At 39.8% G+C, this 72,089-nt stretch overlaps 1 pseudogene; it reads left to right on the top strand.

Annotated features, from left to right (window-relative positions):
- Positions 1-26,151: 26,151 nt before the first annotated feature.
- LOC149214032 (uncharacterized) lies at positions 26,152-28,080 on the top strand (annotated as a pseudogene).
- The last annotated feature ends 44,009 nt before the right edge of the window (positions 28,081-72,089 follow it).

Here is a 72,089-nt window from a genome sequence, read left to right as displayed (position 1 = left end):
CCACTGGTCAAACAAGTCATCAATCCTTGGCAACAGATACCTATTCTTGATCGTCACTTTGTTCAACTACCTGTAATCAATGCATAGCCTGAGAGTACCATCCTTCTTCTTTACAACAATACTAGTGCACCCCATGGTAATACACTTTTCCTAATGTATCTCTTTTCAAGCATTTCCTTCAGTTGCAACTTCAATTCTACTAGCTCTAGAGTGCTCATCCTGTATGATGCCTTAGATGTTGGTGTTTCTCTCGGCATCAGCTCAATATAAAATTCCACTTTCTTGTGAGGCAGTAACTATGAGATCTCTGCTTTGAATACAACCTAAAACTACTACAAAACTAGATACCTCAGCATCCTCAACATCCTTACCTTTATCGCTAGAAATATGCACTGCAAATAAAACATATCCTTTCCTGCGACTGGATTTTACCTACAAAGTCATCACCATTCTAACTGATGTAGATTTCTTCTTACCCTACAAGATTCTTTGTTCTCCATTGTCATCCAAGCACTCAACATCCTTTTTGTAACAATCCACCTTAGTCCTGTGAATATACAACCAATATATACCCAAAAGCATATTGTGTGATCCTAACAGAAGCACATTTAAATGTGTTGATGTAGACACACCATTCAACTCAAATGTGCAAGCTCTTACCCAATGATGAACTCTTTTCTTAGTACCTGTAGCCAATTTTCCTAACCAAGACTTTGCATGCACTTCTTTATTCAAACCACACTTATGCACTAGTTCAGGATTAACATAACAACAATTAGATCCAGGGTCAATCAAAATAGAAACAACTTGATCACAAAGCTTATCACCCATCTTGATAATATATGCCTAGTGATCCGCCTGTTGTTATCCATTGTTTCTTAGATCCGTGGAATGATCTGCTCAACATCACCAACTATTTGCGCTTCCTATGCACTGTAAATATGAGTCCTACCACCCTCATACGATGGAAAATCCATCTTGAGATGCTCCTTGCCACATATCGAACATTGCAACTATCACTAACCATCACCTTTATTCTACTTCCTTCCAAACTGTGACCCATGTCCTTGTCCAACTACATTAAACTTCTTATAAGGAACAAAATTCTCTTTCTCACCTTCATCCCGGGGTCTTGTTCACTTCAGCTATCATTTACCTTTAGTCTTGTCTTTCCCTTCCCAAACTTGTTGCGATTCCATCTTACACTTTGATTGCTCATAACATTGATTCAACTTCCCAATGACTTCTTCAAGTGACTGAGGCTCATCATAATTATTATCGTCTTTAAATGTTAATGGTAATCCACTGAAAAATCTTTGAACCTTGGACTTCTCATCCTTAAGCTACGATACATACCTTAACAACTCCAAGAACTTAATCATATACTCCTCATTTTTCATCAATCCCATATTTAGCTCATAAAACTCCTTGGCCTTACTTTCATAGTACCTCTCTGATAGATACTTCTTCCTGAGGAGTCCCTTGAATTCATGCCAACTCAAATCCTCTATCTTGATGTCTCTAACCCACTTCACACCTTCCCACCAAATGTTTTATTTCCCTTTGAGACCGAATATAGCTATTCTGGACTTCATGTTCTCCTTGTAATCATGAAACTCAAAGAAATTCTTCATCCCGAGCAACCACGCCTCTGCATATTCCGGCTTCTTCAAATCACCATCAAAGGTAGGTGGCTTAGATTTCTTGAACTCATTTGGAAAATATCCCCTATCAATCCTCCTATAAGGATGATAGTGATGATGACCATGGTACTTGTCAAAACCAACACTAGAATAGAACATGTGTCCCTCACTTCTCCAATTCGGCATATCCAAGAACCTACCATCCCTGACAGTATCTTCCTTATTCGACCTATGACCACCATGAGACATGTTACCATATTCCCCATTCGTCCTTTCCTTCTTCTCATAACTTACCAATGGTTGTCCATGTCTCTGCAAATCTAACAAACTCTAAATAATAACTACATTGACCTCTGTTTCTTTCTCCTATGCTCTAGCACTTCTCTCCTATGACTGAATGATCCTGTCATTATCTTCTTTGCAACTTCTTATTTCTTCCTTCAAACTTCTCAAAGTGTCCGCTATGTGATGGGAGTACTCATCACATATGATTGGTGGGGGGAGTCTCATGAACTGTAATCTACCATCTTTCTAGTCATATTTAATCTTATTCGTGCAAGTATATCATGTTATCTAAACCAAAATATAAACATCATCAACATACCTCATTATAGTTCAAGGAAGGATATCTTGTCTATAAGCTCAACTAGATTAGCACGATACATGTATAATCATAATCATATCAATATATCAACATCATCTCAACCATTATCCAGTTACCATGCATGACCATACCAACTACATACCATGACCTCATGCATGACAACCATAACCATGACAATGCATGCATAACAACATATAGACACTAACATGCATAACAAATGCATAACTGACATGCACTCATGATGACCACATTCCAACAACAACACCATCAAATTCCACATGACAACACAACTATAACAATGACCACCACCATGCATACATAACAAGAACATATACAACCTATATGCATGCATGACAAACACATTCTACCCATCTAGTCCAAGTGTTGAACCATGCTTTGATACCAATCTGTAACACCCTCCTCCCACACTTACCCAAGCTTACTATTCCACCAAGGTAAATATGTGATGAAGAGTTACTATGACATGACTCAACCGACTATATAACCTTAAGGAATTGGAATTGACAAAACCAAAACCTTACTAACCTCCCTCAGGTGCTACAAGACCCACAAGGGCTAAACCACCCTTCTAGGTGTCCAAACCTTGAATTAACCTACTTTATCTCTCATCTGAACCCCCAGTCGCATGCACAATCCTGCAAGGGAGAGAATGTAGCCCTCCATTCGCATGCACAAGCCTGTAAGGGGGCGAATGCAGTCTTTTTCAGCTAGTTCTATGCGAGCGACCGCGAGATCTAAGCGACTTTTTCAGGGCTAGGATCTAGACCTCTTCCTAGAACTTAATGAAACTCTCAGAAATGATAAATGACACAAGGAAAAAGCCTTACATACAAAACTTAGATAAGAACCTGTAATATTCCTAATTACCCATGGCTAATTGAAATATTCGATTTTGTTCAATTTTTGCCTTCTATAGTTATTTATAAATAAAAAAAAGTGAGGATGGGGGACATAACTCACTTTAAGAATAAAAAGTCACTTCCTAGTAGCACAACGTTGTGACTTAAGGAGGAGCCAAGGGGGCCAAAGGGGGACGCAAAAATGGGGCCCACACAGACACATGGAGGGACTGTGCAGGAGGGAAGAACACATGGCAAGAGGGGAATCATGCAAGAGAAGGTGAGCCTAGGGATTGTGAGAGGCAGAGGCTATAAAATAGAGAGGAGCCCCCTAATTTTGGATCATTCTGGTTATGAGCATTTGTGATAGTCATTTCGACTTAGAGCACGCTGGCTGTTTAGCTAGTCTGCAGCACTGTTTAGTGCATTGAGTGTCTCCGTTCGAAGATCTCACCCTTAGCCCTGGGGGACTTCGAGTGCCTGCTCGGGCAAAGTATTTCCATTGGCATTCCAGCAGTAGTTACATCAGCATTTCAGCAGCAGTTTCATCAGCGTCTTTAAGGAACTGCGCAGAACCCCAAGGGGGTGATTTTTGGGGGTCGGCCATTTCAGAAAAGCTTTCTGGGTTTTCTGCGTTTCTTGAGTAGAGTCCAATTCAAGAGTTTTAGCCTTTTCTAAGGAGGGGAGCATCCCCAAATCCTCATTCGATTTCCACTAGCAGCAATAGCACGGCAGTTTCCCAGTAGCTGGGACGCAGATCAGTGTGAGGCCATTCCAGGAGATCTTTCTGGGTTTTTCTGGGTTTCTTGAGTAAAGCCCAAATCCAGAGTTTCAGATTTTTCCGAGGAGGGGAGCACCCCCAAATCATCATTCGTTTTCTAGCAGCAGCAACAACACAACAGCAGCATCCACGCAGAGAGGCCATTCTTATCATTCTGAGAGTATTTCTTCACTTTCCTTGTGCAAGTCGAGGTGCCATCTATCTAATCACCTCTTGTACTCATTTATTGCTCAGTATAATAAAATGGCTTTGCATTTCTTGTGTATCTGCTTATATTTCCGGTTTACATTATTATGTGTTGTTCCACTGTTATTTTATCACTTCTGGGTTATTATATCATTTGCACATATTTGGTTGGAGTTTTTGCTGGGGTTTGAGGAATATTTTGGGTTAGGAATATTACAGTGGTATCAGAGCATAGATCTGGCTCAGCCTGTGGAGCTAGAAATCTATGACACCGGGGGAAAAATCCTACATCTATTACAAAGGTCAGAGATACAGAGACACTGGGCGTAGGTTGGAGAACACTTACAGAGAGGGAGACTGTGTTCTGGTGGTGGACGCAGAACAGGAGGAGCTTGTGGTGGACACGGAGCAGGAGGATTCGATGGCAGATGATGGCGGGAAGAGATTTGCAGATATGCTCCTCAAATCCATGCAGGATCTGTCGAGGTAGATTGAGGTGATGAGACAGAGATTCATGGCAGTAGAGGCCAAACAGTGTGAGAGCCCATGGGTTTTTCAGGTTGGTGAGGGATTGGGCGCATCCCACCATTTTCCAGAGTAGTGTGATATTGCGCAGCAGGTGGCCTCACATGCCCCTACACGCTCTACCATGCCCACTTTCTTAGGAGCCGACACGAGGGCCGTAGCCCAGCAGGAGGCAGAGCTCGGACATATGGGCGATTATTTTGCAGAGTACCAAGCCTATGGGCAGGAGTTCAGGGAAGCCCTCTCATTCAGAGATTTTGTTCAGCTCCAGCGGGATAGTAGACCCCGCGACCATCACAAATGGTATCGGCATTACCATGATGGTGACACCCATCGTGCAGCGAGTAGATTCTAGTTGCCTACGTTTGATGGTTCATCAAACAGTTCGGCAAAGTCTTGGGTGGAGAAGCTAGACATCTATTTCCAGCTTAACCAAATGTCGAAGACAGAGGCCATCAAGGTGGCAACATTGCATTTGGATGGTGAGGCCTAGGATTGGTGGTTTCATGGGATGGTTACACTAGGGCACTCCACAGTGACGACATATGCCGAGTTTACCAGGAGACTGATGGAGCGATTTGATCGGAGGGATCCAGAGCAGCATTTCGTTGAGCTGATGAGGCTCAAACAGACAGGGAGCCCAGAGACCTACATTGCAGATTTCTTGAGGGTCTCCGTGATGGTGCCAGACCTATCCATGGCACAGAGGGTCTATATGTATGTTGAGGGGTTAGCAGAGCCACTTTGGGGTTTAGTCCGATCCACTAAACCAGCCACACTCCAGGACGCTATCAGCAGGACCCGGGACTTACAGGATGTCTTACCTAGGACCCGGACACCTTACCCCCAGAGGCAGACTTTTCAGTCTAAGGGGAAGGATGTGAGGATTCCTCCTCCAAAGGGGAATCCAAGACGAGTACAGCTTGATGATGATGCCAAGAGGGAGCTGAAGAAGAAGCGGTTGTGCTTCACCTGTTAGGAGCCATGGGCACCAGGACATAGATGTGTTGTTGGCAAAGCACATTTTATTGAGGTCTTCTCCGAGAGCAGTGGAGAGGAGGATGACGAGGATGATGTGGAGGCAGGAGATATCCATGTCGTACAGGGTCCTTTTCCACCACCACTGCCAACAGCAGGTGGTGCATCTTTTGCACCCACCGGAGGGGCCCTTGCAGCATTGCGAGGAGTTCCCAAGTATCTGACGCTACGCGTAGGAGGGACAGTACGTGGTCAGAGAGTATCAGTTTTGGTTAACAGTGGGGCGACCCATAACTTCATCGATGCCCAGATGGTTGAGTGGAGAGGTATACAGATAGAGAGCTTTGATGGGTTTTCAGTCTTGGTCCCAGGAGATCAGACCATGACGTGTGCTCATTATGTTCCAGAGCTTTCAGTGACGATGGGCAACTACACATTGACTGACCACTTTTTCGTGGTCGATATTCTGGACACAAACATGATACTGGGTGTTTAGTGGCTCATCACTCTAGGGAAGGTTACGACAGATTGGAAGACCCTAGAGAAGGAGTGGGATGATCAGAAGACAGGGAGGCATGAGAAGATACGGGGACAGCACACATATCCGCCTCAGACTGTTTCAGCTCATCGAATGGAGGTAGTCTTCCGAAAGGAGACATAGAGTGGGCAGTAGAGCTGCGTGCATCAGAGGCAAGGACTATAGGGCGGACGGTACATCCGGAGATACAGTCCATCCTTGACCGATATTCCATAGTGTTTGGGGAGATTCTGCCAGAAAAGCCACCGGACCGGGGGTTTGAGCACACTATCAAGCTTGAGCAGGGCATCCAGGTAGTGATCACCACCCCCTATAGGCACCCCAAGGCCTATCGAGATGAAATTGAGTGGGCTATCGAGTTGTTGCTGGCTCTTGGGCACATTCGACCGAGCATGAGTCCTTTTGCTTCTTCTGTGGTGTTGGTGAAGAAGAAGGACGATACATTGAGGATGTGCATCGACTACAGGGTGAGGACTGATCACAACAACCTCAAGTTCTTTTTGGAGCAGAAGCAGCTACAGGAGAGGCAGCAGAAGTGGATTAGTAAGATCCAAGCATATGACTTTGACATTGAGTATGTCAAGGGTAAGAACAACGTGGTAGCAGATGCCCTTTCACGTAGACCAGCCACATTGTCTCATATGAGCTTGGATACAGATTGGAGGGCTCGACTCTTAGTAGATTACTCCAAGGACAGGTTTTCATGTGAGGTTCTGGATGGGCAGGTGGCAGATGACAGGTACAGGGTGGTCGATGAGATCATCTACTACAGGGACTGGATCTTCTTGATTGAGGGGTCTCAGCTAAAGAAGAAGATACTCCATGCATCACATGCTTCCCCATTGGCAGGACATCAGGGTTTTACCAAAACCTATAGGGCCATTAGGGAGAGGTTCTCATGGAAGGGCCTCAAGGAGGATGTACTCCAACATATCCGGGAGTGCGATGTTTGCTAGAGGAACAAGGGAGAGATGAGCCATCCTGCAGGATTATTGCAACCTCTTCCCATTTCGGAGAGGAAATGGGAGAGTATTTCGATGGATTTCATCACAGGGTTGCCCACGATGTAGGGCAAGGATTGCATCTTCGTTGTCGTTGATCGACTGACGAAGTACACACATTTCTTTGCCATATCCACACACTATACAGCAGCACAGGTGGCCGAGCTGTTTTTCAGGGAGATCTTCAGACTACATGATCTTCCTAAGATCATCGTCAGTGATAGGGACAGTCGTTTCATGGGTGGGTTTTGGCAGGAGCTTTTCAGATTGGTGGGGATGGAGTTGACATCGAGTACCAGTTATCACCCACAGACGGATGGGCAGACAAAGATAGTTAACAAGTGGCTAGAGGGCTACTTGCCTAACTATGTCAGTGGGCAGCAGCGAGCATGGTTGAGGTGGCTGCATCTCGGGGAGTACAGCTACAATACTTCACATCACATGTCCATTGGTATGTCACCATTCTATGCCTTATATGGGTATCATCCTTTATCTTTTGCTGACATGATGCTTGGTGATAGCAAGGCTCCTAGAGCCAAGATATGGATCCAAGAGAGTCGGGATATTCTCCGAGCTCTCAAGGATAACATGGCTACAGCACAGAACCAACAGAAGCTGTATGCCGACAGGGGTCAGGTGGAGAGATAGTTTGAGGTAGGGGACATGGTCTACCTACGGTTACAGCCATACCAACAGTCGTCACTAAATCAGAAGGGGGCTGAGAAGCTTAAGCCCCACTTTTATGGGCCGTACAGGGTGATACGCAGGGTTGGACAGGTTGCATATGAGTTGGATCTACCCCAAGGCAGCAAGATTCATAACGTTTTCCATGTATCATGCCTGAAAAAGGCATTGGGGCAGCAGGTGACAGTGACAGATGAGATACCACCCATGGATGACGAGGGGCATTTGGTATTGTAGCCGAAGGCTATCATTGATACTAGGGAGAGGCAGCTGCAGAGCAAGATGGTCCGGGAATTCTTGGTGAGGTGGAAGAATTTTCTAGATGAGGATGCCACTTGGGAGAGTGAGCAGATCTTACAGCATCCATCACTTCAGTTGCTTGAGGACAAGCAACATTTTGCGGGGGGGGGGACTGTAATATTCCTAATTAGCCATGGCTAATTGGAATATTCGATTTTGTTCGATTTTTGCCTTCTATAGTTATTTATAAATAAAAAAGTGAGGATGGGGGACATAACTCACTTTAAGAATAAAAATTCACTTCTTATTAGCACAACGTTGTGACTTAAGGAGGAGCCAAGGGGACCAAAGGGGGACGCAGAAATGGGGCCCATGGAGGGACTTGCGCAGGAGGGAAGAACACATGGCAAGAGGGGAATCACGCAGGAGGAGGTGAGCCTAGGGATTGTGAGAGGCAGAGGCTATAAAATAGAGAGGAGCCCCCTTATTTTGGATCATTCTCGTTATGAGCATTTGTGATAGTCATTTCGACTTAGAGCACGCTGGCTGTTTAGCCAGTCTGCGACACTGTTTAGTGCATTGAGTGTCTCCGTTTAGAGATCTCACCCTTAGCCCCAGGGGACTTCGAGTGCCTGCTCGGGCAAGGTATTTCCATTGGCATTCCAGCAATAGTTTCATCAGCATTTCAGCAGCAATTTCATCAGCGTCTTTGAGGAACTGTGCAGAACCCCAAGGGGGTGATTTTCGGGGGTCGTCCATTTCAGAAAAGATTTGTGGGTTTTTCTAGGTTTCTTGAGTAGAGTCCGATTCCAAAGTTTCAGCCTTTTTTGAGGAGGGGAGCAGCCCGAAATCCTCATTCGATTTCCACCACCAACAGTAGCACGATAGTTTTCCAGCAGCTAGGACGTAGATCAGTGTGAGGCCATTCCAAGAAAGCTTTCTGGGTTTCTTGAGTAGAACCCGAATCTAGAGCTTCAGCTTTTTCTGAGGAGGGGAGTAGCCCCAAATCATCATTCATTTCTAGCAACAGCAGTAACACAGTAGCAGCGTCCACGCAGAGAGGCCATTCTTGTCATTCTGAGAGTATTTCTTCACTTGCCTTGTGAAAGTTGAGGTGCCATCTATCTAATCACCTCTTGTACTCATTTATTGCTCAGTATAATAAAATGGCTTAGCATTTCTCGCTGCATTTCTTGTGTATCTGCTTATATTTCTGGTTTACATTATTATGTGTTGTTCCACTGTTATTTTATCACTTCTAGGTTATTATATCATCTGCACATATTTGGTTGGAGTTTTTGCTGGGGTTTGAGGAATATTCTGGATTATGAATATTACAGAACCTGACCTAACAAGGCCTAGCCATGATATACATTACGTCAAACACATCATCAACATGTAATCTACAGGTCATAAATACACATTTGAACATAGGGGTTTCATACTTATCTGAGAATCATCAAGAAGGACTAATTCCTTCTCATCATTGTTGCATTATCATCTATTAAGTCATACATTCATTATTCATTCATTTACTAATCGATATGTCCTTCCTTTGTTTTCCTTTCTCCAATGCTAGAGTGCTCCAAGAATGCTCTAAGTGTGAAAGAGTATGAGAGAGAGAGAGAGAGAGAGAGAAGAGAGAGAGAGCTCCAATATAGAACTAACAAAAGTTGTGAACTAGTCATCTAAAGCCTTTTTATCAATGAGGCCTCTATTTTTTTCAATTTCCATTATTTTCCTTCATTTTCCTCCTCACATGCAACATGTGACCTTTCACCTTCCTTTTCTCCTATTTTCCTTATTTTCATAAATAAAATTCCAATTAATGTCACTTTTCCTTTTTCCTTTTCCAATTTCCTTAGCCATAATAACCAAATGAACACCCACACTAGGATGTGTTACCCAACATTTAGCTTGGAATATGTGTCCCATAACCTTGGTCATATTTTTCCTTTATTAAATTTATTACATAGATTTTTAACTTGAGGTTGTTACATCATCCATGTTTGTGGCAAAATAATCACCCTGGAAATTATCTCCTTTGTGACTACAACTCTTATCCCCTTCACCATTAAACTTTCTTCAATTAAATTCTATGAAAAATCAAGGGTGGCAGTGTCATCAAACCCCTACTTTCAAGATACACTAACCACACTACATCCTGGAAAATCTAGTAAACTTTTGGTTGGTTGAACATTAAATCAAGTGAGTCTAGTTCATTTCAAATAACAAATCCTCCCATGGTTGAATGTTTGAGTGTGGTTACTATTGTAACATGAGCAACATGTTGTCGAGTGGGGTAAATATCATTGAGTTCAGAGGAATCGACAGGTTGGTGGTTTTAATATGTATGCCACAAATGGCCATAATAATGAGATGGATGGGAGATTTGTGGAATTTTATGTTAGGACAATGGCAGTATGATGTATCGACGAGATGGAGAAAGGAAGTAAATGAAGAGAAAACCATAAAGTTCCTATCTAAGGTAATGAGGTGGCATGTCGAGTCATGATAATGATGTGGTTCTAAGTGATGATGTTATGATACAACCCCCCCAACTAAAGTGAAGGTCATACTTGGTCGAGATGGAAGGAGTGTCAAATACACTTATCCAATCATTAATCAAACCATAGTTATGCAAGAAAATGAAGGAGCATAATTGTTGGGTACTTACCATATGATGTAATCGTGTGACAAGTATGACATGGAAAATGTGACCACAAAAATTCTAACGTGGAGTGCAAAACACAATGTTGGAGGAGTTCATGGAAAGCAACATCAGTGGGTCCATTTGGTGAAAAATAATGAAATTCAATGTGTAGTTATAATAGTAATAACAACAACAATAATGGTAGGCATAGTAACATCAAGTTGGAGTAACTACATCCACAGTAACAACAATCAATGTAATAGCAAATGCAATAAAAACAAGTTGGAGTAACGGTGTCCTTATTAACAACAACAAATGTAGTGGCAACAAATGTAATGGCAACCATAGTAACAATAATAATAATAAAAGAAAGTTATATTAATTGCGTCCTCAATAAGTGCATCCATTGTAGAAGTGTTTGATGTAACAACAATTGTGAAATAACTAAGGATATGAAACTAAAGTTTGTTACTATCAAAAAAACACTGCAATGGAATATGTTTTCCATTGGAAAAAAAAGAGGCCTATGATGAAGGGAACACTGCCTCCATGCCATAGACTAATTCATAAGGACTAGTACCAATGGATTTTTTAGTTGTCAATCTGTCTGCCCAAAGAGCATTTATCAATTTCTTATGCCAAGTCTTTTTATTTTCTTCCAACAATTTCTTAATGATATTTATGAGGCTTTTATTGGATGATTCAGCTAAACCATTCCCTTATGGGTAATAGGCTGTGGAATGGCCTAGGGTAATGTGGTACTTATGGAAAAAACTAATCATTTTTCTTGATTTAAAAGCAGCAGCATTGTCTGTTATGATTTTTGTAGGGCAGCCAAATTTGGATAAAATATTGGTTTCTAGGAAACCTATGATTACTACATCTGTGGCCTGTTTGGAAGGTATGGCCTCTATCCATTTGGTAAAGTAATCAGTGGCAGTAAGGATCCATTTATGCTGGCCATAGGAGGGAGGGTGGATTTCTCCAATGAAGTCAAGACCCCATTGTTGAAATGGTTTTTCAGTAGAGATTGGTTTCAAGGGTAAAGGTAATAGTTTTCTCTTGCCCTCAAAAATTTGGCATTTATGGCAAGAGGTAACAAATTTTTTCACATCAGCAAACAAGGTTGGCCAATAGAAACCAGCCCTTAAGATCTTATCTGCAGTCGATTTCCAGTAGAGGTGTCCACCACAGTCTCCTGCATGAAAATCTTGAAGTGTCTTGTCAGCTTCATTCTTTAGTAAACAACTCAATAAGATTCCTTCATGATTTTTCCAAAAAAGAGAACTATCTAAAATGCAAAACTTTAAAGCTTTCGTTTTTGACAACCCTGGAGGAGCCTATAGGTTTTGTAACACATAGATTATATCAGCATACCAAGATGAATCTAGAAAGGCCTGGCTGATTTTTGGAGTCTCCATCTCCTGTTCGTTGTCCAATTCATTTATGTCCAAGGATTGACAGTTTGTTTCTGCCATGAGTTTGGCCAATCCCTGTCCTTTTATCAATTTGGTAGGTTTTATTTCAATATCATATTCTAATATGGTAGCAATCCATTTGCCCCTTTTGCCTTCAATTTCATCTTGAGTCAGGATGTCCTTGACAACAACATTCGGTACATAGGCTGTCACATGAGAATATAATATATAAACTTTAAAGTCCTTAATTGCTTTAACAAGGGCAAATGCCTGTTTTTCCATGATTTTGTAGTTCAATGATGCATCTCTCAGTGCTTTACCAAAAAAGGCTATGGGTTTCTCACATCCTTGGTCATCCTTTTGTAGTAAAACAGTTGTTATAGTGTGCTCTGAGGCAAAAAAAAAAATTATGAAATCTCTATCAAATTGGGGACTAAAAAGGACCGGTGTTCTGGTCAAAGCCATTTTAATTTCTTCAAATGCTTGTTTGGCTTCAACTTTCCATTTTATACTTGAATCCTTTCTTAACACATTATTGAGTAACCTAATTAATTCTGCTAAATTAGATATGAATCTTCTCAAAAAATTTATCTTTCCTAAGAAAGCTTGAAGTTCTTTGATGCTTCTAGGATGAGGTATCTGAAAAATTGCTTCTATTCTGGCAGGATCAATCCGAATGCCATCCTTTGAGATAATGTGACCCAAGAGCTTACCTTCTTCCAGACCAAATAAAGACTTTTGGGGATTTAAAGAGATACCATATTTTCTGCATTTGAGGAACACCTATCTGACATGATCTAAATGTTGCTCATCTGATTTAGAAAAAACAGTTAAGTCATCCAGATATATGACAAGTTAATCATGAATTTCTTTACCAAACGCAATATCCATTACTCTCTGGAAAGTAGCTCCTACATTTTTAAGTCCAAAAGGCATTTTGATATACATAAATGTGCCCCATGGTGTGGTAAAGGAAGTTTTTTCTTGATCATCAGGGTGGACTAGAATCTGGTTATACCCTAAAAATCCATCCAAAAGTGAAATCCTAGAGGCTCCCACTACCCTTTGCAAAATGTGATCCATCTTAGGTAAAGGGTAATTATCCTTTAAAGAAACTTTGTTTACATTTTTGAGATCTACACATCGTCTGATCTCACCAGTTTTCTTTCTAGTAGGTACTAAATTAGATACCCACTCTGAAAATCTTATTGGTGCAATTATCCCTGCATTATACATACGTTTAATATCTTTCTCAATTAGCGGTAGTAATATAGGGTTGATTCTTCTCAATTTCTGTTTGAATGGTTTCTGGTCTTTCTTCAAAGGTATGGTATGTTGAATTATTGCGGTATCATATGATTTCAAATCCTCATAACTCCAGGCAAAAACATCCTGGAATTCTCTCATTAGTTCAACATATTTTAACTTTTGGTCAGGAGGCAAAGATTTTGATAGTTTGACTATCTTTGGATTCTCTTCTGTCCCTAAGTTATACTCTTCAATGTCTGCTTTTAGTGGTTCCATCTTTGGTTTCTTAGGAATGTCATTGGAATCAAAGAGGTCCTCTAAAGGAGTTAATCCCTTAGGCAGATGATTATCTTTTAGATCAAATACCTCTGTTTCTTCTTCATTTATCTCATCAAGGTCCATCTGTTTTAAGTCTTGAACTTCTTGTTTGGTGAAAGTTGTGGGATGAAGCATTTGAATGGAACTGTCTTCTTCAATGTTGGCATCTACTTCATCTATCGGTTTAGTAGCATCAATATCTATGTGACTATGAGAAAATTCACTATCTAAGGTCAGAAATTTGTTAATTTGCTTATCATTTTCGAAAACTTGCCAGTTCTTTACATTGTCAAGGATAGCTGGCCTATGCCTAATTTCAGAACTGAACTGGTGGTTAGGCTCGAACAATAATTTACAAGTACTGGCAAACATGGGCAGACTATGAGCATGTAAGTTGTGTTTCCTAGGTACTACAGCAAGCTTAGTTTCCAAAAAAGTATTAAGAATCTCTATCACTGTTCCTCTATAGTACCCTAATCGAGGATCTCTAGTCAAATACTTCCCATTAATTTGTTTTATGACTAACTCTGAATCCCCAATTATAGATACCCTAATTGCTCCTAATCTTTTTATAAGTTTAAGTCCAAGCAAAAGAGCTTCATACTCTGCCATATTATTGGTGCATTTAAAGTTTATCCTGTAGGCATGGCCTTCAGCATGGTCATTTTCTAAATTATGCACCCAAATTTCTGCTCCTGCCCCTAATTTATTAACTGAACCATCAAAATCTAAGTGCCAAAGAATTTCATGGACATAATCAGTGTCAGGGGTAATGGAAATTTGTTTAGCTGGGGGTTTCAGTTTTTCATTCTCATCAAGTTAATCTTTGTCATCTGATTTGACATCTATATTTGAGATTTCATGGATCTGAACACTTGTTTTTCCTGTTTCAATTTCTTTTGGTTCTGCTGTTAAAACTTGCTCATTACTGGCAGGATTGATTTCGGAATTATATAGAATAAATGAATCCATATCTGAGTGTACTGAGTAGATAGGGAAATTTTGTGGTTTCTCCTGGCTACTTACTACATATTTCATTAATGTCTCTCGATATAGTTTCTTAGGTTGGCCGAAAATAGAAATAGTAGCATAAGACATGTCCAACTGTAATGATCCTTGAAGTTTAGCACCCCAGGACCTAGATAACAACATCCCATATTTTGGAGGAATATCTACTACTACTATATCCATTAAGATTGTCTTAGCAGGGTACTGAACTAAAGAAACACACGAGTCTTTTACTAAACCTAAACATATCACTTAGCTTGAATCAAAAGAAAAGAGATCTTTATAAGGTCTAGTAATGTCAAGATCTAATTTCTCCATTACAGATTTGGGCATTAAGTTGTGAGATGCCCCAGAATCAAACATGGCATTATGGAGGATTTTTTCATGAATATTTAAACTCACATAGAAGGGAGGCACACTTCCTTCTAGGTGTTTCCCATTCACTTCAGGGCCAAAGATAAGTTCTGGTTGGTCATCAAAAACATTTACAGAGTCTTCGGTTCCAAAGATTTTTAGTGATCTGTTAATTTGTTCTCGGTAGGCATCATATTTAGCTAATTCGAACAGTGGAACAACTACCTTTAATTTTCCTACTTCAGCTTCCAGATTGAAAGGTTTTTCAGTTTGTGTTTTAGTGTTTCGAACAGTTGGATTCTCTCTATTTTCATTATTTTTGTCTTTTTCATGAGTAGGGTCAATATTTACATTTTCTCCTAGATTAACTTCTGGAGGTTCTTCCACATTAGCCTTAGAGGTAAAGGGGATGGAAGAGTCTCTGTTATTCTATTGATTGTCAGATATATCTTCTATTATTGGATTAGAAGGGTTATTGTTAGGTCTGGACAAAATTTGTACATGTGGAGGTACTGCTTTACCTTTGGTTGGTTGTTTTGGACCTTTTTGTTTGTTGTTATCAGGAACATCAATTCTTCTACTTCTCAAATTATATTGTTTGTGCACTTCATAGATAGTTGTGTCATATCCTTCCCTGAAGTCAAACAATTCTCCTAACTGGGTTTGAAATTGTTTGAGAACATAAACCTCCTGATCGTCTTGAGTTAAAAGCACTTCTCCTTCATTGTTTAGTCCCATTAGGTTTATCTGAGTATCCTCTGGTGGATCTTCAGAACTATAAGCTTCTATGTAATTCTCTTGAAAAGGGGGCCTAGTATTCTGATCAGGGCCAGTTTTCCCAGTGTTTGAATTTTGGTTTTTTCGGAAATTGGGATTGGGATTCCTCCCTGTATTGGCCTGCTGACTCTCCCAAGGTGATTTTCTTTCTATGGTCTCTACTCTATCCCCTAATCTTTCCATTCCTTTGATTATAGCATCCATTTTCTGTTCCACAGGTGAAGATTCTTCTTTCAGCGGTATCCATCTTTCACTTCTAGCTTTGGCACGTTTTGATATCAAATTAGCCTCAACAATGACAACTATAATTTGCATTTCTTCTAAAGTTCTAGGGGTTCTTTCCCTTAGCTGAAAATCCATATCTGAATCAAATCCATCTAGGAACTTGATCAGGGCTAAATCAAGTGGGGGTCTGAGGTTTTGAGGAATTGCATTTTAAACGGCATTAAACTTAGTGCAGTAATCTTTTACAGTTTCCTGGGGTCCTCTCTTAAGGTTTTCATATTCTGATAAGATATGCAAAGGATCTTTCTTCTTCTCCCAGTGATCTAGGAATTGTGTATAAAGGGCTTGTAGGTCATTTATATTGTTTTCTCTTAAAGCCCTAAACCAGGTTCTAACTTCACCTGTTAAACTTTGGACAAATACCCTCATTTTAACATCATCAGCATCAATCTCATATAGTTCAAAATAAGTAGTCATTTTTTTGGTATGTTGCTGAGCTATGTAGGTGCCAGTGCCATCAAAAGGAGTGATTTTACTTTGATAGTCTTGGGGCATGGCACCCAAGTTGGCAGGTAAATTCAAGGGGGTATACCTGTTTTCCATAGCTGGAGGTAGTGTTGAAACAACAGATGGGGTAGCCGTAGGGGTAACAATAGGAATGTGAGTTGTGGATGGAGGGGTAGAAGGAGGTGTTTGTGGTGGAGTGGATTTGGGTTGAGATGTATGAGGGACTGATGAGGGACTTGCAGAAGCAGCAGCGATTGTAGAAGGATTAGGTGTTTGCTCAGAAGTGAGTTCAGATTGTATTGAATTTTGTAAATGTCTTTCAATTGCAATATTGACAGCTTCAAATTGTAAATCTTCAATAAATGCTAGGTCTGGAACCAAGCGGGCTAATTAAGTCTCAAAGAAAGTTACAAACAAAGAAGTATCAAATTATTCATCAAAATGCTCGTCCTCAAGATAAATCCACTTTATAGGGCAAGATGTTGATCTGTAAATAGGTCGAGAACTAGCAGTACTTTCTTGACTTTCTTGTCTCCTAAGAATTCTGGGAATCAGATTAGGGTTCACAAACACAGGTGGTGGATTTGGGTCAGGATTTGACCTAGTATAACGAGCCCTTTATGAAGCCAGATTTCTTGGTTATGATTTTCTAAATTGATATTAACAACTTCTGTGTTTCTTCAGGATTTTTGAGATTTAATTAAAAACAGTCCTAAAGATTTGTTTAACTGAGGAACTGGTTTATGTCTAGTTCATAAACTAGACCGGAGATAGACTGAAGCAACATTCATCTACTTATGAGCTTGCAAAGCAAGAGCAGTTCAAAGGCTAGCTGGATAACTTCAAGCTCCGTCTGTAGTTTATAAAGTAAACAATAATGATAACAAATTTCCGTCCCCAGTGGAGTCACCACTATGTTATCACTCAGATTTTTCCAGAAGTTGTAAGAAGGGGAAAGGGGTCTGAGGTAACCACAAACCAATCTTTTAGACACAGAATCTAGCCAATCTGTGTCCAGAGAGGGCTCTCTCTTTAAGGTTTAGCTTTGTTTTAGAAGATATTAGGCTAGTTATGAAAGCTTTGGGATTTTGTTTGAGTTTGGTGAAATTCAATAGCAAAGGGGCAGAACTGAGTAGTTTAGTCCATTGGGCTAATGGAGTCAGGGAAAATGGCTCAACTGGATATGGTTTCTCAATAAAGGGTGGTTTCACAAGGCAAGATAGCTGAACAAGGAGCAAATAGAGACTTAAAAATATGGGATGGGCTTAAAGGGTTAAAGGGCAACTAAGAATCCATCAACATACTTTAAGAGAGCAAAACATGACCAACCATCAATAAAGAGAAATTAAGAATTCTTTACCAAATGATTAAGATGAATAAACTAGAAAACATGAGCAATTAAGAATTCATTGTTTATACAAGTTCAGAAGAAAACATTGAGAACAAAAACGATTGAAGACAGATTTCACTTAAGCACTTTCTGAATTATTCTTTTTCGTTTAATGTTAAGATATGGAACATAATGAATATAATAAACCAGAAAACATTAACACATGAGATATAAGATACTTATTTGCTTAATGTCCAACACATGAATCCTGAGAAAAGTCTTTTACATCAATCCTTCATCCAGCCAGCCATGAAAAAATTGTCCAACAGCACTTTTTATTCCAAAATATCAGTTTTACAGCAATGTCAAAGAATCCACCCAATACTCTGAATGAAGGTGTATTTATACAAAAACTTTACAACAAAATATCTCATAACAAAGTGAGATATAAACTGGGATGACTAATCATATCTTTCAAGAAAATAGGATCAGAAGACCTCGTAGATGACAGATAAGGCAACTGAATGGCTTGTTGTCCCTATACTTGAGAATGTGTTGGAGTTAGGCCCTACGATTTGGCCTCTTGTTGTCCTTGGTGTAATTATGTGATGGTTGATCTGTTTTGATTTCCCTATTGATACACTTTACCTACATCTGATACTCTTTACCTGTTGATCTTTTTCATCCTCTTTTACCCTTATTGGCTATGGTAAAAAACAAAATTTACCTTTTACCATAGATAAATTACAAAATTTCAAGCATTTCTTCCCACCATTTTGCCTGTGGTATTCTGGTTTTCCGAAGCTTTCTGAGGGTTTCATCTATTTCTGTATACCTGAAGAATGTGGGCTGAATTGGGAACAAGTGTTTCAATTCATGCTCAAAATAGAATAAGTTCTCTAGGCTGTCATAAAGAACTCGGCTTGTAGGGAGTGCTTTTATTCCTGATGCACTTGTCGATGAACTTTCTTGGTTGCTTGCATATTTATTCAATTTATCTACATAATCTCTATGCTTCATTAATCTGTCATTAATCACTAACGGACTTGGTAGCCCTTTATTCTGCAAAACAGAAAACTTTTCCATGAAAGCATTAATCTCCACCTACATGTCATGACATCTTCTTTCTAAATTCTGCATCAAAGTTTTCTTGGTTAATACCCTTTTGATTTCCAAAATGGTTTCTGTTCTATCTGTGATTCCCAATTCTTCCAGTTGTTCCTTGTTCCTGGTATTCAAAAAAGTATGAGCCTATTGGCTTCATCAGGCATTTTTCCTAGTTCTGCTCTTGTCTTTTGGATTTCTTCCTGGGCTGTCTTCACTAGTTCAATTTTCTCAAAAATTACTTGGATGGATGGCCAAACATCATTTATGGATTGAGTGATGTTGGCCCAAAGAATTTTCCTGATTTCTGCCAGAGGCTTGTCAAAAGTGAGATCTTTTTATAATGTTTTCACTTTGTTTTCTAATGCTTTAATCTCTTTTTTTTTTATACAAAGTTTATCTTTGAGAGATCATAGTTACTTTCCATCTTAGCAAACTATTCTTTTACTTTCTTCAACTCTGAAACTTGTAGTTTCATGTCCTCCATTGACTTTATTGGTTCCTCTGTGCTTAAATTGGCACTGCTGCCCTGTGCTATTCCTGTTGTTCCTGTTGTACCTGTGACCACCTCTGCTATGGCTGCTAGGATGTTTGGTGCTAATGTTGTCCCAAGTGTAGAAGGGACTGTTGTTGAGACTATTGGTATTACATCAGGAGGCTGAGAGGTTGACTCTCCCTGCTTTTCCTTCAATGCTTTTTCTAATGCTTGCTCTGTCTCATTCAACCACTCATTAAGTTTTAAGAGAAGATCCATCATCTCTTCTTCAGATCTTTGCTTTACAATCTCTGCAGTTTGTGGATGCCTTGAAGGAGGCAGCTTTAGCTACTTCCTCAAGGTAGCAATATCTTCATCTTTCTTTTTGATTAATGCTTCTACACCTTTCACATCTTTTGGATCATGTCCTAATCCAATGATGATTTCTTCTAATGACTTTATTCTGTTATCTTTAGCCTGAGAGGAGGCTTTCTCTAAATGTAGTTGGGCAGTTGTATTATCCAGAGAATTCTATAGCTTATGGGCCATCATTGCCTTACTAGTCAAGGTTGAATAGACCATTTCTCCAATTTGCTTGTGCAATTCAATCTGATCCATAGGATGAATATCCTTTGCCATGACTTATAAATTTGTTCTGATATAATCTGCTGCTGACTGAGGTTGTTGCACTTTAGGCTTAAAGTAGCTCATTATCATTTTTCCTTCTTTAATGTCATAGGCTGACATTAATCTCTACTGATTTGTCGGGGCCATTTTCAAATATTGATTGTAAATTTGAAGCCTCAATGGATCATTCCTAGCCTTTATTTCTGTGAATGTTTTCTTAATATCTGAGGCATCTTTTCCTGGTGGCCTGAGAGATAATACCTCTGCACTTTGCTATTTTTCTAGCTCTTGCCTCTATGAGCTAGTGGATGTTCCTCCCAATGGGAAAGTTTGCTGGCTAACTACCCTTTATTCTTACTGGCTATATGTAATCTCTTCAACGAATTCCTCCTCTGAAAGGGGATTTAGTCTTTGTCTTTTTGTTCCAGGCTTTCCTAAAGGTTCACTGGCAGGGGTAGTAGCTTCTCTGTCCCTCTTTTTATTCCTTTCCTAATTCAGAGGAGTCTGTAAGTTTGAGTTTCGTCTACATTGGTTTGAGTTGGAGGAGTTGGCACTTGGGAATTTTCTTTGGAAGCTTTGGGCTGCTTAGACATTGTAGATTGTTCTATAATTTGAATGTTGGTCTCTAATTCCTTTCCTTTGGATGACACTGTAGTTGGTGTGTTGGTTTCCTGTGAAGGCTGCTGAGATGTTCCAGCAATGGATGCACCAATTCCTAACCTTTGAGATATCTTGAATGGTACTTGCCCAAAAGAATCCAGGTCAAGGGTTTTCTCAAGATCTCTCATAGCATTTTCTATATTGACCTGTTCACTAACAGCTTCTACTAGGGTCCCCTCCCTCCATTCATCCATATTTGAAAATTGTTCAATTTCTGGGATCCTATGATGTATGTATGGTGACAGCCTATTCTTCATTCTTCTATCAAAGATAAAGCTATTAGGGTCATATGGCCTCCACCCAAAACTCTTTTGCAACTTAAGACGATCTTTTAAAAAAAATTCTGCTTCTCTCCATGCTTCTCTATCATTGCAAATATAAGGGCCTAACTATTTCTTGATTCTAAGCTGAGCTTTTTTCTTTGCATTACAAAAATGGACTAAGTCTGTATGAAGCATTTGTCTGAAGTATTCCAATGCGAACAGTCTCATTGGAACATACTTTGGTAGCTTAAAAGGGCAGAGCTCACACCCATAGATCTTGATTTCTGTATGGTTATTATGTAGGTACCAATCACCTATTCTGTACTGCTTGGAGAGTTGGAGGATCTTCTTTATATCACCACTGATCCTAGGAAGGGAAACTCCTATCAATAAGGTGGTTGCTGAATGCACAAATAGATCAATGAACTCATTATAGGTGTAAGGGGACTCAAGGGTATTATGAAAAATAGGACTCCAAAATATGATAGACTTGGGATTTCCTTTGGTGTCAAGTTTCTTTATAGGGAAAGGAAAATTCTCTGACTGATAATACAACATAAGATGATAGATGAAAGTGGTGTATTTGAAAACTCCTTCATTGTCCAGGTTTAGAAGTTGGTCATGAATTTTATTGGCAATATAGGAGGCATAGTCATACTTACCAGCAGGGGTTGTCCAGAAGTAAAAATTGACAACAACACTAGGGTTACCTCATCAATAAACTCACTAGTGTTGAATCCCATGATTAAAGATATCATATCCACTATGATTTTACCTGTATCTATGAAGAAAGCCTGCAGATAAGGAGGTGGGCCTTTGGGCTGGTGTTTAGGCAACATGAAGGTTTGACAGATGCGATTCAGTTCTGCTTGGGACAATTAAGGTGCTTTTTCAAGTAAATATCCCATGGAAATAGGAGTAAAAGCTTGACTGGAGTGGAATTGAAACATTTCATTGATGGATTGAGCAGTTATGGGAAAAAGGACTGTTTGACTAGGGGACGTAACTGCTTTGTGATTAGGGTCATAATTGGCACAACATTGATGAATTATATCTGGGAAAACATGGACTGAGGGGAGAAAATACATGGGAAGGCTGGATTCCCACAGTCCTAAGATATTAGACCCATTCAGATAACTATCTCTCGCTTGGAAAAAGACCTTAAGGTGGTTTTTATCACCAGATAAGTCTTTTATCTAAAAATATTTATCGGCCAGAGGCAGATAATCTAAATCTTTGTGAGGAGCATTCATGGGTGCGAAATTCAGAGCTATAGGGGTTTCCATTTTTGGTTCTTGTGGATTCAAAAATGGAATTTGGGTTTTCTGTGGAGAATAGACAAAACAGCAGGTTTTGGGAACCTATATAGTGAAAGAAAGTTTGGACTTGTACTGAATTTAGCTCTTTCTTGTGGAATTTTCAGTATAAAACCAAAACTTACAGGGTTTCAATGGAAATTGGATAAATACCTGTAATGGGGAAGTGAACAGTACAATGGCAGGTTGAATAACAGGTTCCGGAGTGCGTTGCTGCAAATTTTCTGACCAGGTGGCGGTTGGAAAGCTTTAGCAGTTGACTAGGACGTCGCTTTGCATGGGAACACAGTGTGCCGCATAAAACATTGAAAATGACATTTCATTGGTATTATTCGCAAAATCTAGGTTGGTGGGGAATTTTTTATTATCAGGCGTATGACGTAAGCGAGAAGAGACATTTTTTCGCATACGGAAGGCGTTAAGCGGTGTGGGATCGCACTGCTTTTGGAGTCGGCTGGTATTCGACCGGGAACCAACGATCCCACTTATCACTTGACGTGTGGCGGATGTACGGGGTGGAAACCACTTGGTGATCACACCTTAACGCGCGATCACCAAGGGGGCACAATATTAGTAATAGTCGTCGGATGTAGGGAGCGTGATCGGACGGACGATGGGCGAGTGATACGGTGGAAGTTTAATGCGAGCGGGCCTGACACAATAAAAAATTGTTTAATTATATCAGGGATAATGCGATTGGTTGGGGGGTGGTTCTTAATTAACTGTAAGGGTTAATTAATTCCAATTAACGCAGCGGAAGGTCAAGGTTCTTAATTGGTTACTGATTAACTCATTAATCCTATTTTAACACAGGTTTACGGTTATATTTAACCAAGGCGGGATATTTAATATTTTGGGGATTTCTTATATATATTTAATACTATGAGAAAGGGTGATCTTTTATTTAGGAGTTATATAATACAAGTTAGAAATTAATATGGAAAATGAAATAAAAAGCGCTAAGTAAAACATTAAAGTGTACATTTAACTTAGGCTTTAAATGAAAGAAAGGGATTTCTTATGTGATATTGTGTATTTTTCCTAAGTAAAGTAGGATTTTACTTAGGAAAAGACTTATGAAAGTGAATGAATGGCTTATGGATGATTCTAAGTACTTAGGCTTCTTAAATTATTGGGCCGAGGCTCCGATCCCTCCAAAATTCAGAGAAATGCTTTGAGCCCCTCCAATTTAGCAAATACCTTAGTGCTTAGGGGAAATTAGTGAATAATTAGGTAAAATGAGAAGGGGAGTTAATCATTGTGATTTTTCTTTGCTTGTGATGTCTTCAATATAGTGTATGCCTTGGACTTGTAATGAAAAATGAAAGATTAACACATTTAGAGACATCATTCATCACAAGTTACATTCTGCAACATTCATCTACCTACCCTACCTACTTTTACCTAGCATTTTCTTCTTTATGTGGGTGCACTTAGACTAGCAAACCCTTATCAAATCTTCCTTTTCTTTTACATAGCAAGCCTACCTAAGTCTACACTTATTACATTCGAGGGCTCAGATTAAACACTTGAGCTCCTTTTTATTTACTCTACCTATCTACTTATCTGCCAAGATTACACTATTTGGTCAGACATTCATTATCTATTTCTAAAACATGAAATTGAAAAAAGAATGAGCCAAGTTTAAATAGTTTGGCTATTCATGAATTGTGGCATAAGTAACAAATTGCACACAATTTGTTTAATACAGAAAATGAAAAAGTAGTGGCATTTAGACTTGCACACTTTCCTGGTCTATTTTTGTTTGGGGTTCATTTTCTTTCATTTTTTCGACCACCTTTATTCTTTTTACCCTTTGATTTTCCTTTTAGGGTATACCCTCTTTACATTTTTTAAATTTTTTGATTTTTTGAACATATGGAAAACCTTTGTAGCAAGAAAAGGTATGAACATATTACATAGCTCATCAAGTCAATCATGACATATGACACCTATTGGTATAGGGGCCTAACACCTTACACAAAATTATATCTCATGATATGACCCAATGAAAAAGAGATGACCATCTACCCAAGAGTACCCGGAACTTTGTCGAATAATCTTTCACTTTTCCCTAAGAGAGAGGTGGTGCAGAAGCTTTTCTCTGGGAACATAATTAGTGATATCTACATAACACGACAAGTGAGTGAATAGTGCAAAAATGTGTTAATCTATAAAAGAGTCCTCAATAAGTAAATTGTCACTATTGTTGGTAAGCCTAGAAGGAATTCTATAATGACCTTATCCTTCCCAAGTTTATCTACAAGAGTTATATCAAACTCTTGTAACAAAGAAAACACTTAGTAACTCTACCATTAGTAATAGGTTTATTCATAAGAAATTTGATGGAAGAGTGATTATTATGTACAAAAACCTCATAGCTTATATATAATGTTGGATTTATTGATAACATGCACAAAAGCAAGAAATTATTTTTTAGTTATTGTATAATTTATTTTTGCGAGGGTCAAGGACTTGTTTCTATAATAGATGGAATATAGTTTCCATTCCTCTTGTTGTCTACAACCCCAGTACTAGGGTCAAAGGCATCTGTATAAATATGGAATGGTACGGTTCAATTGGGCCCTTGTAATATAGGAGATTCAAACATGCATTTTTCAAACTGGCAAAGGCATTTTGACAATTCTCAAACCATATAAATTCTTTATATTTTGAGAGTAACAAAAACAAAAAAGATGCAATTTTAGAAAAAAATTCAATAAAAATACGATGATAACTTGCATTCTAGGAAGTTGTGTACTTCATTTTATAGTTTTGGAAGAGAAAATTTTAAGATTACCTAAATTTTTGTTTAATCAACTCGCAGCCCTCGAGAGAAAAGATAATTGCTAAGTACAACTCATCCATTCATCATCATATGGCATTTTTTTTGTGCTTAAGAATAAATGGGCTTGCTTGCAATGTTTCAACATTTTCTCTATATTATCGATAGCTTTATCAAAGATATCACCATATGGCATAATATCATCCATATAAATGTTATCATTTATTAAGAAAATCTAAGAATATTCCCAGTGCAACTCATTGGAAAGTGGTGGTTTCATTACAAAGTGTCAAAGGAAGGAATTGATATGAAAATGTACCCCAAGGGAAAGTAAAAGCAGCCTTTACTTGGTTCTTAGGAGGGATTTGGATTTGGTTGTACCCACTAAATCCATCAAGGAAAAAGAAAATTTTCTTGCCTGACATATTGTTGAGCACATAATCTATAAAAGGTAATGGAAAGTGGTTTTTTTTGGTGGCTTTATTTAGCTCTCTATAATCAACACACACTCTCCACTTACCATTGTTTTTTAGAACAATATCTAATGGGGAAACCCATTGATTGTCAAAGATTGGATAGATGAAATTACCATTTTATATTTTTTGGTATCATTGACGACATCCTTAAAGGCCATATTCATTCAACATTGATATTGGAAAACAACGATATAATCGTCTTTTATGTGAATGTAGTGGATACACAGATTAGGGGAAATACCCTTCATATCTATGTAGTGTTATGAATATAACTCATAACAAAATAAATAAATATAAATAATATAAATACTAAGTAATCAAGTAATTATTATGTTAAGGATTCATTAGTTAAGTGAAAAGGCACGTCTAAAAGACATGCCTTATCATGAAGGGACACCTGCCTAGTCTATATGTGGGCCCTCATTGTAACATTCTATATCACTTATACAGTTTTATATATAATAAATTATTATTAAAAAATACCTCTTGTGTATTTTAACATATTAAGTCAACAAGCTATAAGTTTTTTGCTTCAGTGGTATCAGATCCATGCCACACAATATAATCATGCGGGTCTTTGAACGTTGTTCGTCATACAATATGCCATTATGTTCATGTCCGGAATTCTTGGATAAGTTTAGTAAAATTCAAGAAGAATTTCAGCGTTTAGAAAAATCATATGCAGAAGTTAAAGCATGTCAAAGGGAAATCCATAATAATGAAGATGATATTGATGGTGTAATGAAACAAGGTGAAGTGGGAAAATAAGATCTTGATCAGAAAGATGATAACGAAAATGAAGATGTTGCAGAAAATGATCAAGATAATGGTTCCAATGAAGTTGATATAGATCAGGATGAGGATTATGTTAGGAAACAAGGAGATGTACAATATCATAAAAATGAAGAAGATGTTGTTAATGAAAAAATACCATATGTGGCTCGGGAGAAAGAGCAGGTTGTTGTAGATATTGACAATGAAATGATATTAGATTTATCCTTGTTGAAAAAATATTTCAATGAGAAACTTCCATCAGTGGCTCTTGAGAAAAAGCAGGCTCTTGAAAATGTGGAGAATGTAAATACCTTCGAGAAAATAGGGATGGTGGATAAAGGCGGTTCAATTATCACTGCAACCAGTGTGACTATTGGCATAAGTGACATTCAAAGTCGTCCACATTTAGATATTTATCTTAATGTGCCTGATGAAGGAGTTGTGGAATATGGTTTGATGACTTTTTTTCCTCTCAAATTTGTGCACGTGTGACAAGTTCAGAGCTTGCTACTGTAAGTGGTCATAATTTTGTGCTTTCATCAAGGGAACCGTCTACTTGCAAGTATGTGTGGATGGGAAACATTCCACTGCAAGTTCATTTGCACGATTCCAAAGTTACAATAGTTCCTGCCCACCCCCCCCCCCCCCCCCCCCCCCCCCACCTCTTCTGGTCTTGGCTCCTCATAATGGATACCTTCCTCTTCTTATTCCTGTCATAAAACCTCATTTTCAGAGTTCCTTGCCTCCTGAAACAGATACAGCATGGTTTGACTACAACAGCTTACCTTTGAAATGGTACATTCCAACTGGAGTCTTGTTTGATCTTCTTTGTGCAGAGTCGAAAAGGCCATGAAATATACTATTTCACCTTAGAGGGTATCCAACAGATATATTAAGCCCATGTGAGGGTGAAGACAAAGTGAAATGGAGTTTTATTAACTCACTAAAAGAGACATCCTTCATAATGAATGGAAGCACAAGGAATGTAATGAACATGTCAAAACTAGATCAAATAGAGCTATGACAATGCGTTGCAAAAGGTGACATGGATGGGTATAATCGAATTTTTGCACGACTTAGGTCAGGACCTGTTGTTGAGGATAGTGCTTCTGGAAGAAATTTTGGTAAAGGGTTATCAAATCGATGGAACCATTGCGAAAGTGACAGGCTTGAATAAGTAGAACTAGAAAGATCCCACTTCGGTTGTATTTTCATCATCTAAAATAAGTTCGAGATGATCTTGTTGATGCATTTCCAGGGGAATGTTGGGATGAGATAACTTATATCAACAAGGCTATAGAAATTCCAAAATATAAAGGTTCAACTTTTACTCTGGGTGTTGCACTGGCAAGTGTACTCCCTGAACTTTTTCCAAAACATTTTTTAGGCAAAGAGAGCAAGAGATATGCTAATTCTAGTAGAAAGTGCACAAAATCTGTATTGGAGGATGATCTTATGCCATGTATCTCAAGAACTTGTCCCAATATGTGTCTTTCTAAGGAGAGGTCACATAGAGAGAGACTGGAAGACTTGGTAGTTTTTGAAAGGTTGAATGGAGATCCTTCCATTAAAAGATGCAGGTGGCTGGGCACCTACGCTACCACTGAGGAAGCGACCAGAGCATATGATAATGTGACCAGAAATCTGAAAGGAGCCAGAGTAAAGACCGTAACCATAAATCAGGTCCCACCTTCCTCCCCTTCATCTCGGCACCATCCATAGCACCATAACCATAAATCATGTTCTAGCCAGTTCTCAGACATGATCTATCTGTCATTCCATACCCAGCATCCAAGCATCATCACCAAAGGTCAACGGACGTGAATTGGTTCAAACATCGGTTCATACATTTCCATTGAAAAATATACGATTTCGCTAGTAAATATATACGTCTACATAAATCCTGCCCCCGCGTCGAACGTCGATCCTCTGCCAAACTAACTATGTCGTCGATACTCTGCGTAAATCACATTGTTTTAAAAAAATAAAATAACAATTGCTGGGGGTGTTGGGTAGCGGAGGTTCGCATAACAGTTTTGGGGGCTTAGAGCCTATAAATTAGGATAAAAATATTGTAAAAACTCCGAAATATGCAGAGCACAAAAGGTAATAGGGCAAGTCAAAGGGTTGTCCGCCCAAGAAATAATATAGAATAATAGGAAGTAAGTCGGTTTGTGCATGGTCCGCAGACCATGGGAATGTATAAATAAAGCGAGGCTCTATGGGTAGAAAGCAGTTTTTGGGGATGTACTTTTGGATTTGAAATGTAATGGGTTTGGGAGGAGCGAAGTCTTGAAGCATCTGTAAGTTCGAGCGAAGGGTATTGGTAGGTAGATAGAGGCTCTACAGCTGTTTGTGCAGAGGCCTAGTAGATTTCGCAGCTGTGTGCGTGGACCCCTGCAGCTGAGTGCGCGGAGCGGATCTAGATGTATTGGTGGAAAACCTGAATAACAATAAGTCGACTTTGAATTTCTATGTTAAATCTGAATTATTGCGGATCTGGCTAATGTATGGTTGATATAATTGTTTGATCTATGCGCGTATGCTTATGTTATGAGTTTATGCAAATCTGTACATTTCTGGGTGCGTGAACTGGTTATTTCTGTTAAATTCTTACTTAAAGACCATAAAAAGTAGATCTAATCTATAACCGTGCATTAATAAGTATTAAGGATTTTCTGGGTTCGGATCTACGCGGAGCAGAGTGACACGAAGCCACATAACAGTGTGCGAACCTTCCAGACCACATCAAGACATCCCAAGGGTGTGAAAACCTAGTTCCAGCACCCTCCCCTGCTACCTCGGGTGAGACCTTAATCCGCACTCCACGGGCTATTGCCGAAAGGGCCGGTAGCTGCAGGATTTGTTTAGCTAAATAACTCTTTCGAACCTGGGTCAGGCCCATATAAGCCAACAAATGGTTCTATTGCCAGGACCAAGATCTGCCTAAGGGGTGTCTAATGTCGGAACACTAGAATCCTACAAGGAAAAAGCTTGAAGATTGATTGTATAAGGAGCAGTACGAGTTTATAGAACACTGACGTGCAAGCCAAAGGTTAAGAATGACGAGCATGATCCATTTACCGGTATTCAAAGGGGTAGGAAGCGAAGATCCAGAACAATTTTGGTTCGTGGTAGCAGCGGTATGGGAAGCGCAGGGAGTTACAGATGATAACATCAATAAGGCTACCTTAGTTAGCACGTTGCAGGACCAAGCGCTGACATGTTATATAAAGTACTCAAGTGATAACCCGAATGCGGGAAAAGCAGAGATCCGGACTGAATTAAAAAAAAGAGTTTAGCCGACCGAAATAAAAAACACAGTCGATCATAGTGTTCAAGGAAATCGCGATGATGCCTGGTGAAACTCTATGGAACCTAGATCAGAGATTGAAAAGTACAATCCGTGAGGCGAACATGACGCTGTTAGATGCGCAGCACTGCATGTGGTTTGTGGCGTCGTTGACGCCACATGTGAGGACAGCTCTGTCACAGCAAAAGATCTCAACCTAGGCTGAAGCATTAGAGACAGCGATGAGGTTTCACGAAACTCCGATACAGGATCCAAGGTTGGGAGTTCAGCAAATCCATGCGCAAATACAAAACCTGTGTTTAGAAATGTAGAAGTTAAAACAAGAACATGCACCCCACCCAGGAGCCCGGGAGGAAGTATGGTGTATAAAGTGTAGAAGCTAGGGTCATGATAAAGATCAATGTCCAGTATTTGCGAGCTATGTGGCAGCGGGGGGGACCAATGCTGTTGCGACCAGAGGCACAGGCAGGGCCAAGCGTGGCGCCCGCACTCTGGTGCGCGATATGTCAGGAGGGAGGAAAGCATGCCACGGACAACTGTCATCTATTACAGAACATGAGACAACCCCCCCCCCCGCAGTGGCTATTTTGCAACTTTTGCAAATCGGTGGGCCACGAGGAATGAGACTGTCGTAGTTATCAATTATTGATGGACTAGTCACCTACTTACATAATGTAGACAGAAGTGTGAGGTCAGGATCCATCCGCAGCAATAGCACGTGGTGGGTTCTAGGGACGTGGACGAGGACGGGGAGGAATGGGGCTAGGAAGTGGTCGTGGGCAGTTCATCTGTTAGAATTGTGGAGGACCAGGTCACTACGCACGGGATTGTACCAATCCAACCAGAATATCATGCCCTTACTACGAACAATTTGATCATGAACTGATAAAGTGCCCCACACTGATAGCGCATATTCGTGAGAAAAAGGCAACACAACCTACGACAACACAGAACATCCGGATGATGAGGGCCGAACCGCATGAGGAAGATCCCAATGTAAATATGGTACTCATAAGTGGCACAGTCACAAGAAAGGATAAGGGGAAACCAACCAAGGAGGACACAGGAGTCCGCAAAGAGACAGGTCTGGAAGCTAGGGAGAGCTTCGCGGAGGTCTCTACCCCAGGTAGTAGGGATCAATCCAAGCTAGAAAGGGATCCCTCGATGTTGACTACCTTTTTAGAGACATGCATGAAATTGCTTCGTGACAATAGAGCGGTTAAGGGCTTGCAAGAATTGATAAATAGGTGTGCAGGGTCAAGTGAACCTCGCGTGATCCGAAAATTGGGAAAACATGCGTCATGGACTGGGCGAGAAATGCAGTTAACAGCACAAATTGGTGACTATGAGATGGATCAAATCATTCTGGACCTGGGCTCAGATGCAAATGTACTACCTAGATAGACGTGGGAGCGCATGGGAAAGCCCATGCTACAATGGTCTCCTATTCAATTGAGGATGGCGAATCAACAAAAGATCTTGCCCATGGGAAGACTACAAGGGATTATGGTAGATATAGAAGGCGCAAGCACCTAAACGGACTTCGAGGTAATCGAAATTGTGGATGAAAGTAGCCCTTACCCTGCGTTATTAGGAATAGACTGGGCCACTGACATGAATGGAGTTATTAATTTAAAGAAGTGGAAAATGATCTTTGAGAAGAAGTCGCTCTATGTAGTCATTCCATTAGACCCGATTGAAGGACCGCGTTACATTGAACCCATGCGCGACGAAGGAAGTGATGATGAATTAGATTGTATTTACAAAATCACTGCACGACATCAAGTGAGGGACAATCCGATGGCAGAAGGAAGAATATCATGGGAGCATGCAGACTCCTGCACTGAAGATTCAGATGAAGAAGATGAGCGATGGCATAACCGGCTGAATGGGGTAACCACGTTAAACTGCAATATGGTGACTAAATCACTGTGTTGTGTTAAAGCTCAGGATTGTGAACTACCAATGTATGATGGGCTAACAGTAGTAGATGAATTCTTGATCAAATTTGAAAGCACGATACCAAAGCACTAGCGGTTCAATGCATTGAAATGGGCATTGCACACGACGCTTGCGTGTTGATGGGGCACACATGAAGGAACCTTCGAAATTTGGCGTGACTATAGGCGCATGATGTAGATACGATTTGGGAGGCCGAAACTATGCATAACGAAGAAATACAATGGTCGTGATGATCTGTGCATGCACCTGACCATATGGGTCCAAGATTTTGGATAAGAGCCTCAACAGGAGTGGGTACACCTATTTTATCATACCCTGGACGTCATCCCAAGGAATTGGTATTCTGAAATAGATCTTCGACATGGCACAGGTGAATGGGATATCTTGTGCGAAGGGTTTCTGTCAACTTTCCTCTTTGAGGATCAATGGATGGATATTGTGGACGACACATTGCAGATGGTAAAGGCCACTATCTTCAAAATACCATTGGAACTAGAAGACTAGAAGAAATTATGTAGCCAAACTAGTCGCGACAGTTGAGCTAGGCCCTAGAGTTTTACAATGTGTAGGTAGAAGATGATGAGGATGACCCTAGAAATATCAATATTCCAGAAACAGAAGGGAGTCACGAGGTGCGCGGACCATCAATCAAGGATCCAGACATCACCGTGCCACTGAAAACAAAACAAGTAAACATCAGAACATAGGAACAACCGAAGTATGCAACGCTGGGAGACTATTGGGATGATGCCACGGTGGAAAAGGTGGTCGAGTTGCTTCAATAATATCAAGACTTATTCCCCACAAAAATCACGGAGTTAAAAGGGACTTTCGGTGACCTGGGAATGATGAAGATAACCCTGAAGCGAAATGCAAAGCAAGTTAAGCAGCGGCCTTACCGGTTGAATCCAAAATACAAAGCGAACGTCCGTGAAGAGTTGGATAAGATGCTTGCAGCAGGAATAATTGAACTGGTAGAAGATTCTGACTGGGTAAGTCCTATGGTTGTGTAGGAGAAGAAACAAAAGGGTGAAATTCGCATCTACATTGATCTCAGAAAGCTCAATGATGCATGTGTCAATGATCCCTTTCCGACACCATTTACAGACGAGGTACTGGAGAATGTGGGAGGACAGGAAGCCCACTCCTTCACAAACAGTTTCTCGGGTTACCACCAGATCAAGATCGCACCAGAGGACAGAAGTAAGACAACTTTTGCCACCGAATGGGTGTTATGCTCTTAACCTGCAAAGTAATACCCAAACATAGAATTTGCGGAGAAAAGATACCGAGAACACAAAATATGCGAAGAAAATATACCCAGAGCACAGAATAGCAATGATTTTATTATTCAGAGAGAAATGTTCACAGGCCTCTTCGAGGGGGCAACCTCCAATAGAGCAGAGCTCGATTACAAAACAAGACACGATACTCCTCGCAGGGAGTCTCTATCCTTTACATATGACTCATACATGCAATACCACGGGCCAATATCATGGGTTTTATTAATACCATCTATCTAATACTACCACCCATTTACCATCTATCTAATACTACCGCCCATTTACAACTAACTGTGGTCCCGTCATTAATTGCGGTATAACCACTTACAAATATTAATATGGGCTTTATTGACTCTTGACTATGACGTGATCCCATGACATAAATAAGGGGGTTAGGGTGGGACCCTAACATGCCCTCCCCCTTCAGACTAGCCTTGTCCTCAAGGCTGAAGCTGCGGAAACTGCTGAAGAATAGTGGCTGGTTCCCAAGTTGCATCTTCCGAAGAGGTGTCTTTCCATTTGACGAGGACCTCCTTAATCATGCGGCCGCGCAGGTGCTTGTCTCGTGTATCTAGAACCTGTTCAGGTTGAAGCCAGATTGACCCTTCTTCGTCCAATTCAGGTAGGCTGGTTTGAACTCGGCAATTGTTCCCAATCACTTTCTTGAGGCACGATACATGGAAAACTGGGTGGATTTTTGCTGTAGGTGGAAAAGCCAACTTGTAAGCGACTTCTCCAATGCGCTGAAGTACTTGGTATGGTCCGTAGAATTTTGGAGAGAGCTTTTGACAACCCTTGTCTTTGAGTGATGTTTGCTTATATGGTTGCAGCCTCAAAAAGGCCTGATCCCCTTCTTGAAATTGGCGCTCTGAGCGATGTTGGTCAGCCTGTTGCTTCATACGGTTCTGAGCTTGATGAAGATTCTCGCGCAGATGGGAAAGCATGGTTGCGCGGTGTTGTAGGAGTTGATCCACGGCTTGTACTTTGGAGCACCCTGTGAGATAAGAAGTAGGGGAAGGTGGAAGTTGTCCATAGACTACTTCATAGGGAGTCATTTTGGTAGTGGCATGATAGTTGGTGTTATACCACCACTCCGCCAGAGGTAACCACTGTACCCAAAGGTGTTGCTTTTCTGAAGTGAAACACCTAAGGTAGGTTTCTAGACATTTGTTGACGGCTTCGGTTTGACCATCTGTTTGCGGATGATATGAAGTACTGAGTTTGAGTTGAGTGCCTTGTATTCTGAAGAGCTCCTGCCAAAAATTACTGGTGAAGATTGGGTCGCGGTCGGACATAATAGAAGTGGGCATGCCATGCAATTTGAAGATCTGATCCATGAAAGTTTGAGCAACCAAAGTTGGTGTAAATGGTTGGGGTAGGGCGCAGAAATGAGCATACTTCGACAGTCGGTCCACAACCACCATGATGACTGACTTGTTCCCAGACTTTGGAAGACCTGTAATGAAATCCATGGAGACCTCCGTCCAAATTGACGCCGGAATGGGCAATGGTTGTAATGTGCCTGGTGTGTTGACGGTTTCCCCTTTGTGGCGTTGACAGACGTCACATTCGGCTACGAAAGTAAGGATGTCCTATTTCATGCCTGCCCAAAAAAATGATCTTCTGGTGCGAGCATACGTCTTCTGAAAGCTCGAATGTCCTGCAATGGGAGATGAGTGCAATTCTGCCAAAATGCGACTTTTGAGGGTGGATGTTGGCGATATTACGACTCTGTCCTTGTAGCGAATAATATCATTTTGCCACGAGTAGCCCTTGCTGGAATTAGGATCTACCTGCAATTGAGAAATGAGTTGGGAGAGCCTGGGATGTGAAAACCATTCCCTGCAAGCTTCTTCAATCCAGTCGGGAATGGGGAGGGAAATTGCGAGCAGAGTACTTTCCTCCTCAAATTGGCGCAACAATGCATCTGCTACCATGTTGTCTTTCCCTTTCTTGTAAATGATCTCATAATCATATCCCAACATTTTGGCTAACCATTTATTTTGTTGTGGGGAAGATAGGCGTTGCTCCAAAAAATATTTAAGACTGTGATGATCTGTGCGGATTTGGAAACGTCGCCCCAACAAGTAAGGTCGCCAGGTCTCGACTGCATGTAAGATGGCCATCATTTCCTTCTCGTAGGTGGATTGGCCCAGATTCCTCCCACTTATTTGTTGGCTGGTGAAGGCCAATGGTCGCCCTTCCTGCATTAAGACTGCTCCAATACCTGTTCCCGAAGCATCACATTCAATGACAAATGATTTGGTGAAATCCGGTAGTGCTAAGACAGGAGTGGAACACATGGCGGTTTTGAGAGCGGTAAATGCCTGTTGTGCTTCCTCGTTCCAGAAGAAGGAATTTTTCTTTAGGAGTTGCGTTAGGGGCTTCGCCATGCGGCCATATTTGCGGAAAAATTTACGATAATAGCCTGCGAGACCCAAAAATCCTCTCAAGCTTTTCAAGGTCTTAGGTTGAGGCCATTCTTGCATTGCCTGAATCTTTTTGGGGTCCACCTTGACACCTTCACGCCCCACAATGTGGCCCAAATACTCAACTTCTTCCATGCCAAACGAACACTTAGACATCTTGACAAATAATTTATGCGTGCGGAGCAGTTGCAAGAGTAGATCTACATGCTGAAGATGTGCCGCCCAAGTGCCACTATAGATGAGGATGTCATCGAAGAAGACAAGGACAAATTTTCTGAGATATGGTTTGAGGAGGTGATTCATAAGGCTCTGAAAAGTAGAGGGGGCATTACAGAGACCAAATGGCATGACCAGGAACTCATAATGGCCTTCATGAGTTCTGAAAGCTGTCTTGGGAATGTCGACTTCCTTCATGCGAATTTGGTGGTAGCCTGAGCGAAGATCCAACTTAGTGAAGAATTGAGCCCCATTGAGTTCGTCCAGCAAATCGTCAACCACTGGGATGGGAAATTTATCTTTGACTGTTAACTTATTGAGGGCCCTAAAGTCGGGACACATCCGCCACTCCCCATCTTTCTTGAGGACCATGACCACTGGGGATGAATAAGGACTAATGCTGGGACGAATGACACCTGCTTCCAACAATTCCTTGATGATTTTTTCTATTTCATTCTTTTGGGTGAACGGATATCTGTATGGCCGCACATTTGGGGGTTGGGCCCCTGGAACCAATGTGATGCTATGATCATGTTCCCATCGCGAGGGTGGAAGCTCATGAGGCTTGTCAAAGATCGTCTGATGTTTATTTAAAATCTGTTGCATCTCAGGATGAATTGGCGGAGACATGGTGTCTACTACCTGGATGGCATTAAATTGAGCTACCACTCCATGATGGCCCTTTTTTAACAATTTTTCCATCCTATGCGAGCTGATGATAGAGGGGGCTCCCGCCTGTAGTCCACGGAGGGTATGTGTGGAGTTGTTCTGCTTAAAACTCATATATAACTCCTGGAAATCCATTGTGATTGGCCCAAGAGTGCGGAGCCATTCCGCGCCTAGGACAATGTCGCAACCCCCCATGTGTATTGCAAACATGTGAGTTTTCAATTGATAATCCCCCATTTGAATTTTGACATTTTCACAGCGACCTTCACATTTCATTGTGCCCCCATCTGCAATCTGGACTTGGAAGTTAGAAACTGCCCGGACGAAACAATGTGTTGCTTCAGCGATCTTTTGATGGATGAAATTATGGGTACTTCCACTATCAATCAAGACTACTACTGGGCGATGTTTAAGAAAACCCCTCATTTTGAGAGTTTGAGGGGAAGAAATTCCTGCCAATGCATGTAGCGAAATAATTGGTTCATCCGATACAATTTCCTTTTGGCTATCTTCTTCGATCTCCTCCGGTTCCTCAAGTGGTGGATCTTCCTCGGTGGAGCTGTAGTCAGTGGCATCTATTTGAAAAAACTTGTGCTCTTTGCATTTATGACCCGGGGAATATTTTTCATCACAGTAGTAACATAGTCCTTGCTTCCTTCTTTCAGCCATTTCCGCAGGTGACACCTTTTGAATCTTAAGTGTCTGAGTCGTATTGGGAGCCTGTGAGGGACGACCTTTAGCGGGGAAGTTGGGGCGGCTGGATTGGGCTGTTAATGCACGTTCCACCTTACGGGTTACCTGGCACGCCTTTGTCCATGTGGGAGGGTGGTGGAGTAGAACCTGAGCTTTGATGGCTTCTTTAAGACCGCTGATAAAGCATTCCATGTAGAACTCATCTGTGAGACCCCTAGTGCGGAAGGCTAAGGCTTCAAAAGCAGTAATATATTCCTCCACTGTACCCGTCTGTCGGAGCTTAGTGAGACGCCCCAAAAAAGAGTCTTCCTGTTCAAAGCGACTGCGAAGAGTTTTGGCAAATTGGGCCCAATCCTGAAAATATCCATTGCAACGCTGATGCCATTCCTTCCATTGCCATCATTCATTGTCCAAGTACATGGTGCCCACCATAAGCTTAGTCCCCTCATCGATGATATGATTCAATTGGAAATACTGCTCCATTTGTGCTAGCCATGCGGACGTGTGAGAACCGTCAAATTTATGCATATCCAACTTGGGAGGTTGCTGACTAGGTGGTGGATGGGTGTGCCAGACTTGATGAGAGTGGCTAGACTCACCCTCATGGTATTCATGTCCATTATACGCCGCCTCGTGGGCTGGCTCCTTGCCCTTTGGGAGTGTAGCATGTATCGCTTCATGTATCTGGTTACTTATTCCTTTAAGCTCAAGTTCAATATTGTTCACCGCAGTTTGGAGGGAGTTCACATGGTCTTCAATTTTGTCTATCCTTTCATTGGCCATCGCTTGAGCGCGAGTTTCTACCATACACCAACCTGATGAAAAATTGGGACCGCCTCAAAAAAATTTTACTAAGAATTGAATGGTACCCCCTTGCTCAGCTCGTCATCCTGATTCTGATGGGCTAGGTCACCAATAAGTGCCCCGGAAGATTTTTTTTTTTTTTTTTTTTTTTTGGAAAACTCCTAATGGAGTTTTACTCCTTCCTGATCAATACTGCAGTCGCCAAATCCTCAGAATGTCAATGCCGCCAAAAGTCCTGCGAAAATTATATCCAGGGACAGGAACCCTTCACAACTACTCCGACCTGGTGGATCTGAGAGATCTGAATGGTGGAACAACTGCTACTGCTGATCTGATGGAGCTGCGGGACTGATGTCGGCTGCTGCTGCACTTGCTGATCTGGAATAGGTGATGTGTGATCCCCCGATAGAAAGGGAACTATGGTCTTGAGGAGTGTCAGGTGCTACAGATCGCAATATACATAAGGGTCTGACAGTAGTACTCGACCCAATGTTTCAGGGCTCTAACTAAGGAGGATCGACCGTACCCTTAGCCGTACAACCCGACTACCCTATCGTACGGGCGAGTAATCTCTCCGAGTGCTGTTCTCGGTGTACTGTAGCCACAAGACGGCCGAAGGTTTATCTATGGCGAGGTTTCAAGGGAGCTAGGGGGCTTCCTATATACCCAGAGGGTACGTGGAAGACAGTCCGTGCGCGGTTCTGTCTAATGCGCTACTACTCGAAGGGGTACCCACAGGGGTTACAAGGGAGTCCAACAAACGTGACCACCTCTTGTATTTCCTGCGTGCATGCCTCCCCAAATCCGCAGGTTTATGCGCTTAACAACAGATCCCGTGGTTTAAAGACGCCGAAACACGTCTCTAGCCAAAAAAAAATTTGCTAAAATTTGGAGATCCCACCGAGCCCTGGAAAGTGCTCTGATACCACTTGTTATGCTCTTAACCTGCAAAGTAATACCCAAACATAGAATTTGCGGAGAAAAGATACCGAGAACACAGAATATGCGAAGAAAATATACCCAGAGCACAGAATAGCAATGATTTTATTATTCAGAGAGAAATGTTCACAGGCCTCTTCGAGGGGGCAACCTCCAATAGAGCAGAGCTCGATTACAAAACAAGACACGATACTCCTCGCAGGGAGTCTCTATCCTTTATATATGACTCATACATGCAATACCACGGGCCAATATCGTGGGTTTTATTAATACCATCTATCTAATACTACCGCCCATTTGCAACTAACTGTGGTCCCGTCATTAATTGCGGTTTAACCACTTAAAAATATTAATATGGGCTTTATTGACTCTTGACTATGACGTGATCCCATGACATAAATAAGGGGGTTAGGGTGGGACCCTAACAATGGGGATGTTTTTAGTATACGGTGATGCCCTTTGGACTAAATAACGTGCCAGCGATATTCTCCTATGTTTTGGTAGCTGCATTCAAGGAATTTATACACAAGTTCTTAGAGGTATATCTTGATGATTGGACCATATTTGGGCCAGTTAAGAAACATACTGCGAGCTTAGGATTAATGCTAGATACTTGCTAATAGCACCAGATTGCACTAAATCTAAAGAAGTGTACTTTCCTCATCCCCTTCGAGAACCTACTCAGCCATGTGGTTTGTAAGCAAGGTCTGATGGTGGATCCAACGAAGATCACTATCATACTCAATCTGCAAGCACCACGAAGTGTCAAACAACTGCGCGCCACACTGGGACACACTGGTTACTATCGGAAGTTCATAAAAAGCTACGCACAGATCACGGCACCAATGGAACAGTTGTTGAAGAAGGATGCTACTTATTGCTGGAATGAGGAATGCAACAAAAGTCTGGAAATGCTTAAGGAAAAGATGGCATCAGCCCCTATATTGGTCTTTCCGAAATGGGACATCGAATTTCATGTGCACGTTGATGCATCGTGTATCGCATTGGGCGTGGTACTCACTCAAGAAGGAGTGGAGGGAATTGATCATCCGATCATGTTCGCAAGTTGATGATTGTCAAAAGCTGAGAAGAACTACTCCACTACTGAGCGAGAAGGATTGGCGATGGTATACACGCTCCAGAAATACCGCCACTATCTGCTTGGAGGACACTTTAAGATGTATACTGACCACTCAGCGCTAAAATACCTAGTAAATAAGCCTGTGTTGGGGGGGCGCATTTGTAGGTGGCTGTTATTATTTCAAGAATATGACTTCGAAGTCGTCGTAAATCCAGGACGTCTGAACGCAGGCCCAGACCACCTATCTCAAATTGAGAACAGCAAAGAGCCCACAAACTTGGAGGAAGGACTACCGGATGCATAGTTGTATGCAGTGCGTGTTCCGGATGGCCATTTTTAGGACATAATCCACTTCTTAACCACAGGAATCGCGCTGCAAGGATATTCCATTCAGCAGAAAAAAGAATTGGTGATAGGCGCACCAGACTTTACTGTTATTGCAGGCCACCTCTACAAGATGGGCAATGACGAAATATTACGCAAATATGTACCTGAATCCGAGTGAGGGCAGATCCTAGCCGAAGCACATGGAGGGGTTGTTGGAGGACATTATGCGGGTCGCGCCACAACACAAAATATTCTTTGTGCAGGACTATGGTGGCCAAATTTACATCAAGACTCGAAAACATATTGTCGGGCTTGCGATGTATGTCAATGAACTGGGAAACCATCGCGAAGGGATGAAATGTCACTCAATCCACAAATGACGCTGCAACTATTCAAGAAGTGGGAAATCGACTTCGTGGGACCTATTGCACCTCAAGGGAAGACGAGTGCACGCTATATCATCACCACGATAGAATATTTGACTCGATGGGCAGAAGCATAGCCGGTTAAGGACTACACGGCTGCTACAGCAGCGAAATTTTTGTTCGAGAACATGTTGACATGGTTTGGATGTCCCAAAATTCTAATGAGCGACCGGGGAACGCACTTTCTGAATGAAACGATTAGCGCACTCACTGAGGAATTCCATATATATCAACAATAGAGTACGCCATACAATCGGCATGCGAATGGGACCGTCGAAGCGTTTAACAAAATTTTGGAGACTACGTTGACTAAGGTCTATAATGCGCATTGAAACGATTGGGACTTGCACATCCCTGTTGTGTTATGGGCTTACCGAACCACGTGCAAGAAGTTGACGGGCTAGACACCTTTCCGATTAGTCTATGGTAAGGAAGCCGTTATGCCCATGGAATATATTGTACCTAGTTTGTGAATTGTGGCAATAACAGGCATGGTCAACCACGGGGCTTTGGAGGAATGGTTCACGCAACTAGAGGAACTTGAGCGCGAACGATTTTTGGCTGGATTCCATAAGCAAGTACAAAAATAGCGAGAGAAAGCGTGGCATGATCACCATATCAAGGTGTGCACTTTCAAGGAGAATGATTTAGTATTACTATATGACAACAAGTTCGAGAAATTCCTTGGTAAGCTCTGAATGCATTGGTTGGGTCCCTATGTAGTCAAAGAAGTTACAGATGGAGGCGCGGTCCAGCTTGCTAAGCTCAATGGAGACCCCTTCACGGGAAGAGTAAATGGCAATCGCCTAATGCTCTACACGGGTGGGTTGACCGCTTGACTAAACGACCGAAGGACAGTCTCACCACTCCAGCTAGTTGAAAGAGAGCGCGGGATGATAAAGTAGTCTGGGGGGAAGCTGCGCGACCACTGGGGTGCACGTGGATATGGTCCGTCACAAGGGTCGCGGTTGCGCAGAAAGGGATGCATTGCTGCGTTGACAAGCAGAGAGGTGACCATTGCTATCACTATTCATGACAAGATGTCTGAGTTATGGCAAAAGGGAGTGGGCGGCGGGAAATTAAGAGACAAGGTATGAACTGGATCTGGAACAATTTGCCGCAGGCTTAACATGAGGACATCGGAAAATGTGGGAGCCAACAAATTTGAATTTCACAAAACTTATAAATCACAAGGAGTCCTTCACCGAACAAGCTGCGCTTCTGAGAACCTTAAGTTATTGTGCTTTCCCGCCGCTATGGAACTCTTCATTATCTACGCTCAAGGAGTAAGGCCAAGAGTTGTGATATGGCCAAAGATGTTGGGCTTTCTAAAGAATACAATGTGGACAGTTGCAGGCACCACGCAAAGTTCAGCATCAACGGGAGGGGATGTGCCAAAAGTTTACAGACACGAAGCAGAACTAGTCCAGATATCATCACCTTACCCATGGGCTGGTTAGCGAACCATAAAGGATAAAGGAAAAGCTGTGAATATGGAGAAAACTAGTGGAATTACAGTTAACAATTCGTCTATGGTGTATCTTGAAGGTTGGGATTTCACGGATAGCAGCAATGGTCTTGCAAAATTGCAACACAAGCTGCAGCAGATAGTGCGAAGAGAAGATACGAACTTAGAAATTGGTTGTGTTGGTACGAGGTGGTTCCATATGTGGCACCCCGGCTAGAGCTAAAATCCTATGAGGGGGTGGTCTGTGTTAACCGAGCATAGCAGAATGAGCATTATCGGTTGCGAGAATTGGTAGAAACCATGAAGAAAGAGCTGGAAGAAGCATTGCAGGAGACGGAGAAGGAGCAACAAAATGAAAGACGTCACTCACGTGGAGGTGAACCGCGGAGCCTAGGCAGTGCATCTCACCGCACCGACGAGTGACTCAGGATGAGTCACAATGATTGTGTTGGGGGCCTGTTGGGTAGCGGAGGTCCCACGTAACAATTTTGGGGGCTTAGAGCCTATAAATTAGGATAAAAATATTGTAAAAACTCCGAAATATGCGGAGCGCGAAAGGTAATAGAGTGAGTCAAAGGGTTGTCTGCCCAAGAAATAATATAGAATAATAGGAAGTAAGTCAGCTTTCCCATGGTCCACGGACCATGGGAATGTATAAATAGAGCGAGGCGCTATGGGTAGAAAGCAGTTTTTGGGGATGTACTTTTTGATCTGAAATGTAATGGGCTTGAGAGGAGTGAAGTCTTGAAGCGTCTGTAAGTCCGAGCGAAGGGTATTGGTAGGTAAATAGAGGCTCTGCAGCTGTGTGCGCAGAGGCCTAGTAGAGTCCACAGCTGTGTGCGTGGACCCCTGCAGCTAAGTGCGCAGGGCAGATTTGGATGTCTTGGTGGAAGAACTGAATAAAATAAGTTGACTCTGAATTTCTATGTTATATCTGAATTATTGTGGATCTGGCTAATGTATGGTTGATATAATTGTTTGATCTATGTGCGTATGCTTATGTTATGAGTTTATGAAAATCTGTCTCTTTTCTGGGTGCGCGAATTGGTTATTTCTGTTAAATGTTTTCTTAAAGACCATAAAAAGTAGATCTAATCTATAATCATAAATTAATAAGTATTAAGTATTTTCTGGGTCCAGATCTACACGGAGCAGAGTGGTGCGAAGCCACAGAACGATGTGCGAACCTTCCAAACCACATCAAGACATCCCAAGGGTGTGGAAACCTAGTTCCAGCACCCCCCCCTTGCTACCTCAGGTGAGACCTCAGTCCGCGCTCCGTGGGCTGTTGCCGAAAGGGCCGGTAGCCGTGGGATTTGTTTGGCTAAATAACTCTTTTGAACCTAGGTCAGGCCCATATAAGCCCACAGGGGGTATATAGGACAACACTTCTATATGAATTACAATTAATTAATTTATATTTATATATATCTATATATATATATATATATATATATATATATATATATATAATTTAATTAATGTGATTATATAAATTAATTAATTATATATATATATATATATATATATAGTATTAAAAACAATTATATAAAAAAAGGAAAAAACATAATAAATAAAAAATATTCATAACCTTGGTTTAAAAAACAAGGATACCAGCGAATTATACAGACGAAGGTCAATAGAAGCGTTGAGAAATTAAGATGTGGTTGACAGGCGAAGAGATGAGGTACATATGTCGAGATGACAAACACAAGATGAAGAAATTGTTAGCAATACAGCTTTGAGGACAAAGCTTCTGAAGGAAGGGACAATGTTATGAATATAATTCATAACAAAATAAATAAATATAAATACTAAGTAATCAAGTAATGATTATGTTAAGAAGTCATTAGTTAAGTGAAAAGGCACGTCTAAAAGACATGCCTTATCGTGAAGGGACACCTGCCTAGTATATATGCAGGTCCTCATTGTAACATTGTATATCACTTATACATTTTTATATATAATAAATTATTATTACAAAATACCTCTTGTGTATTTTAACAGATTAAGTTAACAAGCTATAAGTTTGTTGCTTCATGTAGTCCCACAAGAAATCCTATTTCTTCTCTTGCATAAGCCAAATCAACCATTATGTTTTTTAGGGGGGATATTTGGATTGGTATTTAATGTTTTTTCAATCTCAATTTCAATTTGGGTACTCTTGTTGTTTGGGATAGTGGGTATTAATGCAGAAACATGATTATCTTGATAAGGTTCATTCATTATAGATCCTAGGGGTTGAAAGGCTGGTGGAGTCATAACTGAGGAATCACTGAGAAAAATACTAGTAGTATCATCCTCTTTCTCATCCTTGAAGTAGATATCCTTACCAATAGTGAGGAGTGGTTATGTGTCACCCTCTTTTGGTTCAAATTCAACCCAAAAATGGTTTTCATAGTCCATACTTGGTTTGGTAGAAGGATATGGGATAAGGTTCTTTATGGTGTTTCCAGCAATAATTGTCATAAATCCTAACCTGCAGTTGATGAACGCATCAATAGTGACTAACCATGGTCTACCTAGAATTAAGGGGTGCCCCTAAGAAAATATTAGGTTGCAATACCAAGAAGTCATCCAAATACTCCTAGGTGTCTACAGAAATGACAACATCCTATAAGATTCCCTCTAGTCATAATTTGGATTGATCAGCTAGTTTATGCATGGTGGGGTTTGGCCTTAGATTGATGAAACCCAACAACTCAAAGGTTTCTCTAATCATCACGTATATTGCAAAACCCAAATTAACTAGTGTATTTTGGATATTTGTTTTTCCAATATAGACATTCATAATTGGATTCTCAAGGTTGTCATATTTGGTAGGCAGGGTTTTACTCTACATTAATTCAAATAATTTTCCCACCACATGAACTATGGGAGGGTATTTGGGTTCCCTTCCAGGAATTCTAACACAAATTTCCCTCACTACCTTATCACAAATTAGAACATGTCTAATCACTTGTAACAATGGAATTCTAACATACTGCTTTTAGCTCCATTAAGAAATCAAATTCAAGTTGTGGAGCAGTCTTGCCTATGGCCAATCCGTCAAGGCGATTCAGAGAAGTTTCTTCAGTAAAGAAAAAGCTCAACTAATACAAGAGTTCCATCATTTATTCTAGTAGTAACCATAGCATCGATTGTTATAGTAGTTCTAGTGCATTTTTCCTCTAGTATTTTCTTAATTAATATTTCTTCCTTAGGTGAGTTTTCATCTTCATGTTCTATAATGATAAGGGAATTTCTTGAATTTACTACTCTACTTTATATCAAGTGTATATCATTAAATTTAATGGGGGATGCAGGAAGTGGGGAATACACGAGCTTCACCTTGGGACAATACGTTTTATTTGGGTTTGGGTTAGTCTTCACAAGTAACTTGGGTCATAGGGGAGGATTAATTGGTGGTGTATTGGATGGGATTTGTAGTTGTTTTTGTTGTATACTCAACTACATTAGCATAGGGAAATGTCCTAAGAAAGAGGCTCCATGCCATCCTTGGGGCCACATGAATGTTCAACTTTGAGAAGAGGGCCATTGTGACAATGATATTGGGTAATAGATTGGAGAAGGGCTAGGAAAATACCACAAGATTGTGGGATATTGTATTTGTTGTGGAATTTGCTAATATTTATACATGTTAATCCAAGTATTGAAATACAATGATGGGTCTGAATTTATACCTATTGGTGGAGCTTGTCACAGCCTTTTGTAGCCAATAAAATATGTTGAATCAGTCTCCTCACCTAATTCTTTGAATACTGCATATATCCTTGACATATATTGTTGACTTCCACACTATTAAGAAATCACTCTCGAAGGGGATGCTTCTTCCTATAATTGGAGCATAATATTGCCAATGCCTTTCTAGCTTCAGTTTGTTTTTGTTTAGCCTACAAAATATCCAATTGTGAAGAAAAATCTATGATAATATTAGTTTTAAAATTGTCAAATAAATTATTGATTTATGCCCTCATTACTCTACCAGTGGCTAATTTCTATACTTCAACAAAATCATCTCATACCAAAGTTTTCTCCTTAATGGTCCTCCCAAGCTCCTCAAACAAAGTGTGACTATGTCATCATAGGGATCCTTTGATATATATCATTTTCCCTTGAGGTTGAAAATTTCCACACAATCATCCCTCATTCTCTAAATCAAAATTCTCTTTATCTAAATCTCTATGTTTAGACCTTTGTAAATTATAATGGAGGCACTCAATATAATCTTCCAAGCTCTCATCATCCTTTTGGGATATTCTAAAATGTTCCTCCCTTTGATCTTTGGTTCTGCATTAATCTTGATATTTTTCGTGAAATGTTTCCTTCATGCCATCCCAGGAAGAAATAAACTCACCACCAAGAAGCATGAACTATCTTAATGAGACTCCCTTCAAGTAGTAAGGAACAACTTTAGTTTTTTTTAATCTTAGGTGTAGTCATAAATCTAGTACAAAATTTTGAATTCGAAGAGACAAGTATATGGATCTTCATTGGTCATGCCATGAAAATTTGGGAGGGATGACAGAGGAATGTTCTTCATTAGAGTTTGTCTTGGAAGGTTCCCAATAGAGAATTTGAAAATGGTGGTTGTACCATCTGCCATCTAGTTTTTCCATAAAATTTGTAGGTTCTATAAAGCTACTTCAGGAGCTCATTTTCCACTAACAAGTTTCCTTAGTTGTGAAGGGTCGTCTAATGGTTTCTCGGGATGCCTTAAAACACTTCCCAAATCCACGATAAAGTTATCAAGGGGATGCTCATTTTCCATACTTCGGTCTCGATGTTCCAAATCATTTCTATCTATATCTCCCTATCCTTTTTATAAGTTCTGGTATTCACATTCTCCTATTGATGCGAACGATTTATAGATCCTCATACTTGCTTCTAAGATAGAGGGTTAATGGGATTTCGCCTCCCAAAGATAGAAGAACTTTGAGATTCCATCCTCTAAGAAATTTTTCTGAAAGTGGATGATTTATGGGATCATGTTTTTTGAGAGTTTGCTCTTGGGGAAGATGGTTCTAGATTTGCTTTCAAAATTAATTATTGAGTAAATGTCATGAGTCCTTAATCTTGATTGCTCATTTCTCCATGTCCCCTTCTTCTTGCATGGTTAGTATTTTTAGGGGCACCATATTTATCTTCTTATTTATTCATGCCTCCTACATATATTAATTTCCATTAAAAAAAAACAAAACAAAACAAAAAAACAAAAAACAAAAAAAACAAAAACAAAAACAAAACAAAGTGGGTTGTGATTTTACACCTTTAATAAACTCCCCAGTAATGACTCAAAAATTTTGGGGATTTTTATTGCCTTGTTAAAAATAATAGATTCGCTTTAATATAAATTATCAACTAGGGTAAGTCCCTTTATTTCAAGGCCATCATGAACATTATGTGCAAGAAACAATCATTAATTGATATAACTACTTCCTAATCTACTTCCTTATATTATGCTTCCTCAATAAGAACACATCGCTCAATCCAATCCCATTACTTACTATAAATTATTCCACACTTGCACGAATTGAAATCACTCTTCACTCAATTCTATAACTAAGACATCGTAGTTGAAAACCACAATTACATGAAAAGAAAGCACTTTGAACACAATTGTAGAAAGGTAAATCACTCTTTGCAGGCAGGAAAAAACACTTGATGACTCTTGAAAGAAGAAAATGACACCTGGCACAATTAGATCCTCACTTACATAAATGAAATCACTCAGTACCACACCCAATCACAAATTGATCACCAACTTCAAATAACATAATCAATTAGAAAATGAAATGTTACTATAGTAATTACAGTAATAATTTCGGGCTGGAAACAATAAAGGAGACATTATTAAACCATATCATCTATCTGTAACAACATTGCATAATGGTAACCTATAACAATAATTAATAACAAGAATGAAGTAACGAAAAACAATAATAATCAATATGTAATAGTAATCTTATTAACACCATGTAATGACAACAAATCATTGCAATTTTTAACAAAGTCAAATATTAATAGTGATAAATGATTTAATAAAGTTTTATGATAGCTATGGATAAGTAACAGTAACCTGCATTCAGGAATTCCTACGAAATATCATAAGTAATAGCAGTTTGCTAATCACATAGGAAATCCATAACAACAATCAACTTAAATTCCAAAAATCTAATTCATGTCCCATAATCAAATTAAATTAAATAGCTGTGATACTTGTATAGTCACAACAATCCCTACTAAAAATGAGGGTCTTTCCTCCTTAGTAGGGAGTTGGAGAAAATCTCCCTCAATATCTGTGTTAGAATGGGCACCACATCATCTCACAATATTACATGGATGTTGTACTACATTGATTCCTAGTATATGCAAGGGATTCCCCCACCTAAACTTTGCTATTTATCCCATTTCACATTTGAGGGTTTTTTATCTATGTATTATCAATATAGTGTGTCACTCGTGTCAACACAACTAATCTATTATAGATATTATCAGAGGATTCTAGAGAGTTCTAAAAAAAATTCCATGGTTTGAATTCTTTTAGAAAAATGGGGATCATTTGTATTACATTTCTCATGCTCACACATTTGAGGGTTTTTTATCTATGTATTATCAATATAGTGTGTCACTCATGTCAACACAACTAATCTATTATAGATATTATCAGATGATTCTAGAGAGTTCTAAAAAAATTTCCATGGTTTGAATTCTTTTAGAAAAAGGGGGATCATTTGTATTACATTTCTCATGCTCACACATGTCAATGATTATTATTGTGTTTATGAGAATTTAAATGGTTTGACTCGCTTTTGACTCTAATTTTTGGCTTTTAATTAGTCATTTATTGGATCACTTCATTCAACTTGATTAGATCAAACCAATAAAGTGTGTAGACAAGGAGATGTCAAGGGTTAGAAACCACTTGTTCTAACACATTCTTTGGAAAAAACACATGGTATTTTGATGGTTGTATTTAGACACCTCCTCTCCTATAAAAAGAGAATGTTTAATTCATTTTCTCCCATGGGAGAAAATAAAGAAGACTTCTTTACCATTTATTCAATGTGATATCTATTTTACTATTTTGTGAATACTCCATGGATTTTAAATGAAATCAAATTAAATATCAGGCTTCTCAAGCAATTTACATCATTCACGATAAATGAGCCAATGAGGTGAAAAATTTATTCACTATCTTACATTTTTTAATATTTGTTAGATGAATCTTCTGAAATAAGAGGAATATCATGATCTTTTTTTCTTAATATTTCATTGTTCAGTCAAGCAATTAATTAATTTGACATGGTTATTTTACTAGATGTAGTGTTAACCTCCTTCCTTATGTAGTTTTATGTTTTCAAGTTGTTTCTATCCTCCCAATCTTAGGTTGAAGGATATTTCATTGCACTCAATATAGGGTTCAATTCAAGTGAATGAAAAGTGCCTCTAGTGCTTCATAGTAAATGGGCTCATTTTACAATTAGGTAAGTTATTTTCCTTCATTTAATCTTAGAGAATGATAAATTTTATTTTATTTTTAGCTTTACCAACCTATTTCTAATCTAGAAATTAGACTTTAATATTATTCAAAGAAATTAAATCTTTTAAGCTACTACTAGAGTTATTTATATATTTAGTTGCATACAGAGTTATGTAAAATATTATGAAGTATTTGGTTTGATACCTCGATTAACTAGTGTCAAAATTGTGTCTACATTAGGGTTAGCATGGTAGATGATGTACTTAATATTTACAATATAATAGATAAAATTTACCTATGTCAAAAATACAAGACTATCGTAATTGTCAATTCCACTCGTTAAACATATTATTATAATAATAATAATAATAATAATAAAATAGAAAACAATAATAAATATACTAAAAATAGAAAAGGGGAGGTAATTTTTATGATATGGAATCTAAGGAGGTCCTTGTTGACAAAAAAGGGGACCTTCTAGGGTAGATCCGCGTCAGTGCACCTGACCCAGAGATCTCTCAATCTTGGTGAATTCTTCTCTCGTCCAAGCATTGGTTTTTTGGCAATCTGAAATAGGATATTGGATCTAGCTACATCCCATAAATTGGTCTAGACTCTCTCACTAACCCAGAAGGTACACACATTTTATCTCCTCCTGTCATCACTTTCCTTCACAATATGGACATTTTCGTCCTCAAATATATTGATATTCCTACACTCTCTTCTTCTTTTTCAATGTGTTGGAAAGGTGCAGGGGACCTCATTTTGCCTGATCATATTGCTCCAAAATGGAAAGAATATATCTCAAGACTTCAACTCGTTGGGATTGTTTTCTCTCCCAAGGAATATAAACTAATCTAGTTTGGAGGATCCCATCAAGTTCAGGTCATTGCACGTGAAGTATATCACATTATCACTTTGCCTGGTGAATCTACCCCTCGCTTCCCTTGTCTATCGTGGTCCTAGAAATTGAACATGCCTCTTAAACTCAATTTATTTTCTTGGTTGGTAGCTCACAATCTTATATTGACCTAGAACAATCTTATTGAGTGTGGCTTTCAGGGCCCAAGCAAATGTTTTCTATGTTTTTCAAATGAAAAAGACATAACCCCTATTTTCCTACTCTATCCCTTTTCATCCTCAGTCTGGTTTGGGGTGCTTAATATGTTGAACATTCAAGCATATATGGATAGGTATGATACTGTATCCTGCCTTGGTTGGTGGAGTATGGATCACAAGTTGCATAGGACATTGCCTTTCTTTGTTCTTTGGGGCATATAGTGAGTCTGAAATGATCTTATTTTTTATCAGGTGCAAGTGGACATTGAGTGGACCTATTGTAAGATATTGACTTATTACATGGAATTATATCCAACATTTTCCTCAGGCATTAAAATCATCCCTCCTCCTTGACTTCCTTGGACCGCCTTCCCTGTGGTATTTTTTTATGGTGCTTCATGTTTTGGCATTTGTGGTAGTGGTATGGTCATTCACTTGGGCCCTGAGAAATTCTACAAACTTCATTGGTGCAGTGGATAAGTTTCCAACACCAGGGTAGAACTTCTAACACTCTAGGGTGTCTTTTCTTGTGCAAACTGGCTTGGCCTTAGGGACATCGTCGTTTATGGAAATTCCAAATCCATCATTGCGTGGGCCAATGGTAAATGCAATCTAGACTCTTCGACGCTTTCCAACTAGAAATAGAGAATTAGCACCCTGATTTTTGTTTTCCGGAATATCTCCATTTCTCATATCGACAGGATTCAAAATGGCCAGGCTGATAAGCTTTCAAAGTTTGGTTGCATCTCGATGCCAGGAAGGATACACTATCATTCCTACGTCCATGGAAATTTGCTAGAGTCTAGTCACATCAAGCTATGAGAGGCAAGGTGAATTTTGTTGTCAATTTTTAGGGTCGCATCATTTATACATTTGCCAACAGAGCCTTTTGACTTTTGCTTATTTTTTATCTCTGAATGTAAATTGTGATCAATCATGTAGTTGAAGTGATCCGTAATAGATTTTAATAATTTAGATCCAGAAATGTAATCCTAATCTAATGATTGTACTTTCTTTATTTATCATAATGAAAGTGTTTTTTTTTGTAGGAAAAAAATGGAATCTAAGGAGATATTTGTTTGACCAAAGGATTATTCACCCAACCATTCACTTAGTGATTGAGGCCGACTGAGATCTCATAGGCTCGGGTCACATGAATTTCCTTTTCTCCCTTATTCAAAATTTTGTCAGATTCAAGTTCAATTTAAGATTAGTTATCACCTCAATTCAATTTCATCGTCCCTCATTCTATACAACACTTCACATAGCCCCTACACCAAAAAAATGGTAGGGTTCCAAAGATTTGAAGCAACATACCTGTCAAAAATAAATAAATCCCATTCACAAGAACTCTGATGGTAATGGGTATCTAAAGGCATAATGGCAAGGTTCCAAGGATTTGAAGTAACATACCTTTCACAAAAAAATTTAGATCCCATTCACAAGAGCTCTGATGGTAATGGGTATCTAAAGGCATATTTTTTTCTACTATAGCACTTGTAAAAATAAAAGTCAAACTTGAACTATTTTTCTCAATTGCAATATTTCCCATTTCATAAGTATCTGCTAAGTTTTGCAGATGATTTAAATTTCAAAGGGTAGATTTATAAGTTTAAATAAAGTTGGACTAGAGTGGATCATTGATTTAAATGTGTGGTGAAGTTTTAATATCAAACTATGACGATTTATTGAATTTCTGGAAAGGAATCTATTAAATCTTTGAGGCGTGGGTGAGTTAATCAAGTGTTTTTATATTAATGTATAATTTATTTTAAAAATTTTGTTTATACATTAAAACATATTTCATTTTTATTGACATATGATATATTTTTGCATTATTGGTATTCATTTTATTTAGAGTGAACAATATTAATGCAAGGTTGAAATACGGTTAATATAATTTAATAATACTCTCCATAATAACACAATATTTTTTTGGTAATTTTTTCATTTGAACGATATATGTGGGTTTTGGAATTGAATAAAGGTAATGGTTTTTTTAGGATGGATTAGGAATATGTAAATGGGTGTTATCATATAATGCTGGTCATTTATCTTTATTTAATGTCAATTTAATAAATAAGTTAATGAATATTTATTATTAATATGTTTTAATGTTTTTTTTTTTTTTGGCAATAAACTCATTTTGGCATCAAAAGATATTTTAGTCAAGAAATTCTTTAGAATTGTTTTAAGTTAAATATGTATTCTAGTATTTTTAAACAACCAAATGATTTGTCGTTGAGCAAGTAAAATTGTGGTTACATATAAATACACACATGCACTACACAAATTTCACTTGGTTAAAGACTATGTTTTCTCTTTGTTGGAAATCCATGTAACCCCTATTGGTACCCCTTTGACTAGTATGTCATTAGATTGCACCTATACACAAAATTTACTTCCACGTAATCTCGAGTATATTGGAAGTCTCATAAATATCCTAAAACCAACCATTCAACTGATTGACTACTATAGTGGCACCAACAATAACACTTGACAATATACTCTCACATACCACAGTGATCAGGTATTATGCTTAAGGGTATGATTGATCATCCTTACTTAGTTCTTTCAGAAATTGGATCGAGTACTATTGTTCGAGCTTGACAGTATATCAAAGATTTGTAGCACAAGCCTAACCCTTTTTCTATGAGCTAGTTCAAGCCCTAAAATTTGTTAGTTCAATTGTGTTATTTAACCACCACTTGCACTTTTTATTTTTTGGGAACAAATACTTTATAGATTAATTTTTCATGTACTACAAATAACATTACTTGAAATCATGGGGTTGATATATTTTAGACACTCCACCAACTCGCACCATTGATCATTTGAAGAATCTCTAAACAACCTTAGACCAACTTCCTTTAAAGTGAGAGTATAATCTTGGTCATATTTTCACCCATTAATGATAGCTTAGGATTAAATATAGTGAATTCCCTCTTAGGCTAGGAGACCATTATCTACACCTAGAGGTGAGAGGCAAGGTTGTCAAGTGAAAATAGGTAGCTTGCCTAATAGTATCCTTAATTTTTCATTTAGTGAGGGACCTTTTCTTTAGGGAAAATCTGATGATAATAATAGTAATTTGTCTGAGGAAAGATATATTTAAAAGGTCAACAACAACAAAAAATCAAGTTTGTATTTTTTTAGTTTTTCTCTTTATCTAGTAGAATAACTTTGATCAAGACAATCTTATAAACAATATTAGTTTTCCTATTTTTAGATCTAGTAGCCTTGAAACAAGTTATAAAGGATGAAAAAATTAAAACAGTATGCACATGGAAATAAAGTTATCAATGAAATAATAATGAACATAGAAATATGGTACACACACAATAATACAAGGGTTTGTGTGGATGAAACCCTTACAACATATAAAAATGGCATTGCTATACAGCTCTTTTGTTTTATTATTAAAGGTTAATGATTAGAGAGATCTGTCTCTAATTCACAATGGGTATGCTATACCCAATCACATATTTGTTGTGACTGGTTAAAAAATGTCTTGAGACTCCAACAACAATAGGCTACTTTCTACTAGAACTTGCTACAAGACAAATGGCATCTTTTCTTTCTTCTATGTGTTGTTTCCCTTGGCCTTTTTATCTTTTTGTTGGAAGAATAATGGCCTTTGTTCACTCTTCCCTATGTTTCTTCTTGGCCAAATTCTAATCCATTAGCTAGGAAGTTATATTAACAGGGTGTTAAATTTCCTTATTGATTGGGCTTGTGTTGACCTCGCATTCGAAAATGGCTTTGTCAGAAAGTATAAAATTATTTCTTACCTATTCTATAGTCCTTTCTTGATCATTTAAAGATCATATATTATCAATAGATTCGTAGTAGTGCATGATTTCATTTCTACATGCTTATGCATTATTAATGTCCACCTTATATCTAAGTAATTTACAATTGCATAAAACGTTACATTTAACTAGAAATAAATATGTACCGCTGTGCAAAAATATATGTGCACAAATAGTAATGGAAACGTAAAGATAAATCATTGATAGTGGAAAAAAATTGGCATATGAACCAATGAATTGAAACTGAACATGTAATATGTATGACAAATCCTAAATAGTGGAATATTTAAATTAGGATGCTTCCATACCACAAATTTGTGGATTGTTACCCCAAAACACAGTGGGTCTAGAGCAAAGCTTCATTGACAAGGGACAAGGCCTTATGACAACAATGAGAAAGGGTTGCCACTATCACCTCTACAACCTTCTTCCTACTCTTTAGTGGGATTTAAACCACAAGGGAGGCTTCCCTAAATCACCTATATGGGTATTTTAATACTCAGCCTCAAGATGATGAGATTTTTCAAGTCTAAAAATGGATAGAGGGTTTGGCAGGGCTAAAGATGACCTAGGTTTTCAATGTCAATGTTCAAGCACTCTAAAATTAGACCACTAAATGGGTTGTTATAAGTTAGGGTTTGGATTATTTTCAATAATATGGCATTCAATGTCATATAGTAGCCTAAAAACCTTCCTAAGACTAATATTCAATAAGAATGGAACATGGACTTGTTGTACTATGTAACAACCCTCCACCCCCCAATTTATATATAGTAATAGCTAATATTAGACATATAATTAGGGACCCTTTTTAAATATTTAGTCTTTGAAAAATAAATCCTAACTCTAAGAAATTGCCTTGAAAACTCTTAGAAAACAACCCAAGTTTAGGATCCTCATCACAAATCGCATATCGCATTTTTCCATGTGATAACCATAAACACCTTAAAGTAAATCCCGAATTGCGATATGCAATCAAAACTCCCGCTGTGACATTCTGATCAAAGAGCCTTAAGAATTCGCAATCGCATTTCGCAGGAGTCGTAAATAAATAAGACATGCTATTGTGTCATACGTTAACGATTTGCGAACTACGATATTGCAATATTCGCAATCGCATTTCGCATTATAAGCAAGCAACACTATATTACATCATTTAAAAAGCTGCGATATGTGAATAAAGCACCAAATGTGGGAAGTGACTGTGTTTTAATATAATAATGAACGGTTTGACAGGTTAATTAATGTTTAGCGACTCATGGAGAAGTAATGATGTTTCAAGTTATGGCTAGTTAACGCTGAGTATCTCATTTTAAATCCTCCCACGTTCAAAGTCATTTCAGAGAGCTTTCAACCTTAATTACCCTATATCGACTACGCTGATATGTCTCTTCCATTTCAAGCAAGCTACAAAAGACATGTCATTATGAAAGGTGATGCAGAAACAGAAAAAGTAGAGCATTACAGAATCCGAGCTATCAGAAATGTCTCCTATATTCTCTAATATCGTCTGCATCGCTGATGGGGGAGAAACAGCTTGGTAGGTCATATACAATAGGCTTGAGGATAAGCGTCCCAAGGTTACTTTCACAAAAGCGATGAGTGACTCAATAAAACCTTCGGGACTCCAATTCAAGGATGTTGCATGTTCTTTCATTCACATAATAGGAGCGAGAGTAAAAATACTCCCATATACTTATATGATTAGGTGGGTGGTGGAAAACCTCACTATTGAAGACAGGCAATTCAGGAACTCAAGAATGGAACTATTGGGGTCATTCAAAGCTGAAGACCTAAAGAAAATGTACCATATACTTGACCCTCAGGACATATATGATAAATCATACATGGCCAACTTCGCAAAGAAGAACGAAGAACCTTTCAAGATGATCCAGGGTTGGAGGGTACTGGAGAACAAGTTCAAATTTGATAAAACGGGTATGTATCCTATAGCCTCTTTGGAAAACCCCTACAACTATGCAGCTGCTATGTTATGTAGACTATACGGATTACCTAATAATGCTAAGTTCTCCATAGAATGGATTCCTTTGATTGATTCCTGTGTCAATTCCCACATTATGAATTGGGCCACTATCCTATCTGATAACCTAGCCACTATCATCACCGAGTATTGTCAGAAGAGATCCTCCTCCCCAGAGAACCTTCCTCCATTCTATTTCAGTGCCTACATCATGGATTCCATCTGTTTCTACACTAAATTTCCAATCATGGGTTGGAAATGGACCTTGCAGGACCCCTACCCTATCCATCTCAGCCATAAAAAAATTTGGGAATCCCATTATATACCCCATTTTTATAAAATATGCCATGTTGTTATTTTTCCATTGCATCAATTAATTTTCAATAAGAAAGCCCCCAGGTTTTCCAAAGAAGCCACTACAAACCTTCTCGCAACCGAAAAGTATTTTGTTGAAGAATGGTTTACCTACATTAGGGTTTTTGGTAATACAGGAGACCCACATGTCCTCCCTTTATATATCTCTGATAAATTATTAGCAAGAGAAATATCCCACCATACTGTGGGAAAAGGCCTGACCAAGCTTCTAAAAGAAAACAAGAAGTCATTATGGCCATCTCTTCCTATTAGGTGCGGTTCCTTTTCATTAGAAAATTTTAACCATGCAACCAAGGAGTCAGTAAGCCTAGAAGGCCTCAAGCTCCATACTTTTCCTACAAGGCAATTCGATCCGGACAAAATAGCATATAACATCACTATTGTAGTAAATATCAAGCCTTGTAACCATGATGCTAATGATTTTGAAGACCTTTTACAGTCGGTTGAATCCTTCGAACAATCGTTCGAACGGGCAACAAAAAATCTGAGTCCTAAAGATTTTGAAAGCTTTCAGGAGTTCAAAAACAAAGGCTCGAGATAATCCCGTTGTATTTGTTAAAAATCGAGGACAAGCCTACGCCCAGTGTGACTGTCAACAAGATGGGGCCTAATTCTCGCCTAGAGTCTCAAGTGGATACAAGGAAATCACTAGATACAGGGAAGGCCCGAGACACTGAGAATACAACAGAATCCATCAGGAGGTCAGCCAAAAAGCAGGGTATGATCACCCACCTAAACATATTGGTTTTGAGATCAAAAGCAACAGTTTGGAGCAGGAGTGGAATCAATTCAATAAGAAACTGAAAGACACTCCCAAGACAACAAATACCTAGGTAACCATGGAGTATAAAACTCCTTTGCATGTTTAGAAAAATAAAAAGTCTGAACCAATGGATGAGCAAGCAACAACGTCTCAGCAAACTGAAATCATCCTCGCTCTGTGTAGAAATTTTGAATAATTTAACACATATTCAACAGAGATTATCCTGATCATGTACTATTGCGGAATACATACACAATACATAAGCTCCTCTACATTGATCATCAATATAGCAGCATCAATAACAATAAAACATCAAGAGCATTCACACATTAACACAGTATGTAACACGGGGAAAGCATCTCGCTAAAAACCCCACACTATCTGTATATTAATGATTGAGACCATGTAACATTACAAAGTACAATGCTTATCACAAGCAATCCACTACCAGCTCCACCTGTTACACACAATACAGCTAAGATCTGATCTCCAAATATATTCCACTGCTTGCCTGCCTCCACTGCTCAATACCGGCTCAAGAATGAATGAGAATGGTCTACCAAACTCGTATTTCACCTCCAAAGAATCACTCAAAATGTGTAAGACGTGAGCAGAAGCTAAAAACTGGGCAAATACATGAGCAAACTCATTGGCATACTCAATCCCTTGATTGTGCAAGATCTGATGCACAACTATAGTCACAACTGATAGCAATCTGATTCTCTAACACTTGTCCCTGCTGAACTAAACATGCACTGACATGCAACTGAGTTAAATGATGTATTCTATAGTTGTATTATGAGTTAATAATTAGTTTAACAACTCATCATTAGTCTATTTGCAGTTAGACTAACTACAACTAGTTTAACCAAGTCAAACTGAACACAACTCCATCAACTCCACCAAACTCAACTGATTGAGTTCTAACTGATGTCATGCATGCAACAACTCAACTGACTCATAAGAAAAGTGTACTTCCTTCTGACAGCTGCATGGGCCACATCTGTAGCTCAAACTGAAGTGCTCCAAGAGAATAAGATCAAGTTTATAGTCCAAATATTATTATGAGACAATAATATTTGACTTTTCTATTTTTGACAGCCAGTCTAAAAATAGACTTTGATCACCCACACTGTGGTCACCCACACTTTGGTCACCCACATTGTGATCACTCACACTGTGATCACCCACACTGTGATCATCCACACTGTGATCAAAAATAGAACTTGCGCCATAATTTGCCTGCGGGCCCACTTAGTGAAGGCGAATCTTTTCACTAAGCTCCATCATCTTGTTGCAATCTCAACACTCCCTCTCGACAAGATATGGATTATCAGCAACCCCTATCCTGCCTCGGTGGTACTCGAATTTTCTCCTGGTGAGAGCCTTCGTCAGAATATCAGCATCCTGATCCTCCGCTGGAATGTATGAAAGCAAAATGATCCTCCGCTGCACACAATCTCTGATATGATGGTACCTAATGTCAATATGCTTAGATCTATCATAAAATACAGGATTAGCCGAGAGTTTAATGCAACTCTGGTTATCACAGTAAATCACAGTAGGATCCAAATGAGAACCGAACAAACCAACGAGGATCTTCCTCATCCATATAGCCTCGCATGCAGCCAAACTTGCTGCCATATACTCGGCCTCCACTGAACCGAGTGCCACGGATCTCTGCTTCCTGTTGTACCAAGAAACTGGTGTCGATCCAATACTGAAGACCCCTCCTGATGTGCTCTTTCTGTCCATTGGGCTCCCTGCCCAATCTGCATCTGTGAAGCCACATAGCTTCACCTCATCCTCCTGTCTGTACCACAAACCATATCCCGATGTGCCTCTCAAGTAGTGAAATACATGCTTTCCCGCCTTCCAGAAGAGCTTGGTAGGCTTAACCATAGCTTGTGAAAGCTGGTTAACTGCATAGCATATATCAGGTCGTGTATTGACCAAATACATCAGCTACCCCACCAACTGTCGATAAACAGTGGCATCCACTTCTTCTCCCGAAGTGGCATCCTCCTTCCTCCAACCTCCAGGAAGAGGAGTATCAACAGGCTTGCAGCCATGCATGTTGAACTTCTCCAGTATCTCCCGAGCATAATTGCCCTGAGAAACAAACAGTCCACCACTGTGCTGCCATATTTCCAATCCTAGGAAATAGTGAAGGAGGCCCAAGTCCTTCATCTCAAACTCTGTAGCAAGATCCTTCTTGCATGACAGTATCAACAACTCATCACCCGTTAGAATCAAATCATCAACATACAGTACAATGATAAGCAACTTACCCTCCACCACAATCTGGTATAGGTTAGGATCTGCCTCGCTCTTGGAGAATCCAAGTTCTGTGAAAAGGTTGTCTATCCGTGTGTACCAAGCACGTGGTGCTTGCTTCAACCCATACAGCGCTCTCTTGAGCTTGCACACATGCGACTCGCTGCTGAAGACCTCAAAGCCTTCGGGCTGCTCAATGTACACCTCCTCCTCAATGACTCCATTAAGGAACGCAGTCTTCACATCCATCTGATGAATGTGCCATCCCATCTGCGCTGAGAGAGCAAGAATCGTCCGTATGGAAGAATACCTTGCGACAAGTGCAAAGGTCTCCTCATAATCGATCCCCTCTATATGTGAAAAGCCTCGGGCAACAAATCTTGCCTTGTACTTCTCCACACTCCCATCAGCTGCCTGCTTGACCTTGTAGATCCATCTCGAACCCACCACTGATTTCCCTTCCGGTCTAGGTGTTAGAGTCGGTCTAGTAGCCCTCCATCAGCGATCAAAGCTCTTTGCATTTGCATAAGTAGGTGTCTCATCATTGTCATCTCATTGCATTCCATTAGGCATGCCATAACCCTGATGGAGGAGTTGGTGTCTTTATTCCCTTCTTGGCACTGCTGGATCAAGTTGTTACAGTCAATAAACTCTTTCAAGGTTACTTGTCTTGTCTTGAGGTCAAAGTCCTAGGTTTAGGGTTTGTGTCCAATTGGTCTTTGGAGTCATGTCTTTAAAAGTCAATAAATGCACAGCAGGCCAGAGGGATGACTATCAAAGTATTTCTTCAAAAGATTTCATCTTGTACATCTAATTTTTTACCTTGGATTTAAAAACCCTGTTTTTAAAGCCCAAGGTCATTTTCTCAAATTTTTGTAAAAAAATTGTAAAAATTCAAAATTCTTTGAAAGTCGGCATGCAGCCCTGGTCCCCTTTGCCAAGATTCCTCAGAAGCTATCCCTGCAAAAAAATTTCAAGAAAAAGCATCAGTTCAACCAATTTCAGGACAAAAGGAAACCATAAAGTCAGCAGCATTTAAATTTTGAAAAAGTGTCAAGTTAAAAACATTAGAAAGAGGGTTTGAGGGGAAATTAATTTGAATCAAGCCTATAAAGCCCCTCTCTCCCTCCATTTGATCATCATTTGCCTCAAAGCAATAGTGAAAAACGATTTGGAGAGAAATTGGGTGAAATTGTAAACAGAGCCCGCGCGCAACCTGTCAAGACCTGCGCGCGACGTGTTGGGCAGGCGCGACGTGTCAAGGGGGTCTTAGCAGTTAGGAAAATACACTGGCGCAACGTTTTGGGTGCGCGCGACCTGTCAAGACCAGCTCGCAATGTGTTGGGAATTCATCCATAAAAAATCGCCTGTAAACTGTCAAACGACCCCAAAATTCTTCAAGAGTGCAGGTAGGCCTCTGATCATCAAAGTATTTTGCTTGATAAAGAAAAATGAGCATGGGAAATGTGTTTTAATGCCATCAAGTTGAAATGAGAAGTTCATGTATATTTGCTTTAAAAATGTCAAAATGCAAGTAGAGATAGGGTTTTGTTTTGCTGCTCTCAAGGTCATCCCTTACACTCCCATTTTTTCCCCACATCCCAACCATCTCCCTTATCATTTTTACCTAATCTCCCTACCAAAAAATATCAAAGGCCTAACACCCTACCCATATTCCTAAAATCCAATAATATGACCTTAAACCCTACTTCCCATAAAATATTTGCAAATGATGATGGTATGATGTTGTATATGTCATGATTCATGATTCCTTCCCTTAATTCCCTTTGTCATGTATTTTCCCTAATTCCCCTTAGAAGTCTCCCTTCCCTAACATCTCCCTTGTGTTATTTGTCCCCTTGAAGCAGCATTTCAAACAGGGAAAAATAGCAGGTCATTTGAGCAGAAGCAGCAGTACATTTCAGCCACTTTGCTCTTGAAACCATGTCAGAAACCGAAACCGACTATGAGCAAAGTGATGACTGTGAGTCAACACCAGAAGTTGAGGTACAAAGGAGGCCTCACAGGGGTGGTAAGAGTGGTCACCATGTGAGAGAGGAGCCCACCTCTTTGACCTATTTGCAAGCTTGTCCACTTGCATTCACATGTTTCCGCTACCTCTCATGGTATGAATTTTGCGAGAGGATTTCTCAAATTCAGCACCATAGGGAATTGGTCCGCTTGTTTGTTTTTCATCTGCATGATGGGCATGTAAATCTTGCAGGGGTGGATTTTATATTGTCATCTGAAATTATTGCTCAAGCAACAGGGATACCCAATGTGGGAGAAGAGTGGAACAAGCGCAAACTATTGGACAGATTTCAGTATGAGCCCTACATTAAACCTGCCTACATGAGGTACATAACTGGTATGTTTCCCTTCAGATTTTTGAGGGATGAGTATGCTCCCTTGATGAGGCTCATCATGCGCTATTTCACTTGTGAGGGTACATTTTCATATTTGTATTCGTACCATATTCGCTTGTTGATGCATTTCACACGAGTACGGATGATGAACATACCATTTTTCATGTGTCGGAATATTGAGAAGATGGTGCCCTTGGTGCAAAGAAAGAGCCCAGCACAGCAACACAGGAGTGTCTATCATTATGGTTTGATCCAGCTTTTGGTCATACATCAGTTGGCTCAGCATGGTATCACATGGGAGGATTTTATCTCTTGAGATTTTTTCACAACGCCATCACCACCCCCTGAGGTTGTTCATGAGGAGGGAGGACCATCACAGTAGCATGATATCCCTGAGACCAGACATGTCAGCTCTCCTCCATTGGTCACATATCAGAGAGGCCACAGGGCCTTATTTGCAGCAGCTCGGCGAGTATTTTCTCCACATCAGGTGGAAGGGGTCTCGCCGTCTTCATCAACACCACGAGTTTTATCTCCACACCAGGTGGAAGGGGCCTCGTCTCCGACAGCAGCACAGGTACCAGAGAGAGGCAAGAAGCCCAATATTGATGAGGGGCCATCAGGTGATCCAGACATAGATGTTGTTGACCTTGATATCAGTTCTCCTAGCCTAGAGCCAAAGGAGATCATCCAGCACCTAAGGGATGAGAATGACTCGCTGCAGCAAAGATTGGAAATGGAAAATTGGACAATCACCTACTTAGAGCAGCGCAACAAGCAACTTGAGGAGGAGCACACTCTTGATGAGGTGCGGAGGATCCATGAAGACCGCAACTTGGCTCGTAAGAGACCCGGTGATTTGGTACCCATTGAGCGAGAGGCTATGCTTCTCCAGGTCAATGCTCATTTGGAGAGGTTACTGGCCAAGGCCAACAAAGATAAGGACCTGCTCCGGAACATGAAGAACCACTATTGGGCCCGAATGCACGTATGCAAAGCAAGAATGAAAGTGCTCCAAAGACGGTTGGCCAAAGCACTAAAAAGACAGAAAAGGCCCGATCCCCTCCACATCTTGGCTGAGGCTTCCTTGAAGGAGCATGATACTAAATGACTTAACTTCAGCACAAATTTCAAAAAAATTTGAGCATTTTTGGTCACTTGTGAATTTTTGGGCAAAAAACAAGTTTTCTCCACCAACACGTCGCGCGCCGCGCGCGACCTATTCGATGGGCAACTCCATTTCGGGAAAACCCAGAATTTTTGGATTTTTCATGCAAAGATACACCTGCGCAGCAATTACCAAGAGATTTCATCAAATTTTGAGCCTCCAGAAGGTCAAAAAAAAAGCAAAAAATGACTTTCTGACACACAGGAAGCAGTCTTGGGAGATTGAAATTTTGGAGGGGCAAATGACCACCAAATTTCGAAATTCCACTTGGGTTGGAAAGTAGACATCCAGACCTTTCCAACAAGCCCACTTTTGCCCCATTTGGACACCCGGAAGTGCCTCAAAAGCAGCTCCAAAGGCGCGCAACGTGTTCAGGATCAGGGCGCGACGTGTTGGGCAGTTTTCACAGAAATTCACCTACAACTCAGCAAAACGCAGTTTTGACTGGATTTGACTTTTTGGAGTAGATTTTGATCCTCCTTGTTGTAAATGATGTAACTTTATGACATTTTGACACTTATTTATCTCTTCTAGAAGATTCATTCATGTGATAGGCAAAAATTTAATGAATGAATTGGTTTCCTAGCTTATAGAGGCAAGTTGTTTTGACTGCCTAGTTTTTAGTGCTCAGTTTAGAATTGGTTGAAACAGCTCCTAGGATAGTGAGCTCGACCCCTAGAGGAAAGGAAAGATGTTAGATTGCCTATATTATGTACTTTCTTGGTCATTTTCATGGTTGGACTCTTGGGAGAAAGATTGTACTGTATTACTCATTGTATCTCTGCAATTTTGGCAAAGGAAGAAAGACCAGGGTTTTGCAGTCCTTTTTGGGATTCATGTGGTTACATGTATTGATGGTGTGTTTCTATTTTTACTTGTAAGTTTGTTATGTGAATCATCTCCTTACTTTTCCTTCTGCAAATTAGGCAAATGAAGTGTTAAAGTAGAATTCATGATTGCCATGCTCTGCTTTTAAGTTTGCTTAATATTTATGTTTTCATCTGTCTAAAGAGAACTCTTGAAGGTTTCTTGCTCTCTTTAGCTCCTCACCGGTCATTCCTATCCATTCACTTAATTCAAAGGCATCAATACAGTCTCCTACCTTGCCCCAAAGAACCCCCTGCAAAAACTGTGTCCAATCCCCGCACCCAAAATTGCCTTTCCCCAACTTTCCACCGAAACCCTAAAAATCGCAAATCAAACCTTTTTATCAGTTTACTAGCCTAAAATCAGTGTTCTTTATTGGTTATCTCTGCCCGTTGAAGATCTTTGCTGAGATAGACCGGAGAGAGCCCTCTCCTGCCCCGTAGGGCTAGCTACGAGGCTAAGTGGTTTGATGTTGCCTTGGAGTTTGCCTTTCTCAGCCTGAGGTGAAATTTCAAGCGCTAACACTAGGAACAATATCCCATGCACTGTTTCTGACAATAGAATCATACTCTTCCACCATGGCGTCTACCCATGCAGGATCCTCCACAGCTTCCTCGAAAGAGGATGGCTCAGTCACAACACACTTGCTCATCAAAGCCATGTATCCAGTGTACCGATCAGGTGACTGTCTCTGCCTGCGTTGGGCTATAGGTGGTCCTACAACTTTCTCTGCATCTTGAGCCAGTCGCTCAGCTTCTGTCAAGCGCTTTCGCCCTCTGATGGTTGGCGCTGCATGAGTGGTCTCTTCCACTCCATGAACCTCGTCCTGTGGCTGATCCACGTCCTGAAGCTCATCCTTAGGAACTAATAGCTCCTCATCTGCATGCAAGTGTAGCTCCCTCTCAAGCGAAAACTTCATGGCTTTCTCCTCCTGAAATTTTATATCCCGTCGCACAACAGTTTTACCACTGTCTGGCAAATACACACGATAGTTGTGGGGCGTATCAGTGTACCCCACAAATATCCCAACCTCTGCGGTCGGCTCCAACTTCTTCCTGGCATCCTTCGTCACATGCATGTAAACGTTAGCACCAAAAATCCTCAAATGAGAAAGATCAGGCTTCTTACCAGAATAAGTCTCCTCAGGTGTACTCATGCCAAGTATCCTATGAGGACAACAGTTCTGCACATAAACTGTTGTATTGCATGCTTCCGCCCACAAGTGAAGGGGTAGGCCCTGATCATGCAACATTGCCCGTGTAGCACCCACAATCGTTCTGTTCTTCCGCTCAGCTACCCCGTTCTGCTGTGGGTTATGGGGAGCTATGAGCTCTCTACGAATCCCTTGTGCCTTGCAGAAATCCTTGAACTCGTCCGAGATGTATTCACCACCATTATCGCTCCTAAGAGCCTTCACCTTCTTCCCCGACTCCTTCTCGACCAGTGCTTTGAATTCACAGAACTTTGAATATGTCTCACTCTTCTTCTGCATGAAGAAGATCCAGCACTTACGAGAGAAATCATCAACAAAAATCACATAATACCTGTGTTTTGCTATCAAAGCAACTGAGAAAGGTCCACACACGTTTGTGTGAATTCTCTCAAGGATCATCGTGGCATGACTATCCTTCTCGTGAAAGGTGGCTTTCACAAATTTCCACAAAGTACACCCCTTGCACTGATCTGACTGCGCAAGTGTGCCTTTAGGAAGCCCTGTAGTGATCTGATGCAGTATCTTCAAGGCTCCATGGTGAAGGTGACCCAATCTCGTGTGCCACAACTCGCCATCATCCCAGCTCACCAACCCTTCTGCCTTGCCCGCCATCGCTGCGCATCCATCTACATGCAACTGATAAAGGTTCCTCACTCGAACCCCTATCTTCCGGGTCTCACCAGTTGTCTTGTTGTGCAGGAAAGCCTTTCCCTCGCTGAAAACAACATCATACCCCTTGTCTTCTAACATCGCCACTGAGATGAGATTCTTCGTCAATCCTGGAACATGCATGACTTCCTTCAATACGAAGGGTTTACCAGACTCCCTCTCAAAGGAAATGGTACCGATACCGGTCGCACTATATCTACCATCATCGCCCATCTCGATGTGCACTCCAAGATCTTTGTCCTCCAGATCAGAGAACAAATCTCTATCTCCCGTCATGTGAAAAGATGCACCACTGTCCAAGAACCACACTGATCCCATCACCTTTGAAACCAAGCATGCGATCAATAAAAAATCAAGCTCAAACTGTGAGGCTAGAGCCTCTCCTGTTGAAGATCCAGCAGCCTGCTTGTTCTTCTTCTTCTGCGGACAATTAGTGGCATAGTGTCCGTGCTGGTGACAGTGAAAACACTTCACCTTGGACATGTTCTGCTTCTTGCCTTTCGCACCGGAATGAGAAGCTTTCTCATTCTTCCCCTTCTTTTCTTTGGCAGCCAAAGAGCAATTCTCTTCATCAGATACCTTTGATGAAGATCCATTCTCACCTTTATTGTTTCTGAGTTTATCCTTGAGCGCCAGGTCGCCCTTGCTTTGGAATAACATTTGCAATCCGTTGAAAGACATTTCAACAACACTGCTGCAAATTCGATTTCCACCAGCTCAAACTCAACTGCTTCCGATCTAAGATTCGTGAGAACACAATATTTCTCGTACAGAGATTGACTGTATGGGCATTCACCGGATATCTCACCTTCCAAAGGAAGGATGAATCTAGAGGCTACCTGGCCCGATTACAGACTCTGCCTAAAGAAATAGAATGTAAACACTTCCTGAATAGTAGATCTGATGATCAACAGCTCCAATACCATGTAGAAATTTTGAATAATTTAAAACATATTCAACAGAGATTATCCTGATCATGTACTATTGTGGAATACATACACAATACATAAGCTCCTCTACGTTTATCATCAATATAGCAGCATCAATAACAATAAAACATCAAGAGCATTCACACATTAACACAGTATGTAACCCGGGGAAAGCATCTCGCTAAAATCCCCACACTATCTGTATATTAATGATTGAGACCATGTAACATTACAAAGTACAATGCTTATCACAAGCAATCCAGTACCAGCTCCACCTGTTACACACAATACAGCTAAGATCTGATCTCCAAATCTATTCCATTGCTTGCCTGCCTCCACTGCTCAATACCTGCTCAAGAATGAATGAGAATGGTCTACCAAACTCGTATTTCACCTCCAAAGAATCACTCACAATGTGTAAGACGTGAGCAGAAGCTACAAACTGGGCAAATACATGAGCAAACTCATTGGCATACTCAATCCCTTGATTGTGCAAGATTTGATGCACAACTATAGTCACAACTGATAGCAATATGATTCTCTAACACTTGTCCCTGCTGAACTGAACATGCACTGACATGCAACTGAGTTAACTGATGTATTCTATAGTTGTATTATGAGTTAATAATTAGTTTAACAACTCATCATTAGTCTATTTGCAGTTAGACTAACTACAACTAGTTTAACCAAGTCAAACTGAACACAACTCCATCAACTCCACCAAACTCAACTGATTGAGTTCTAACTAAAGTCATGCATGCAACAACTCAACTGACTCATAAGAAAAGCGTACTTCCTTCTGACAGCTGCATGGGCCACATCTGTAGCTCAAACTGAAGTGCTCCAAGAGAATAAGATCAAGTTTATAGTCCAAATATTATTATGAGACAATAATATTTGACTTTTCTATTTTTGACAGCCAGTCTAAAAATAGACTTTGATCACCCACACTGTGGTCACCCACACTTTGGTCACCCACATTGTGATCACTCACACTGTGATCACCCACACTGTGATCATCCACACTGTGATCAAAAATAGAACTTGCGCCATAATTTGCCTGCGGGCCCACTTAGTGAAGGCGACTCTTTTCACTAAGCTCCATCATCTTGTTGCAATCTCAACACTCTGCCCACATCATAAATTGTCTTAAAGGTGATTGAAATCCCTCCTCTTGATGTGTTCTACAACCCGCCACACATGGTTGTGGTAAGGAGACAAAGGAAAAGGAGAAGGGTAGAAACACCCGATCTCACACCTGGGAATGAGCCGATGGACATAGTCTGGAAGGACATTCCTTCCAATCCAACCAAAAAATTGACCAGACTGTCACAGTTTACGGGGGTGTATGCAACTGCCACCATGGATAAAGCTACCAAAATATCTATTTTGTTGAAGGAAAAGGAAGAGAATATTGCACAGCTTGAGCAACAGATCGAAACAAAGAAGGCAAGTGTGAACAGGCAGGCCGCTGAGCAACTAGCCCAATTACAACAGAACATGGAGGTTTTGAAGATAAGCCATGAAGTAGACATATCGGCCAAAAAATGCAACTCCAAGACTTGCATAAAGCCATGGAAAAGTATAAGGATATTCCTACTATTGAGGAATTCATCAAAGAGGCGCTAGAACTAAATTCCCTCATGTTAAATTAGCAAGAAAATTTTTTCCAAAAGATGTCGCATATCACTCCTTATTTGATTACTAGTGACCAGCTAACGAATAAAGCGATTGACTAGAGAACTGAATTTATTGATCTAAACACAAGAATCTGAGAATTCATCGAGTGGAAAGAAACAGAAGAAGGAAGGAAGGCTAATCTGCCTGAGATCGAGGAAACACACAAGGACAATCTATTCACGAATTGGGATGCGAGAATCAAACAAGCCAAATTAGCAGCGGCAAGAGTAGCCGGGGTGTCGAAGAACATAGTGAAGGCGGTAACCACACTTTGTATGCCACCAACCTGGTGAAAGAAGGCAACCCAACCCGACTTAAATGACTTGCATAAAAGCTAGAAGGAAAAAGCAAAAATTCAAAGGGAAGCAATTGCAAAGTTAGCAAAGACCAATTGGGAGTCATATTGGCAGTACCTTGTCAAGCCACACAGCCAATTCATGACCCTTAACTACTCACTCCATTCAACTCAGCGGATGCTGCCACATTTCACAGGCGCTATTTTCATAAGACAGGTCAGAACACAGTTTGGGGCACCTCCTCAAGTCAAACCAATAGCCGATATATGTGATTTGAAAGACAAGATAACAGACAGCAAATCATCATCATAGCCTCTGCTCATCAAGTCACTTTTTATTTTTAGAGTTAGTTATCTAGTTAGGAGGAATGTTGTTTGAAACCTCCTCAATTTTTTGTATAATCTATTTTTGAACATTAGTTAGAATAGTATTTATACCCTTCTCATGCATTTAGAGAAGGGTCTAGAATTTTATCAAAAACATTTGCAAATAATGCACTTTTATAAGTTTGTGAATGCTTTGGTGAAATTATGGAACATGATCGCTTCTTTTTAATATCAGACTAATTTCCTTTGTTGATGCACTATTGTATACTTGGAAGATAATTTGATCTGAAGAAAGGAGTTGATCTATGTCATTAGTCAAATGAGCAGAACTTCACATATATGGTACTTCTATCTTGTATGATTAGTTTTGTTTCTGTTTAATTAGTGACAACACTTTATTTTCATGAATTGTATATGAGATATGTTATTTTTGTTAAGCATTAATTGCACTACTGTATGATGCCTAGCTGAAATTGTTTATTTTCATATATAAATCATCATATATATGCGATATAGTTTATACATTTCTTTGACTAACTACTTAGTCAAAGAAATTATCTCTACACGTTATCACCTCTATTTTATGCATGATTGATCTTTATTATCACATGTCAAACAGATATCTTTTTAGATCGCATATTACACAGAAATACCCTGGTTTATATTAGATTGAGTTAGCTAGAGATTTGCATGATAGAATAAGTCATGTATTTATCATTATTCTATTGCAATCACTCGAAAACCACCCACTCTCATTTTAAAACCCATACTGGGAAACTGGTCCCATTATCCCCAGTTGGAGCCACCACTTTAAACAGAAAAGGAGTTGTCTTAAGGTCCGGACCAGGTGGTTATCCCCCATGTTGGAGCAGCAGAAATTTGAGACTTCAACATTTTGGTGCTAGAAGGAGGGCATCCGACTATGAATGGCATATAAACCTAAATATCAATCGAAAAACATTCATAAGAGTCAAAACCCCTCCACAACTTCTACACCTTCTAGATATCGTTCAAAATCTTCGGATCAGAAATATGAAGTTGTAGAAACATCTCCCTCGTCTCCTGAAGTAGTAATACAACCACCTCCTCCAGATTACACTCCCGAGTCTCTCGAAGTTTGTTCTTTGATACAAAAATTGGAACAGATATCCATTTCTGTCAAGAAACCAGAGAGGCCCGAAGCATTTGAAGAAAGTATTACTTCCCTATTATGAGAAACTGGTGTATTAACTAGATTACAAAGTGAAATATTGGAGTAACTCCTTTTGAGTTTCCCATCCCTCCACGACGTAGTAAAGTTATCACATCAAGATCTGGATCGGATACTAGCGAGATCACGTCACCCTTCCACCCATTCACTTCTACTCAATCCACTTCTTCTCAACTATCCACTTCTCCAAATAATACTGCTACTAGTAGTACTAACCTAGTAGTAAGTTCTTTGCCATATATACCCACTTTTGGATCGACCTTCCCATCTTCCCAGTCTCTGACTCAAGTTATGGCCAATCAACCCGCTCAACCTTGGACAAATCCTAGTGTTGTTCTGGTTGCTAATCTAAATGCTCTCCCAACAAACCCAGAAAAATGGTTACTTAATTACAATAGTGATGATGGTCTTCATGTTGAAGAAAATCTAAATAACTTTATGCTAGCCATGAATCTTAATGGAGTTGCACATGAAGATGTTGTAATCAGACTGTTTCCTTATACTTTCCAAGGATTTGTTGGATCTTGGTATTTTTGTCTTCCAGCAAGTTCACTAAGATACTGAGATACTTTTCAAGAATTATTTCTTGCAAAATTTTTTGATGACAGTACCATAGCATCGTTAATCAATGATCTTTCTAACTGAAAAGAAAATTCAGATGAAAGGATCAAGGACTTCAACTCCAGATTTAACAAGTTACTAAATAAAATCTCAGCTGCCTCAAAACCTGTAGTAAATGTATAGATAGAATGGTACATATCCTCCCTTCCTTCTAATATCATGATTTTTGTAGGTAGAGCCAATAAGGCTACCCTTGTAGAAAACATGAAAGAAGCCCTATCTGTAGAAAGAAGAATTATAGCTTTAGAAAAGATATCACAAATAGATGAAAGAAAGTCAAAAAAAGTAAAATTTAAGGATGATTCAAAAGAGAAAGCTTCAAAGGACCCTTTCGATCTTGAAGGCCTTCAGAAAGTGTTAAAAACCATGTCTAATGAAATTGTTGAAATCAAGAAGCAGGTCGCAGAATCTTTTGCTCCCAAGAAACCTTTTCACTCATTTAAAAGAAACCCTTCTTCTACATCACAACCACCAAATACTATTTCAAATGTCGAATCTGATCAAGAAGCAAAATAAGACTCACCAGCCAAAGAGGAAGCCGAAACAGAAGAAGAAGTTGAATTAAATGGAATGTGGGATTTCATTCTTCCAACTGAAGAAGAAGCACAAGCTATGCCAGTAACTACAAGAAGTAAAAGCTCTCCTAATATGTCTATAACAAATCAGAAATAGAAAACTGCTACTCCTATAAAGGATAAAATAGTAAGTAAAAAGTCTAAGACTAGTCAAACTGATCATATTCCACTAGATCCTCCAAATGCTTCCAAAACGTTGGTAATCTCCAATATAGTGGAATATAACATAGTCGAAGATAATATGAAAAATACAAGAGAAAAAATTTCATTACACGAACTCACTAAACTCAAGCAACAACAGAAAATTCTATTAAGAGAGTTGAAAGCAGTTCCTGTATCTCCTCTACCATCTATTGTAGTTACTCAAGCTGCCTACGATATGGGAAAACCTCCCTCATCTTCAAATAAAGTAAATTTGACCGATTTAGTTCTGGTAGGTGATAGGTCTATTT

Source organism: Pinus tabuliformis, chromosome 1_1, assembly GCF_031772625.1.
Source record: "Pinus tabuliformis cultivar Carrire ecotype Pingquan chromosome 1_1, CPIR1, whole genome shotgun sequence".
In the NCBI taxonomy this organism is placed as follows: domain Eukaryota; kingdom Viridiplantae; phylum Streptophyta; class Pinopsida; order Pinales; family Pinaceae; genus Pinus; species Pinus tabuliformis.
The sequence above is the reverse complement of the archived record's forward strand: the minus strand, read 5'-3'. Positions and strand labels throughout refer to the sequence as shown.